The 71,575-nt window shown below is 42.0% G+C and overlaps 3 protein-coding genes across 7 annotated transcripts in view; 1 reads left to right on the top strand and 2 right to left on the bottom strand.

Annotated features, from left to right (window-relative positions):
* MRPL28 (mitochondrial ribosomal protein L28) overlaps positions 1–10,265 on the bottom strand; it is a 10,798-nt gene extending 533 nt beyond the window's left edge. The window contains exons 1-6 of one of the 4 annotated variants that reach the window (XR_470308.3): positions 9,873–10,004; positions 6,532–6,831; positions 5,212–5,364; positions 2,141–2,275; positions 1,502–1,588; positions 367–596 (exon numbers count right to left, since the gene is read on the bottom strand). Coding sequence is in view for 3 of the 4 variants with exons in the window: in XM_001365117.5 (XP_001365154.1) it covers positions 1,502–1,588; positions 2,141–2,275; positions 5,212–5,364; positions 6,532–6,819 (663 nt within the window). In the remaining variant the exon portion in view is untranslated. Of the gene's footprint in view, positions 1–366; positions 597–1,501; positions 1,589–2,140; positions 2,276–5,211; positions 5,365–6,531; positions 6,832–9,642 lie in introns of all 4 variants that reach the window. The other 3 variants (XM_001365117.5, XM_016424141.2, XM_007499191.3) reach the window with 3 other exon arrangements.
* A 2,784-nt stretch (positions 10,266–13,049) lies between these two features.
* Positions 13,050–49,058, bottom strand: PGAP6 (post-GPI attachment to proteins 6). 2 transcript variants are annotated; one of them, XM_007499192.3, is made up of 13 exons: positions 48,765–49,058; positions 33,697–33,874; positions 33,206–33,398; positions 32,849–32,979; positions 31,013–31,281; positions 30,019–30,383; positions 28,152–28,239; positions 27,747–27,870; positions 26,516–26,652; positions 20,452–20,630; positions 19,450–19,596; positions 15,777–15,893; positions 13,050–13,518 (listed from the first exon to the last, which is right to left on the bottom strand). In XM_007499192.3, exons 1-13 carry the CDS (start codon positions 48,871–48,873, stop codon positions 13,222–13,224), a joined length of 2,334 nt encoding a protein of 777 aa, XP_007499254.1. In that variant the 5' UTR covers positions 48,874–49,058; the 3' UTR covers positions 13,050–13,221. The 2 variants fall into 2 exon arrangements, with proteins under 2 accessions (XP_007499254.1, XP_056661736.1); XM_056805758.1 differs by having other exon boundaries at positions 33,697–33,782; positions 48,765–49,036.
* Positions 49,059–66,445: 17,387 nt separating this feature from the next.
* The window catches only part of NME4 (NME/NM23 nucleoside diphosphate kinase 4), a 15,454-nt gene continuing 10,324 nt past the window's right edge, over positions 66,446–71,575 (top strand). The window contains exon 1 of the mRNA XM_007499194.3: positions 66,446–66,729. Coding sequence (XP_007499256.1) covers positions 66,582–66,729 — 148 coding nt within the window. The 5' untranslated portion in view covers positions 66,446–66,581. The remainder of the gene's footprint in view (positions 66,730–71,575) is intronic.

Genomic DNA, 71,575 nt, shown 5'->3' with positions numbered 1-71,575 from the left:
GTTTCTCCCTCAGGCTATGAAACTGGGTTGAGTCTTCCCTTCTTTTGTTTAGACCTTAAAAGGATTAAGGGCAGGGCTGACCAGCTATGGTGAACCCTTGGATCGATCTGAAAGATTAAGGAAGTGAGCCAAATCTTCAGTCACTTTAGGCCAATACGAGGGGAGGAAAGGGTGTGCCAATGTTCTATGAACAAAAGACCAGTCTCTTCCTGTGATAAAGCAATGAGGGAGGAGTTGAGGTCTTCTAAGTTCACCTCCACAGTGGCTATTTATGAATCAGAGAAGTCTTGGGATGTCCAGGGGAGGGACTGAGTAAATGAGCTCACAAGGGATATAAAAAGAGCTGCTGGAGTTTGCTCTTGGTACCTATTTGCATTGTGGAGGGTATGAAAAGAAAACCACAGTCAGTGCCAGTTTGGTACTTATCCTCTTCTTCCATGCATTTGAACAAGCTCTCCTCTTATGCCTTAAAAGATGGAGCAATGCAGAGGGGACAGGCCTGGGAGGGAGAAGGTCTAGATTCTAACACTTCACTGTGTTAGAATGTGGCTGGACAAGTTTCTGAGGAACATCTTGCTCAGTCTCAGCTTCTGCAACTATAAAGTGACACTCTAACACAAAAAAGTTTTTGGTAAGAAAGCAATTGCAATATGCTATATGAAATAAATAAGTAAATAATTTTATCTTGGCTGCTGATTCACTTAAGCAGTTATTCAAAGTCATTATTAAATGTCATCTACCTGCCAGATTATTCCATGAAGTTAGTTCCTTGATCTATTCAACTGAAAATGATCCATTGCTTTTTGAATCTCCTAGGCCTGGTAGATCTCTCCAATATAGCTAATCATTTTGTAATCTCTACCACAATCGGTGCACTTCTGAAGCCTCTTACTCAACTATAATCTCCTTGAGGAGAGGGGTCTTGTCTATTACCTTAGTATTTCTTCAAGCACTTAGCACATGGCAGTATACATAGGAAAACTTTAAGTGCTTTGTTGTTCACATTATACATGGTTTAGGAGTCTTAAGATGGGATCCTTTGTTTTATACTATCTAGACTGTGCATTTTGTATATAGCTTTATCTTTTTGCCCATTATAAATAAACTTGCTAAACTGATGTTTGAGTGGGTTGAAGGATGAGAAGGGTAGCTACAACAAAAGGATAAAGGGGAGTTGCAGCTCTGAGTCTCTGAGTCACAAAAGCAATAGAAAAAGGAGAAAGGCTCAGAACAGGAGTCAAGACTTGGTCTGTTCCTGTTCTTTACCCAGGGCTGATATAGTTTTTTTTCATAGCTTCATGCCCATCTTGGCCATCATTTTTAGCCTGTCACCTTGAGAGGATGATGCCTGATGCCTCTTTACTGTTTTAACAGCTCCCCTTGTCCTTTCACAGGTCACTTTTCTTTGGTCAGATCTAAATAACCTGGAATACCAGTTTAGGTATCAGACAACAGTGGATGCTGCTCTTAGCCCTTGAAAGACCCTGTTCTTGATACTCACTTTTTTTTCCAGGAGCCTCTGTTTTTCCACTGCTTCCTCTAATGTCAGCCCTACCCATTCAGCCTCATCTTCTGGGATCACAAACTCCTAGGGTGTTTAAAAAAAAAAAAAGGAAACATGGAGAATGATCTAAGATCTTGTGAGGTAGTGGTAATAATAATAAAAATGATAGCTAACATTTGAATAGTTTTTTAAGGTATGGAAAATGCATCACAAACATAGCTGAAAGAACACTAGGCCAAGGCATCAGAAGACCTGTGTCTGAATCTCAGTTCTGTCATTACCAAGTTAGGTTGCCTTACAAGTTTTCTAGTTTGTAAAATGGTGATAAAAATAGTCATTCTAAGGAAAGCGTTTTATAAACTGTCAAGTGCCTGCATGCGCTTCATAAGTTACATTTGTTGAACTGAATATAATTGTATACACACACACACACACACACACACACACACACACACATATGTAACTAGTAAGTTTAGTGGAGCAGTCACTTGTGCCAGAGGTCAGAAAAAGAGGGAACACCCATTTGAAGAAGAGTGAAGGCAGTAACAGGCTCCAGGTCTCAGGCTGAATAACCATGGATGAGTTAACTCAAATGGATGTTCAGAATTTGGCCAAAAAATCAGTTTGGCTATTCACCTTGTACTTGTTATAAATAGCTTCTCTCTTTTCTGGATCATCTGGGTGAAGCTGAGGGTCCCTCCGGGCAAGACGCAATAGCATTCCTCTTTTCAAGTCCATCCCAAACTTGGAGCACAGATCCTCTTTTGGAGTCTGAAGGGAAGTTCACACACATTAATCAAGAACAGATCATGTAAATGAATTTGGTTTTTCAATAATTTTCTGGAATGCAAATGAAACCCATTATCACAGAGCCTTTGACAGGTTTCTGTCAGGCCACATCCAGATCTGGTTCAGCCCTCCCACTCTCTAACATGGATGGTCAGGGTCTCTTACAGACTAGATGGGGGCTGACTTCACTTTTTCTGGGGGAAAAGATAGGTAAAAGAAAGCAGTGCTGAGGCCTAAAGGGATTGAACATCTCCCTTTTCCATACATAAAGACACATATAAATGTTTGCCTGAGTAAAACAGAATTATTTTGATTATATTAAAGTATGCAAATTTTTGTTTTTAAGTACAGGTTCATATCAGAAATGAAAAACACTTTTAAATAAAATAGCCATTCTTTGGAGTGACTTTCATCATATGTTAGTCAATGGACCACTCAGGGGGTTCTGGACCATATTCAGAAAATAAAAGAATTTCAGAATGACCTCAATGGTCATCTATATTATCTCTATAGCTATCAGAAACTCCTTATACCAGAATGGCTGAACAAATTGTGGTATATGTTGGTGATGGAATACTATTGTGCTCAAAGGAATAATAAAGTGGAGGAATTCCATGGGAACTGGAATGACCTCCAGGAAGTGATGCAGAGCAAAAGGAGCAGAACCAGGAGAACATTGTACACAGAGAATGATACAGTGTGGTACAATCAAATGTAATAGACTTCTCCATTAGTGGCAATGCAGTGACCATGAACAACCCGGAGGGATCTATGAGAAAGAACACTATCCATATTCAGAGGAAAAACAGTGGGAGTAGAAACTCAGAAGAAAAATAACTGCTTGATTATATGGGTCAAAAGGGATATGATTGGGGATGTAGACTCTAAATGAACATTCTAATGCAAACATAATAACATGGAAATGGGTTCTTATCAAGGACACATGCTATTACATGTGGAACTGTGTATGGGCTATGGGAGGGGTGGAGGGAGGATGTGAATCTTAAAATTTCTCAGACTTGTGAATCTTAAAACTTCTCAGACTCTACCTTAGAACATTTGGTTAGGACCATTCCCCATTTTAAAACAATGAAGGGACTTTGGTCAGGAATGTGAGAACTTTACATTACTCCACCCATACTTAGGCATACTTTAGGGGAAGATAAGAGTTGTGAACTCCTTACTGAACAATGATAAGTTCTTAACCCATACTTATAGTGAGGCCAAGCCCTTAAGCTAGGTCTATTTTTAGATCTAATACAAAAGGGTGCTAAGTACCTATGAAGGTCAAATTAATCACTAAAAGATTAGGCAACTTGCAAACTTGCAAGGGACAAGCTTAACAAAAGAGGTGTGAAGTTTTAGTCTACCCAGAGAAGTTGAGAACTAAAGATGTGAATTAAGAATGGCGAGTCCTGTGAAAACTCTACTGTGATTGGTAGATGTGAAAACTTAGGGAAGGTGACATAGGAGAAAATTCTCTTTAAAAGGAGGCCAGAAGGCCTCTGAAGGAAATGCAGCTATGGAGCTGAATTGAAGGCTGGTCTCTCTCTTGGTGGCTGAAAATAATTCAGCCTTGGAAGCTGAAGTGGAGCTTCCTGAGCTAAACTGGAGGGTCTCTCTGAACACTAGAGTTTTGCTTGGAAGGATCTTGATTAAAGAAGTGATCAAAGACTGACTGGTCTCTCTTAAGGCTTAAAGCCTAGCCTGGCCTAGGCTTTTTCCTACTATTCCCTCTTACTCTGTTTCTCTCCCTTCCCTTAATTCCTTATTTGTATTAATTAAAATCTCCATAAAAACCCAGCTGACTTGGGTATATTTCATATTTGGGAATTTTTCCTATGGTGACCACTTTATTTTTAATATAAAATCAAGACAATGTCTTGAAACCATATTTTCGGGGTCACAGTTTATGTCAAACACTCTATTATTTGTCACAAGGAATAGAAAATGATTTTTGTAACCAAGAAATAATGTTTGAAATTGACCAAATAAAAATTAAAAATGGAGAAAAAAAAAGAAACTCCTTATACCATATCCTAGAATCTGAACACATTGTTATCCACAAGTTCTCTAGTTCTCTAGTGATAGAAGAATCACCACTACCCAAGGCAGATCCAGTGCAATCTCTTTTGGGATTGTGCGGATTATTTGGAAGTTTTTCCTTATATCAGGTTATAATCTGCAGCAATATCTTAGTTTTGTCCTTTGAGGAAGTCAAGCACAAGTTTAATTAATTTTTTTGTCTGAACCTGTGATTTCACTTGTGTATGCGATTTTTGTTTTCTCCCCATGAGAAAATCCTTTATCAATGAATATCAGAAACCATTCTGCAATTTATCATCTTAGAGAGTTAGTTGTCAGAGACACTGAGAGATTCAATGATTTGCCAATAGTCACACATGGGCAGGATTAAACAAGTTATCCTGCCAAGAGTGATAATCTAATCCATTTTCCACATGACTACCCAAAGAATTATAGGATCTTAAGATGCAGAGCTCAAAAAGTTGAAGATAATTATCACTTGTCATTCTTTTCATACATTATTCCCATCCCCCAATAAGTCTCTTCTTTGCCAAGCTAAGCACAGTTCTTTCACTTTATATTGGTCCTTATGTTGTCACACAGCTTCCAGCTCTCTCATCATCCAGGGTATGTTCATTTGCCAACATCCTTTCTAAAATGTGAACTGAACATTGAAATACAGAGTAGACACCGAGAGTTTTATTCCCCAAAATACTGCAAAGGAAACTAAACCTTGAATCTCTATTTTAATGTCAAGTGCCAGCTGTGGCCACCAACCAAACTTAAGAGTAAGCCCAGGCAGAATGAAGCTGACCTGTTTCTAATTTTGATCCTGATCTCCCAAAATAAAAGCCGGCTTTTCTTTTTCCCTCTCCATAGTCCTGGGGCCTCACCTTGAGGATATAGAAATCAAATCCATAGGCTTCATCAATTAAGTCCAGAGTTCTCATGGTAACCATTGTTTTGAATTTCTTGTCCAAGATCTCACTGTAAAGCTCTCGTTCATACAGATGAGGCTTCCACGTCTTTCTTACACGCTTTGAGAGCTAAAGGCAAAAAAAAGTTTCTAAAAGTGAGCAAACTTCTCACATAATCACCAATGCTCTTCCTGAAAGAGAAGCAACATTTCCCTCTGCAATTGCCAAAACACACAGATTTGGTATTTCTTCCTTTCTTCAGTTGAGTTCCCACCTGCACTCACTTGCCCCATCTAGCTCAAGGTTTGCTGCTGCTTCTCTCTTCCTATCTCATGTGTAGTCCTGTCATCCATCCTATTCTTTTGGTTCAAGGGAAAGCCTCAACAAGGCAACAATACACAAAAACTTTGTAGGTTTATCAGAGGTTAGGACCTTGGGATATGAGAACCCTGCCTGAAAAAAGTTATGGTATTTATTTAATATAAATATTTAGTATGTTTATTCAGTATACAGAAGGGCCAATTTTTAAAAAGTTACCCAGAAAGTTATACTATATTAAGAGGGGCCTATTTTATTAAACTATCCATGTTGTCAGCACACCCAGCTGTCCTCTTTCTATTCTATATACCCCTACAATATGGACCTGATCTACCTGATTCAACCCTTGCCATTTTCATCCCCATTCATATTTCAAATTCCTAGCTAGCTCTGCCTCAGTCAGTCCCACTTTGAGTTCTGGAGTTCTCATCCTTCTCCTAACACTAATGACCTTCTAAAAGTTCCACTTTGCTAGAGACACATTAAACTTGGTGTTCATGGTTCACTGGTATTCACATTCCAAATAACTAAGCATGTGCAAAGACTAGGAGACTGAAGCTCATGTGATGTCAAAGGGTTCAGCTTGTGTAAAAAAGTGCTGAAGGGGACAAGAAAATTCAGGGACAAAGTAGGGAGAGCCAACAGGAGGTGACCAGAGGAGACATTCCTTTTTACCATGTTATTATTGATTTAGCAATAGCTAAAGGTGAGAAGATGTGCTTGATAGAGCAGGGAGAAGGGAGGGCAGGCTTACTCTACCAGGTCCTCTTCAAATCCAAGAACCTGCCACTACCAGGGGGAGAAAGGCCACCAGACTTTCACCCTCCCATTATAGAGGCATCTGTGATGCTAAGGAAGGAATGCTTGTTGTGGAATCAGAAGACCCGAGTTCAAGTCCTCTTTCCACACTAAGACTACCCTCATTAGCTTTGCCTCCTCACCAAAACATACATACACCACGCATGCACACACATGTACCTTGTCATTGTTGGTGTATCTGTAACCTCTGATCCAGCCCTCACCACCCCAGAGCCCCCGCTGGGATTCAGGGGGAAAGTATAGTGGGATGGGAACATCCTGGACAAGCTCACGTTGTCCATTCTTTGGATTTATCTTGTACTTGACTCCATGAGGTTTATAATGGACTGCAGTAGGTGTCCCTTCATTCTTCAATGACTTGAGGTAGTGTTCAGGCAAGCGAGAGTAAATCCCCTGGCTCAGCTTCAAGGTATTCCATAGTTTAGTAGGGTATTTGTGCAGTGGCATTATGGGGAATTACTGTGAAAGAAAAATGCCCCAAATAATTTGTAATATCATCACTCACATCATTAATTATAACACTGTAGAACTTAGAGCTAGAAAGAACTTCAGAGATCAACAAGGCCAAAGGTTCTCATTGTAGGGTCTATAGATATCTAAGAAGCCTAGAGACAAGTTTTTGAGGGAGGGGTAGTATCTATGAACTTGGATGTGAAAAAAAGTGACACTTTTATTTTCATTAACATCTAACTAAAATTTATCATTTCTTTCAATTATGAATTTATTTTAAAAAACATTATTCTGAGAAGGGATTCATGGCACCAAAAAGGTTAAGAACCCTTGATCTGGGGGGCAACTGGATGACTCTGTGGATTGAGAGCCAGGCCTAGAGAAAGGAGATCCTTGGTTCAAATCTGACCTCAGATACTTCCCAGCTGTGTGATCCTGGGCAAGTCATTTAACCCCCATTGCCTAGCCCTTGCCACTCTTCTGCCTTGGAACCAATACACAGTATTGATTCTAAGACAGAAGGTAAAGATTTAAAAAAAGAAAAAGAACCTTTGATCTAATGCAGCTCCTCCTTCACAGTTAAAGAAACTAAGATATCAGAGATGACAAAGCAACTTTCCCATAGTAACACAAATAACAAGTGTTAGGTTTGGTACACAAACCCATCTCTCTTCTTAAAGCCCTTATCTTCTGTCTTAGAATTGATTCTAAGTATTTGTTCCAAAGACAGAAGAGTGGTAAGGGCTAGGCACCTGGGGGGGGTGGGGGGGGCTGGGGAATGACTTCTCCAGGGTTACACAGCTAGGCCAAATAGGAACCCAGGCCCTCCTGGCCTGGCTTTCTATCCATTGAGCCACCTTGCTGCCCCTAATTTGTCTTTCTTAACCTAAAATCCTGGACTCTTTCCATAATATCAATCTGTTTTATTACACATTTTAACCAGTTTAATAAACAAAACAAAAAAACTAGGGTTAACAATGACCAGGTAAAGCGTAATAGAACCAGACACTCAAGTTTGGGTAATATCCCTCTCCTACTAACACTAGTCCAATTACTCTCTACCAACTGAAAGAATAAAGACTGAAATTTTTAGTTTGGTCCTTAAAGCTTTCCACAATCTGGCCTCTATAGATCTCACTGTATAAATCTGGGCAAATCATACCCCTTCTCTGGTCCAGCTTATAACAGTGCTCCAAAATGAGCTGTTCTCTGCCCCTTGCAGAGGCCTTGAGCTTTGTTTAACAGGTGACATTCTCCCTTATCTATCACTGGAAGGCAGGCATGTAATCACAGTTGAGTAGTCAGTCACATTACCATTCAGTTTTTACAGCTATAAAATGGAAACTGTAACCATTGCCTCCTATGCTTCTCATAGGTGTGATGAACAGGAAAGACCACAAATATAAATTCAAAAGTAAAAGAGCATTAAACTATTGTTGGGGAGGGGAGAGTCTATCACTTATACCAGCTGGGGGAAAGGGAAGAATATCATCTACTACCACTAAGGTCATGATATCAAAATATCAGAGTTAGAAGAGATCTTAGAGATCTTTCATTTTTAAGAACAGGTTTACCAGTGGAATTACTAGAGCTAGAAAGAACTATTTAATTTATGCCTGTAGAAAATCTTCAACTACTAATTTAATTCTACCTTAAAGGTAATTCTACCTTATTTAGGGTGCTATTAGTCTAAAGAAGCCAGAGGAGGGATATAATAACACTTTTAAACAGATGTCAGGTGAAAGAGGAATTCCATTTGTCCTATCTCTCCAGAAGCAGAACTGGTCAGGGGAAGGGGGTGCTTAGGAGGCAGATTTTGACCTAATATCAGAAAGAACTTCCTAACAATAATAGCTGTGTCCAACTCAGAATGGCTTGTAAGCTGGATTTAGTGTCTAGAAATCCAAGTATATACTTCCTACCTGGGTGAACCTGACAGAAACACTTCAAACATCTTTGGGACCGAGTTTCCTTCTATGTAAAATGAAGGGGTTGTATTAGATGGTGTTCAAGGATCCTTCTAACTATTTATGGGTCTATGAAGGGTTGAAAGGTCACTGATTCCTAGCCTAGTGCCCATAGGCCTCTTGAAAACAGAAGGGATAAGGGCAGCTAAGTGGCCTAGTGGATAGAGAACCAGACCTGGAGACTGGAGTCCTGAGTTCAAATCTAACCTCGGATATTTCTTTGCTGTTTGTACTTGTGAAAATCACTTAACCCCAGGGGCCTAGGACTTATCACTCTTCTGCCTAGGAACAGATACCTAGTATTGATTCTGTCTGGTAGTAGTGTAGTATAGTAGAGGAGAAAGAAAACTGACTCAGAAGGCTTTTAATTTTTCTTAATCAAGTCACTTGCTCTCTGGCATCCTTACCTACCAAAAGGAGGGGGTCGGGTTAGATGCCTTCTAAAATATAAGAATCCCTAAAAGATGATCATCCAGTTTGTGCTGAACTCTGTTGTTATAGAAAACCTGTCTCCTAAAAAAGACAACTCATTCCAAAGGTGGACACAGTTGATTGTTGGGGAGTTCTTTTTCTAATGTTGGGCCAAAACAGGCCTCCGAAGTGCCCCACTCCCCCGCCGCCCTCGTCATGCCTCTGGGGGCCAAAAGGACAAGTGGAATCCTTTCATCTGGGTCTCTCCTAAGTCTTTTCTTCTCTAGATGTTCCCTCTCCCTGGGTGCTGGTGCTCCCTCTTGGCGATGATCTCTAGGGATCTCCTCATGCCGGGAGTCATTATCCCGACCGCCTACAGAAGGGTGTCGCTGACTCTCGGAGTTTTAGGGGTACTCCAGAGGCCATCGAGTCCAACTTATACCTGAAAAGTAAGCGCCTTCTACAATATACTGTATTTATGACGGAAGGTTTCGAGACCTCAGGGCAGTTCTCCAGTCCCTTCCCCTCGCTCCCCGGTCCTCCCAGGACCATCTGACTTCTTAACTCTGGGTTGCCTTCACTTAGATTTCAAATAGAGAAAGCAGAAGCCACGGAAAACTCCTCCGACCCCCCCACCCCCCCCAAAGGACCCCACCAACACACCAAACTCACAAGCGCCCGCGGCCCCGGCGGAAGCGGAAGTCAAAGCCGGCATCCCTTCCTCCTCGCTCTGACAGGATAGGGGATCTGTCCATCACCGCCGGGCCAGACCACGTGGGAAATCCGTACGTATCCGAGGACAGAGCGGGAGAGGCGGGGCACCAAGAGGAAGCTGGGAAGATGGCTTTTACGGTGGGTGGAGACGGAAGCTATCTGATGCGGGGAAGCCGCAGCGGATTCCGTAGCTGACCCCCTCAAACCCCAGGCTCTTGGTTCAGCTTCAGCAGTCTTTTCCTGTGGTATCCATTACCTCCTCGAGGTGGATGGAGGTGCTACGCACTCTCCATTCAAAACTTCAGTCCGTGGGAATCAGATCACATCTGTCTTTTAAGAAGTTCCAGGCCAGATCTAGCCTCGCCACCTGAGGTCATTTTTATTGAACTGTTGGTGCCTGAAGTCACCTGCATCTTCCCTATTCCCAAATCTAATCACTTTTCCCCAATTCTCAATCCAGTCTGACCTACATTTGGCAATGTTCCCCTTTCTGAGGACTCTTCTCCATTGGGTTTTAGAGACTCCATGCTCTGCTGCTTCTCCTTTTTCTGTTCATACTTAATCACATTTGTGATTCTTATAGCACCACCTGAACACAGGCAGGATGTCTTAACTTTGAGGGAGATTAACAACAGAAGGGGACAAGCACTGCCCTGGCCCCCTTGCTACACTTTAAAAAATAAAACCCCCTTGCCTTCCAACTTAGAATCAATACTGTGTGTATTGGTTCCAAGGGAGAAGAGCAGTAAAGGCTAAGTGATAAAGGTTAAGTGACTTGCTTAGGGTCACACAGCTAGGAAGTATCTGAAGCCATATTTGAACCCAGGATCTCCTATCTCAAGGTCTGGCTTTCAATCCACTGAGCCACCTAGCTGCCCCACTCTTGAATATTTTTGACCATCCATGCTTATAACTTCAAACCATCACCTCTATGCAGATTTGTTACTCCTGAATCTTTATTGCCTATTTGGATCTGCAAAATTGTTTTGTTTGGTGTTTTCATTTGGAATATCCCATCCATTCCAAAAGGATATTGCATCAAATCTGGCCTCAGACACTTCCCAGCTGTGTGACCTTGAGCAAGTCACTTAACCCTCATTGCCTAGCCCATACCACTCTTCTACGTTGGAACCAATATACACTATTGATTCCAAAAGGAGATGGAAAGTAAGGGTTTAAAAAAGAAAACAAAAGAAACCAAAAGGATATTGCATGTGCAGCTGTACTCAACATGTCTAAAACAAAACTCAATGTTTTTTAAAACCCTCTCCTTCAATTTCCCTATTTCTATTGAAAGCAGCACTATTTTCCAGTTATCCAAGTCTGCAACATAGAAATTGTCTTCTCTCTCCTTCACATCACTTCATATAGTCAGTTGTCAATTCATGTCAATTATACCTCTAGAAGTATATGTCATGTCAATTATATCATCTCTGGAATCCCTCCCCTTCTACGTATTTATAAGGCCACCACCCTAACTGAGGCTCTCATCAACTACTATCACCTCTTACTTGGCTTTCCCTTCTTCCCTTTCCAAACTTAGCCTTAGAATGGCTGTCAAATGGATATTTCTAAAACACAGGTCTGATTTATCTTTTCTTTGCTCAAAAATATATCTCAAGTTAAAATTCAAACCTGTTTACTATTTAGTCACTAGTTTAAGCAGTGAGGTAGATAACGCACCAGGCCTGGAGTTGGGAAGTCTTGAGATCAAATTTGACTTCAGATACTGATTAGCTTCGTGAACCTGAGCAAATCACTTCACCTCTATTTACCTCAGTTTCTTTACCTATAAAATTGAGTTAATAGCACCTACTTCCTAAGGTAGTTATGAGTCAAATGAGAGAATTATAAAGTGCTTAGTACAGTATCTGGCACATGATAAGCACTAAGCAAATGTTAGCTATTATTGTTACCTATTCCCTAGCCTCCACCTCAAAGAAATGCTGCTCAGATTGGTCACAACTCCAGACATTTCTGAACCCAGCCTGAGCTCTATCATACCCTGATAGATTGATCCCAGATAAGGATGACAATAGGGAGAGTAGATTAGGCTAGACCTGTGATTGTGTTGCCATGGGGAACTTCCTCTGGTATTGTTAGATGGCACCTTCTCTGTAACTAAGATTGTTGCCTAGAGCACTGAGGTGTAAAGTGATTTGTTCAAGGTTAGGTGGAGGACTTGGGTTGGACATTCCTTCTAGACACTGAGGCTGGCTCTCTATCCATTACCCAGAATTGCCTCTACAGGATGACAGTGCTTAAGTAAATTCCCCATGGAGAATGTCATCTACAGAGCTCCCTACTGATTCCATTTCACCAACTTGTCATTAGTTCCCTGAACAAAACCGAACAGCAGCTTTGATCTTAATTCCAGATTGCCATCCCAATGGTTCCAACATACAGGATTCCCATAGATTGCCTCCTTTACCTAGCCCTGATGAATACAACTGCTCTTCCAGAGAGAAGGCCCAGCAGTTTTTGAGAAACAGGGGTGGTGGAGGCGTGGAGAACACGACGGGCAAAAAAAGGGACAACTCCACTAGGAGATAACCAGAATAAAGATTACAGTGAAACTACCAACACAACCAGTCCAAGGTGCTGGCCCCTTCAGTCTCAGAGATAAAGAGGGCATGAAACAGGGTAAGCTGGTTAGCATTCAGCCATGAAGCCCTGGACTGTGGTAGCTGGTGGCCAGGGCTCTCCCTGTGGAATAATGTGTGTATCCTGACTTTCTCACAGAAGTGAGGGGAAAGAGCAGAAGCAGTTCTCTGACTCACCTTCATCTTCCTCTTTTCCTCAACTCTGTCCTTTTTCTCCAGACCTGCTCCCAAACTTGCTGAGTGCCTGCAATTTTGAGCTATGCTCTGCCCTTTAGTACAGTTTAATAGCTTAGGAAGCTAGAGGCCTCCATGGGATTTCTTTGGATATCACATCAAACCAAAAATCTACCCTTGACCAGTCAGGAGGGCCAGAAGCTCTGGTTCTAAGCTGACTGTCACACAGCTGTTTTGATGGCAAATACCCAGGTCTGCATCCTCTAGGCCCCTCAAGCAGAGACAGAGCTGGAATTCATGACCTGGACTTAGGGATGGAGGAAGAGAATATTTCTTCCCTTGACAGAAATAGAAAAACTGTGCTCAGGATGATTTTATTTAGACAGAAATCAAATAGGAAGCATATCCCCTCCACTCTTGGAGAGACAGGAAATGTGGGAGTTGTGGGGCGAGTTGGAAAGCAGAAGGAATCAGTTTATCGCTGGCAGTCCCTGCTGCAGAAGAACAGCTGGGCCACTGGCCAGGTAACTTCACGTCACGGCATAAAGTTCCTCCTGGGTGTTCTTACAGAGCTGGTAGCGGCAAGTGAGCTTCTGTGACCAGGCCCAGGGTTCTGTGTTCTTTTCACGAGGGGGTAGTAGGAAAGCCACGCTACTGGCCATCAGCACATGCCAGATGCTATGTGTGTAGAAGTAGTTGTCATTGGTCCCCATGAAAGTGTAGATGGCAATGGCCACAAATGCCAGAGAAATTCCAGGAAGGAGGTAGAAGGCCCATCGCTTCCATGATGTGGGATAACAGTGATGTCGATGAATACATCTGTATACCTAAGCCATACAAGAAGAGACACATCTATTAATGATCAAAGATAGAGGGGTCTTGTTGCTTTAGCTGAAAGGAGATCTAGATCCTAGTGATGAACTTGTGTAATGAAGTCGTATTGGGGTTTCTTTGGCCTTATTTCTGTCCAATGAAGATTATTTGTTTGGTTACCATGTTCTGGGAAACAATTGGCAAAGCAAGGCAAGAAGCATTTATTAAGTATTCAGATGGCAAAGAGCTTTGAGAAGTACTGTGTGGGACTATACAGATAGGGAAGAAGAGGAGATTGTGGGCCCTTTGCCTTGGAATTGGGGGGAACTAGGGACTTCATCCCCAACCCTACTTCCTAATCATAAAATGTCACTAAACCTAATCCTACCCACTGAGGACCAAATGCCAGAGTAGATAGGAAGAGACCATGGACTCTCTTCCATCTTCAGGGAATGATAAGAAGTTAGCTAAGAATAGTTGTTAGCAAGTCTCTAAGGGAACCTGGGTTATGGGGAATTATAGTATTATTACCTTATGTTAACCTTATAATTTACAAAGTGATTTTCACTCAACCTGTGAGGTAAATAGTATAATGATTATTCTTCCACATTTCACAGAGAAAACTAAGGTTCAAGTGTAGATCAACTAGCTGTTATATAGTTAGGGTGTGGTAGATCAAGAATATGAATAAATTCTAAGTCCAATATTATTTTTACTCTACCCAACTCATCCCTATCTTGGAGTGGAACTAAGGTGTGGTCACAAGACCATGATCTTGAAGGCTTGCCTTCTTCAGAGAACTACTACCTGTCTATCTCATCTTTAGCCTAGGGCTGAGCAATATCAAATCAAAGGAGTACCAGTCAGTTGCCTAACCCTGGAGGCAGGCCAGGTACATATATTAGCAGCTTATATGCAGGCTCCAGGAACATTCTTTAGATTTACTAACTCTGGTACTCTTCAGATCTCAAGCGAGTTGGATAATGTTCTCTGCAGCTAGTTATTCAGTTGGTATGCAGGGAACCCTTCAGAATTTGAAAAACATTTCTTAGTCAGCTCTGAAACTGGGGAATTTTGCCTTCCATAAAAAAATGATTCATTTAAGGCTCCATTGCATTTAAATATTGAATTTACTTAAGTTAACATGGAAACTGGTGACAAACTTTTGTGTACCAACTTGTCTTGTATCTAATAGACACTTAATAAATGACTACTAAATTAAACCAGAGGCCTATAATGACTTGAAGAAAACAACAGACAACACCAGGGCCTGTTTTCTCATTTGTAAGATGGAACAGTATTACTTGCACGATCTACTATGTGAGTAAAGTACTTTGTAAACCCTAAAGAGAGAGCAAATGAACTATGTGTCCATCTATAAGCGACATACAAACAAGGATAGATTTCTTTTTAGTGGTCAGTCTGAGTTACAGTTCTAGTTTTAGATCCTTTGTTTTTCATAACTTCATAAAGCTGATTTCCAAAACTGTTTGAATATTTGTAGATTTCACCCTTACTTTTGCTAGACTTAATATAGCTAATAATAATAACTGCTAACATTTCTATAGGGCAAGTAGGTGGTACAACAGATCTTTCTGAGTTCAAATCTGGCTTCATCATTTAACCCTGTTTGTCTCAGTTTCATCATCTTTAAAATAAATAGCAAAGTACACTAGAATTTTTGCCAAGAAAACCCCAAATGGTGTTGCAAGCAGTTGGACATGACTCAAAGTGACTGAATAACAACATTTATATAGGGCCTACTATATATGCCAGGCACTCTGCTAAGCACTTTTCAATTATATCATTTGATTCTTACAATACTGGGAAGTAGGTGCTATTATCATTCCCATTTTATGGATAAGGAAACTGAGTCAAAGCAGAGGTTGAATGTCTTGGGCCAGGGTTACAGAACTAGAATGTATCTGAGGCTAAAATTGAACTCAGGACTTCCTGAATTCAGGTGCAGGGCTCTATTAATGTCCTCTTCAAATTGCTGACTTCTCTTATGGCTTGAGTTTGAGCAGGATGAGCAAATACAGACAGATTCTGGAGAGCAATGGAGATTTGTGGGATATTATGGAAAGCATATGGTGAGCCACCAACCTCTTCTAGTTATTGAGACCCACAGAACCAAAGGAAGAATATAGGAAAAGACATCTTCCACAACATTAAGTGGCACAATCTGAGGTCTCAAAAAGGTGGAATTCCAAAGGCTGGGTTCTGTTACAGAGTCCCCTGTAACCCTCAACTTGCCCCATGGGATACTTACCCACATGGTGATCATGATAATGAGGGCACAGAGGCAAGGGCCCATTATGTTCCAGATGCCTCTCCGGTCCAGCTGCAAGGACATTGCAATGATCAGGGTCCCCAGGACAAAAAGCACCTAAAAGGGGAATGCCAATAGCCCATCAGGCATCAGTTCTAGCCTGTGAAGCAGCCTTCTCTGCTTGGCTCCAGCATTCAAATTCTAGTGTTGATCAGATATGGCTTTCCTCTCATTCTGTCTCTTCAAACTGCTAAAATGATGTGGCTGGATTAAAGAATTGTCAAAAGTTGTTTCTGGATCCTACAATTTCTCTATATAATAGCTTCTACTTAAGGAAAAATCCCCTAAAAATTAGGAGGAAGTGGAATAGATTACTTGAAAGAAGGTATTCCTGCTTAGGTACAACTTAAGACTACTGGCCCTCTGAGGTTCTTCCTTCCATAGAGGCTTAATAGCTTACATGGTCTAAGGTCTCCTTCAGAATTTTATGATTTCCTGCCTTACTTTTTAAAACTGAGGTCAGGGAACTCGCCTATGATATAGAAAGGAAAGTTAAATCTTGTAGGACTATACCATCTCGCAGAGTGAAATTGTAGAGGAAGTGTGGAAGAGAGAGATTGGAAAAGCATGCAAGAAGACAGGAGCAGCTGAGTGATGACCTGTCATTCAAATGAGAATATTCTGATTTGGAATGTTACCGGGAGAAGCAGTTGGAAGAAAGGAACAGAGAAACTGAAGGGTTAAGTCTTTAACCTTGAAGACAGAAAGGAGGTGGTCTTTTGTCTCTCTCTCTCTCTTACTTGCTCTGTTGTGATAGTGACTGAACTTCCAGACCTATCAGCCATTTCTCCCAGTTGAACTATATTTCACCATCCTCCAACCTAAGACTCATTGTAGTATTAGGGAAATCTTTAACCCTCTTACCTCCATTTCTATCCTTTCCTGTCTTCCCCAAATAAATCCCTTATTTAAGATAAAGAAGAGAAAGAGTATTTTGTGTGAGACATCATAAATTCACCCTGAGTTGATTTAAAAGAAGAAGATAGAAGAAGGGAGAGGGGAGGAAAAGAAAAAGATTTAAAAGAAGAAGAGAGAAGAAGGAAGGGAGAGGGGAGGCTGAAGGGAAGAAGAGGGAGGAAAGGAAGAAGAGGGAGGAGGGAAAGACTGAAGAAAGACGATAACAGCCTAATCTTTAGTTATCAATTACCAATCAAAATAGTCCCTTATTACAACTGGCACCCAGTCTGACTGAATTCACAATTCCTGAAGGCCAAGATGTTCAAACAAGTGATCTGTGGGGTAGTTGTTCTGGCAGCTATTGCAGGCTATTGGATTTATAATATCTTACATAGCAAAATGACAAATATGATTGTAGATTTTGTAGAATACATAAGCAACACCACAATGTTCATACTCTGGATGCCATTAAAAAAAAAAAAACATTCTCTGGCAAATTCTAACACAGATCTTTATCATTTCCATGGCTGCAATACAGACTCGGACCTACCTTAGAAACATTTACAGATGTGTGATCCCTAAAACAACAGTAAAGATCATGATAGTGAATACAAACTTGGAGACTCTAGTTAAGAACATGTTTGAAGAATTCCTGAAGGCAAAAGGGCTAGATCAGATAAAGGATAAGGGAAATGGTCAAGCAGACAATACAAGTAAGGATAAAGACAGAAAAGCCAAGAAAGCAAAATCCAGTGCACAGGGCAATGACAGTGACAAGGCTGCATATGGGAGACGCCTGTCCTCCTGAGATCTACCCCAGATCAAAGCTGTTCTGCCATCAGATAATCATACAACATTTGACTGGAGAAGGCGAGGAAGATCTATGTTTGTCCTCTTTCAAGATATGACAGCCTGGGATTTACCTTATATATAGGGTTTCCCCTGTTTAGCCTGTCTGCTCTACCCGCTAGGCACATTTTACTACTTTTAAAGATTTGGTATTTGGTTGGTTAACCCATGGTTACACTGGGTTGGTGCTATGTAAGCCAGCATGCTGGGAAAAAAAACTGAGTTCAAGAGAAGCTAGGCTTCACATACAGTAGTTGTTCATTAAAAACTTGCTGCCTGGGTATCTAATTCCTAGGTCTGGGTATCCTCTTCCTGAAATGAAACAATCTCAGACTACCAGATGATACTTGAGCTGAAGATCCTTGACTCAAGAATAGCCAAAAGATAATCTGAGTTTACCATAGCAAGAAGTCAAGCTGAAGCTTTGAGTGGAGATTAGTCCTTTCTCAGGGCTTAGCAAATCACACTAAGGACCTAACTCACTGACAAACTTCATCCAAATGTAGGCCCATATGCTGAAATGATTGATGCTGATTTCCCTGGGGTTCAGTTTCCAACGTCCCTATTTTGAGGAACCCTCCCGTTTGCTGACTCTGACATAAAGCCTTAAAGGTTACATTATCTGTAGCCCAGCAGGTGAGGATGTTTGTCTAATGCTGCTGGTGGTGCTAGCAAGCTCTCCTTCACATTTTCTAAGACCTCCTAGCTGGTTTTTTTTTTTTCTGGTATAGTTCTTGGGTGAAGAAGGTCACTTATTTCTTACAGGATTTCTTGGAGTAAATTTCATGTTTTTGCTGGAGTTGGTGCTAGGGAAGGAAGCTGGCAATTCATTTCCCATCTGTCAGCCAGGTAGTCTAGGTGTCTACATGCATTATCTCACTGAATTTTCTTACCAACCCAAGTGAGTATCTTTGAGATCTTAGCAGGTAATGTGACTTGCCCAAAATCACAGGGCTGCTCAATCACTGAGCCAGAACTTGGATCTGGATCTTCTGACCCCCAATCTAGAGGGTTTTTTTCCAATTATATTAAGCACAGACATTTATTTCTTTGCCCCCAATATGAGTCCATCATGTTAGATCAAGAAATGCTGGTGGCCATTAGCCACATTCTCTGGCCTTGGGTTATTTCTTTGACTTCTCATGTTTAGGCCTGACTCTCAATCCACTGAGCCACCTAGTTGCTGTCAACCCATCCCCCTTCCCCCACTGTCTCATGTTCTTGCCAGGGTATCTTACCAGGGAAGGAAATACAAGAAATGGCTCTAGCTGCCTCTGGGAGCTGGAGACTGAGAGGATGGGCTCGAGGGTGTTTCCTCTCATCTGGCCCTGGGCTCAGCTGAAAGGTAGCTGGCCTCTCCCTCCTCACTTGTTTGTTTTGACTCCATTTGGTTTGTGGATCTTGCTGAAGGCTACCTCACACAAAAAGCTGAACTGGGAAGATGGGGGCAGGGCAGGTAGGGTGTGGGTTAGCAGAAAGGGAGGCTCAAGGGATACAGCCCAACCCCACCTAACAAGCACCATTTCCTCCTGCAGTGGAATGCCTAGGATCTGAGTTCCCTTCCCTCAGGAAATTTGTTACATGCCACCAGAGTGACTGTCCTTTGCCATGTTCTCTCAACAATGGTGACCTCAGTTTAAGTGGCCTTTTACACTTGTTTGCGCAGGGTTGCCATTAAAAAGGGGCTCATGCAGGCATAATTTCTCAGGGCAGTGCCCAGATGCTAATTTCCCCCCATCCCTTCCCTGGGGATATGAAGAGTGTGCTTCCTGGGTACTTTTCTTCTGCTCTTCTCCATGTTCTCCCAAACTTCCCTGAGAGAGTTCTAGAAGGAGCTGAATTCAGGTCCCCTTATTTCAACACTTACATATTTCACATGAGCCTTTACTCGGGACATGCAGAGGATGGTAACCCAGATGGATACTACAGAGCCCAGGAAGTCACAGTACTGGAGAGTGTCATAGTCCATGATGCACAGCACTGCCACACCAGGCTGGTCACAGGCATGATAGAACTGCAGGAGGAAAAGGGGGAAAGAGCAGAGGTCAAATTGCAGCCACCACCTCCAGATAACTGCCCTTCTGCCCTTCTGCCCAGGAAGGTTCAGGATCTTTTCTGACTGACTCTCTCTCTCTCTCTTGTTTCCCAAATCCAGTCATTAAATTCATGGATTGCATCTGTTCTCTCTTCTACACTCCTATACTATCCCCCTAGTCCAGACCCTCAGAATCTCTCACCTGGTTTACGAGTCTCCTAACTCCTAATCTCCCAAGGCCCCCGAGTCTCTCTCTGCTACAATGGTTTCTTATTGACTCTGGGATAAAATACAAATTCCTTAGGCCAGCAATAGAGGCCCTCTACAATCTGATACTGAAATCCTCCCCTAAGCACTATCACATGTGTGAAGTTTCTTCTAATCTCCAGGCATGAGGGATTGATTATATCTCTTTCCTCTGGGCACCAGGAGCACTTGCTTTCTACCTATCCTATTTATTAACCCTATCCTACTCTATATGATATCACTTGTAGATATTCTGCCTCATGTAAGGTCTAGGAAGGCTGACATCATATTCATCCTCATGAGAGCTAGCCCAGTACTTTGTACATAGCATATGCTCTGTAAATGCGATTGCATACATGAATTAATGGAATACTGCTGCTATCCTCTGGAAAGGTACCTTATTTTGAAATATCCTTCTGGTGTGAGAGAAGGGGCCTTTTTTAAAACACAATTTTCTTAGGAGATGATCACCCCTGACAAATTGCTTTCAGAAGAAACCCTTTCTAGGAAATAGGAAAGGCTGAATGGGAGGAAAGAAAAAACATATGATGGGCACAATAATAAAGGAGGAGAAATGAAAGGAGGTACCGTAGAGAAAAACATGGTATAGGTGTAGACAGATGCTTCAACCAGGTAGCGGCGGCAGACGGCGACAGCGACAGGGAGCAGAAACATGAGGTTGCTGAGTGTGAGCAGCAGGGTGGCCAGGTTCTGCTGCACCACTGTTTGGGCCTTGGTGTCATCTGTACAGCTCCAGCCCTGCCAGCCTGCAGGAGACACAGGGATGGAAGGAAGACTCATTTAGTAACTTAGGCATTTAGGATAAGAATGGGAAGAACAAGAGATATCCCAAAACAGGATGGGACTAACACTTAAAATCTGATCTCTGGCTAAATTCTACCCAAAGTTCCCTTTCCAATTTATTAAACTCTAAGTCTCTTGATACCTGGGGACTTTATACTATTGGTAAATAAATAATTGCTTTAAATGACTGTTAAATTAATTTTAAAAAATACCCTAGTGCTTCTAGGATGTTAGTTCCTTCTCAATAATAATAATAATAATGATAGCTAATATTCATATAGTTTTAAAATTTGCAAAGTACATTAGCTATGGCCTTTCATTTGGTCCTCATGACAACCCTGTGAGCTAAGTGGTAAGTTCTACTAGCTTCCAAAAAATTTCTAGCCAGCTCCAGTTTTCCCTTTAGTGCACTTTAGTCAAAGGTCAGTTCTTTTAAAAAAGCTTTTTTCTAGCAACTAAAGGAAAGAAAGCAAAATCAAAATCAAACAACTCAGAGCACAGAGAATTAACAAGTTACAGAACATAGTTTTCTTATGCTGTCCCTGGAGTTTCACAAATTTGATAAAGAGGGCTTTAAGCTAAGAAAAAGGAAGAGTAAACAAACTGCCCTTATAGATACCAAGTCAGATCTGCCAAGTCAGATACCATAGAGAGTTGTAGGTGTAACACAGAAAGATTTCTAATTCACAGGAGATTATATTCAAGAAGAAAACTAGCAATAAAACACATGATGGGTTCAGATGTTCATACACAAATGCTCAAAATATAGGTCAGAAACAAGGTAAGCTAAAAATCTTAATCTAAGGAAGAAAATTCAGGCTTATAGGTGTAGCACTTAGATTTGATAGGTTGGCATATGGATGTTAGAAGGAATTATTTTACTTAAGAGATAAATGGGGTAAGTAGCAGTATGTTATAAAGTTATACTTGTGTGAGGAAATCAGGGAATCAGTGGGGGAAATCATGGTAGAGAGCAGTTGGGTGAAGATCAATGGAGGGAGAAAGAGAGGAATATTTTCAAGGGAGTGTACAATAATGATCTAGAGAAGAGAAGAGGAATTCAGAAAAGAGACCACAAAGTTGCCACAGAGGCTTGATAAAATGGGGATGGGGGAATATAATGAACTGGACATTTGTTAGAATTCTCTGCCCAACCAAGGAGCTGAATAATGCTTTCTTTAAAAGATTAAGGGAAAGGCACAGCCAAATGGCCCAGGGGAAAGAGAGTCCACTGAAGATAGGAGATCCTGGGTTCAACTCTAGCTATGTGACCCCAGGCAAGTCACTTAACCCCTTGCCTAGCCCTCCCTGATGTTCTGTGAAGAGGACTAGGCTAGCCTCTCCATGAAATTCTCAGGTGGGTCTAATCACCCAGAAAGGAAGCCAAAAGCTGGGAGAATATAGGGATAAAGTTTCTGGGAGGAATGACATAGATAAAATAAACACACAAGATACAGAGATAATCAGCCTCATGTAAGCCTGCCAGCAGCTCCAAAGGTCAGAGAGAGAGTGGGACTGGGAAAGCTGCACTGACTTAATTTAGGATCCTAGGATTAGGGGTTCTGGGGATGTCAATCAAACAAGTAAAAACAACAGAAGTATTATTATAATATAGACGACCAATTACAAGATAAAGGAATGGATAGCAACACAATTGTATAGCAGGATGGTCAGGAAAGAAGCCCACTTCAAAGTCCTTCCTGACTTTGAGCTAACCTGCTTCTCAGATTCACTGGCACCAAACCTCTTTAGAATTGAAGAGTGTAGGTCTTTGTCTTTACAAAGGACCTATACAAATTGCTTGCTAGCCTTCAGATTGCAGATAATAATTGAGGCTTAACTTTGAAGTTCAATAAAATTTAAGTCCCATCCAAATTAAAGATTCAGAAATCAATCATGTGAATTAGAAATATATCCATAAGTCTGGTCCATGAACTCTTTGCTCATTAGTCAGCTTTTGAATACATCTTTAGTATCTTCATGATTTGTTATAACTGAAACCCTTCATTCTGACTTGAGACTGATGCTTAGTATTGATTCTAAGATAGAAGGTAAGGGTTTAAAAAAAGATGAAGATACATATGAATTAACACAGAGTAAAATAAATAGAATCAATAAAACAGACAGAATGATTACAAGGTAAATAGGAAGAACAAAAAAGCCGAACAGAATAATGTATGACCAAAACTGTCTCTGGAAAACAGTTCAACAAATGTGTCTTCCACTCCTTTTTTACACAGTGGAGGAGGGGGTTGTATGTTTGGAGTATTACTGTATATATTATCAATCTTGGTCAATGTGTTAGGTTTTGTTAAACTTTTTTCTTTTTTTTTAATTGTTTCAAAGAAAAAAGGGAAAGATTTTTAGGTTTATTTCAAATATATACATGATTTTTAAAAAAATGTTTGTCACAAGGGATGCTGAACAGGAAAGGAGGACTATACTTGGAAACAAGGATAATGTAAAAGATAAATAAGAACTAGGAATATTGAACCTGAAGAAGGAAATACTTGGGAATATATGGTAAGAATATGAAAAAGATGGAAGGATGTCATGTGAATGGGAGATTAGACTTGTTTTATGTGGCTGTAGAAGGCAAAACTGGGAGCAAAATATCAAAGTGGCAGTGGCAGATTTCAGATTTTCAGAATAAGGAAAAACTTCCTGCCAATTACAGCTGTGCTAAAATGGAATGGAGAGCTACAGAAAGGAGCAAGTATCCCTTCACTGAAGGCTTTCACCTGGAGCCTGAACTTATCAGAGATACTGTAGAAAAGATTCTTGTTCAGATATAGGTTGGACTAGATGACCTGTGAGGTCCTTCCCAACACTAACATTTTGTGGCAGTACAGCCTTTAAACAAATAGGCTGGTGTTCCTATTTAGCACTCAGGCCAAGCTTCCTCTGGAGAGGGCCTTCCCTGAACTGTTTTCCTACTCTCCACTTATCAAGTTTTGGGGTCAGGATACCTCCAGGCACCAGAGATCCAATTAAATATTACCCGACAAGTGCCAGTCTAGCTGCTAACTTCCAAATCTAAAAATTGGATTGTTACATGCTGCCCCCAGGGAAGGGCTGGCTCAAGGTCAAACAGATTTTATAAAGTTGTAAATGGAGTAATTAGAGACAGTAACATCAACTCACAATTACTTCCAAACAGTAGGGAAAGGATTTTTCAACATATCCTAGGGCCAGCAGGTTGCTGCATAGAGGGCCAAAGTCAAGTTAGATACGTTTTCTCTGAAATCCTAGGAGACCCCTCAAAACTAAATCCCAAATCCCTCCCAAATGATAAGTTTTCCCATCTGTAATCCAAGCACAGGGACCAAATGCCGGGCAGCTGCCTTGCTCTCCTGTAGAACAGGGACTTTCCAAAATGTTCCCTTTTGGAAAACCTGAATTAAAGGAATCAGTTCACGGCTGGCCCCTTGTCCTGCATCACCAGGAAAATAAGAAGGCCTGAGCAGGCCAAGTCTCTTTCTGCTACTCCAGTTCAGATCAGCAGGGGTGACTCAGCAGCTCTAGGGCTGAGAGCTGGATATGATGCAGGTCAGTGTTTTCCCAGATGTTGCTTGTTCCCTAGGGACCAAGAAAAGGCTCTGACAGATCTGAATTCACCATTAGAGAGGGAGCATGTTCTAGTTCACAGCATCTTAGGCAGCTGGCAAGATAGGCTCCAAAGCTTTGGGGTGAGGAGCAGAGGGTACACAGGAAATACCCTATATAGTATCATTCTCCCTCAACTCCCTCTAATAAATGCCTAGGTCAGGCCTGCAAGAGGACTATGGCAGCTCTATTACTGTTCTGATGATGAACATGTTTGCATGGAAAGAAGCGGGGAAGTGTAGCTCTGATAAAGGCCATCTGCTTCTGCCTCCCGATGCCTGCCTTCTTACAAGGGGGGAAGCAGCTATACCTCTCCTCCAATTTCTAAACCTGAGATTTCAAGCTCTTGACTTGGCTAGCCAGGCAATCAATGATATACAGAGAATACCTGGTGGGGCAGTTTGACTAGAAAAAGGTCTTAATATGAAATAAGGATGGGAAAGTGGGGGAGTCAGACTGGGGAGGACTTTAAATGCCAGGCCGAGGATTTTGGATTTTATCCTAGAGGCAATTATCACTGAAATCAGAGAGCAACATGATGAGAAAGGTTTGAAGCAGGGAGAAACTGGGAGCATGGAGGTCAAGTAGGAGGTGCCTGCAATAGTCTTAGGGAGAGGTGAGGAGCCTGTGTGAATGGAGAGAAGGGGACAGGGACAGGGAACAAAACATATGGTAGGAGCAGACTCAGGGTTTGGCAACAGGAAAAACGACATAAAAAACAGCTACATCAATGGATAAGGAAAGAACTACAAAAACCTGAATGTGAATGCTATGAAACCGTAATGGTCAAGACTGGCTCCAAAGAAAAGATGAGAATATTCTGCCTTCCCGTCTTTGCAGATATAGAGAACACTATGTAGAATGTTGGATTTGATTAACATGTTGGGTCATATTGGCATGGGCATTGTACCCCAAATTATAGAAGTATTTCAGGCAGACTATAAGCAGGGAAGTTCCTTTGCTCCCTTATATCACTGTGACTCCTAACCCAAAACATCTGATAACTCCGATAAGACCCTGAGAAGATTATCCTCCTGGGATCATCCTTTAGATTTGAGATGGACAGAGAGAGGCACCTCCATGAGGTGGTATCTAAGACATCTATCTGTCATGTCCCCTAAAGTATGAGGGTCACCCCTATGTCTTTAGGCAGAACCTGGTCAGATGACCAACCTTCTCCCTGTGCCTCAGAACATACCACTCTAAAGTCACTTCTTCACTGATTATAAAGACCCCAGAATTAATGTCACCCGGGAGGCAGTTTTCCACCTATGCAGTCCTCCTAGCCAGATTCAACATTACCTTCTAAATGAATAAATTTCTCTTTTTAAGCTCCGTCTCAGTCTTGCATTCTTGCAAAGTGTAGGCCTTCCCAAACACAGGGAGTTCACCTCAACCCCCCCCCACAACAATATTGCTTGGCTCCTCCCCCTTTTTCTTCTTTGTTCTAAGATAGAACTCTTGGGAAAGGAAAGAAGGGTGTATTGGGAAATGAAAAACAAATATATCAATACAAATATAAAGGATATGAGCAACAAAAATGTCAATAAAAATTTACTTTAAAAAATAAGACCTGGTAACTGATAGGATATAGGAAGGAGGGAGAAGAGTTATACGTGTGACTCCGAGATTATAAAACTGAACAAGAAAAATGGTGATAGTCTCAACAGAAATAGCAAAGTTTTTAGAGATGGAACTCAAATCAGCAAGTCTCATTCTAGGTGGGAAGAAAGGTCTGGTAGGGTGCAAAGATAGTCCCACATTTCCCTATCAACAAAATGAATGAGTTCTCTTGGTAGGCCTACTGGGGTAGGGTCTGAGTAATGAGGATGTTAGAATCTAGCAGCTCCAAGAATGAGGAATAAGAAAAGAATAAGCAGGATGCTAAGAAAAAAAAGAAGGGAATGGGGCATTGAAGCAGGAAAGGAAAGGAATTCAAATATTTCCTTTAATGTTGACTTTCTTCTAAAGGGGTTTCCTTTCTTCAAGGCAGAGCCCTAGAAGGACTGCTAGACTTCTTACAACTCCTCCCCACCAACTAGTAGATATAACAGGCCAGAATTCTTGTTACTCGCTACTCAACAAGGTCCTGAGGATAAATGGCTGGGTTCTCAAGGTTCTAGGAACCTAGAGAAGCCTATGACTATCAGTCCCATATCCCATGGTTCTTTCTGGGTGGGAATTAGAGAAACAATTCCGGTTCAGGATTCCCTTTTCCAGGAAAGAGTCAGGTACCACTCACCAGCTTTGCAGGTACAGCTTGCATAAAGATACCCATGTCTTCGGAGCAGTCTACACTGACCGTAGGGGCCACAGTCATTGAAGCAAGGGACCAGGGACAGGGAAGTCTCCACATTGGCTCGAACCTGCTGACACTCACTATATAAGGCAAGAGGGACATATAGATCAGCCCAGGTCCTTCCTTAAAAGCTATCAGCTAGTTAGCAATCTGATACAAATGCCTCCTCTATTCAGTGCTTTGTTCTGGGCCAGCCTTGCCTTCCATATCTCTCCCATGTTACCCTTTAATCACATTAGCCTCCTGGGGCCACTTAAAAAGAGGTAAAGAAGCCCTCATTGTGCATAATATTAAGATGTGGTGTAATGCAACGAAAAAACACTGGAATGGGGGTCAGTTTACCTGGGTTTGAGTCTAGGCTCTGATACTGACTAGCTGTGTGACCCTGGACAAGACGCTTGATTTAAGTCTCAGTTTCCTGACCTGCAAAATGGGGATAATTACATTTATACCACCTACCTCATAGGGTTGTTAAAATAAAGTATTTTACAAAACATAAAGAGCCAGAGAAATGTAAACTACTGACATTATTAATACCATTCTCTAATAGTGATATCCCTGCAAGTGGCTGAAGGAAGCCAAAAAGACCAAGTAGGAGAAAAGCCTTCAAACAATAGAAAAGAAGAGCCTTCCCAACCAGGGCCCTGATCTTGCTTCCAAACTTGGCCTTTTGGAAATCTCAGGGAAGATCCAATTTGTCCTGCTCCTCCCTGGGACTATCTATGGGTCCCTGTTAAGATTGAAAATGGGAGTCTGGCCATAGATTGAATGGTTTAACTTATTATGAAGGGTAAATTGAGAAAGATGAAAAGAGGAAGAGAGGAGAGATAGATTTCTCTCAAAGCAAGATTACCCTGATTTAGTGTCTCCATTTTGTTTGCTGTTCTGCAGCAGCAACACCGAGAAACCAGTTGATAGCAATTCGGAAGTAAAAGCCAGCTCAATCCATTCAGCCTCAGTTTATCTAAGTTTCTCTCCGCCCACCGGCCTCTTACACATCAGGTCTCAGAAGCCAATTGTCGACCTTTCTCCTTGGCCTGTGCTCCCAGGGCACCGCCCAGGGGACGTAGGCCTGCCTCCTGCCTCATTGTCCCCTATCTTAGCTGCTGGCTCTCCTGCTGACTACAGGGGGCACCAGAGTTTCAATTTTGACTATATTCCCTTGGACACTCACCTCACATTCTTGGGGCAGATGAGCTGTAAGGAGAGGTACCAATTGCCTGTCTCTGGATAGGGGACAGAAAGCATGGCCTCACGAGAAGAGTCAGACAGGTACAAAGAGTATCCTTCAGAAAAGGCTGAGGGCACAAGGGAAAGAGGGGTTACTGTTGCTTAGTGGGACTTCTGGTGAGGACTGGAAGAGCCAAGGTTGGGAAACTTCCTTCCCCTAATATACTGTTAACCATGTCCCACTCTTGTCTAGTTGGGTCAGTGGGGGTGGGGGCAAGTTAAATCAGGGATGAAACAGCTCTTCCTATGACCTCCCACAGTACAGGTGTTCCAGGGACCTGGGTCTTCTATTAGGAGAGCCTCTTCTGGAAGGGGCCGAGGGGCAGGAATTTCAATTTGATTCCTATACCTGTAGTGCAGTTTTGCGAGGTATTGAGGCTGAGGACAGGTGAGGCGGCGCTCAGGCAACCAACCACTGACATATTACTGCCAAGAGTCTGCAAAGGGACAGATTCCAATGGTCAGTCTTGAGATTTCTATACCTACCCCCAGTCTAAGCTCAGGGCTCAGATCTTCCCCACTAAAAACCTAGTTCAGAGTAGAGAAATGGGTACAATCCCACCCAAATCTCTCCTTTTTAAAATCTGAAATAACAAGTTTGGGCCTAGTCTCATTGCTTAAGCCCTTGCCTTCTTCCTATCTAAATTCTACCCTTCCTCTAAAATATGCTTTAAATCCTTTTCCCATGAAACTTTCCTTGATCACCCCAAAGGGATTCCCTTTTCTCTGACTCCTTAAAAACTGTCTTGATAGATTTTATATAAAATAGATTATCATCTTTTATTTATGATATAAACAATTGGGGCAGCTAGGTGGTTTAGTGGATAGAAAGCCAGGCCTGAAGACAAGAGGTCCTGAGTTCAAAGCAGGTCTCAGACACATCCTAGTTGTGTGACCCTGGACAAGTCACTTACCCCCCAGTTATCTAGCCCTTACCACTCTTCTGCTTGGAACTGATACCAAGTATCAATTCTAAGACATAAAGTAGGGTTTTTGAAAAAAAGGTTATAAGTACTATGAGAGACTATAATCACGTATGATTATAGTCTGTTATATTGTTCTCTAATTATTTCATGTATTTCATGTCTTCCTAGCTTTACTGTAAGGTTCTTGATGAAATGGGCTTGAAACACAGCTACAAAAAACTAGTCAGTCTTTCAGCCTCTAGTTTCTTTCCCTACAAATCATTCTGAACACAGCCAGATTCATCTTTCTGATACATAGGTTGGTTCACATCATCTCCTTGCTCAAAAACCTTGAATAGCTTTCTATTTCCTGGAGGATACTGTTTAAGGCCCTCTACAATTGCATACCATTTCATACTCCTCCCCATGATGGCTTTATTTTCCAGCCAAAGCGTTCCCTGTATCTCTTTCCCAGATATACCCCAAGTCCCTCCTCTGAGCAGGTCTACTCGCCTTGTTTCTAAAAGGCTTTTTCAAATCCCTGTTTTGCTTAGGTAGCTACTCTTCTTGGAATCCTAACCCTGCTCCACAATTCCACACCCCCTCTTAAGTGCTATCTGTTGAAATCTGATCAATTCAGCCTCCAAAGGTCTTGCTCAATACTTGGTCCATGAACCTTTCTGTTTTCTCATCAATTTAGTACTCTTTCCTTTCAAGCCTTAAATCATTTTGTTTCTATGATACCTCTACACTTGACATACTCTTCCTTTTGTTGCATTCCTCTGTATTTTGTCTAATCTGCTTCCCCACCTAGATGGTGAGTTCCTTGAGAGCTGGACCAAGGTTTTCGTCTTTCTTTCGTCCTTCACTGCTTGATTAGCACGAGGTCCCACACAAAATAAGCCTTTTGTAAATGGCTGTTGAAATGTAGACACAAATACTGCCCCTGTTAGACTGTAGGTTCCTTGAGGTTAAGGACCACATTTTCTTCCTCTTTTCCCTCCCTCCACCAATAATGCCTGCCACAAGGCTGGATACAAAAAAGGCATCTGGTAAATATTTAAAAAACTAGCAATTTTTAGCCCCAGCCAGAGCAAGGTCTTTGGGAAACAAAAGCCTCTTGTCAAAGGGATAATGGATATATTAGAGAGTCTGAGGACTAAGGTGAAGTTGTTGAGGAACTAGCCTGGCACACAGTAGTGGGCACATTGCCTGTGGTGATCATATTATCTTTGAAAGTTTCCTCATGTCACATTCCAGAGAAGCTCTCTTCCCACCCACTGCCCTCCAACTCCCACCCCAGGCGGGCACCGTATTGAGCTTCAGGATGACGATGAGGGTGCTGCCACTATCCATGCCTGTGTTGAGATTGATCGGGAACAGGGTGGGCAGACTGGACCACACAATAATCCCAGAGCCACTCAGGGGCCAGAAGCGCACGGAAACCACATCCAGCTCCTCCCGAATAACCGGGTAGCTGAGGAGGCAGAAGCCACTCAGAGCCGAGGCATTTCGGAAGTCCCCGACAAGGGAAAAGGGGCTTCTGCCCACACCCATCCTCTTGCCAAGGTGCCAAGGGCTTCGCCCCATGGATAGGGAGGCTGCTGATGCGTTGAGACTCTGGTTCAGGCTGATGTAGGAGATGACCAAGGGTCCCAGACTCCCTGGCCGGCACACTGCCCAGAGAACAAAGGGAATGAAAGTCAGCACCTAGGAGGGAGGCAAGTCATGGGCCCAGGAAAGAAGAGGTCTTGAAGGGAATACAATGAGGGAAGGGGAGAGACTTTCAGCAGCCTTGGGCCAAAAAGCAAGTCATTCAGTCCAGTAGGGCATCATTTGGACCAAGTAAAGGGGTTTGGATATCTTGGGAAAGAAAGGGTCAAAGGCTTCCATGAGCCTAGAAGGTAGAGGGTTACAATTACTTTTAGAGACAGTAAGAAAGGGAGCTCTAAGGTATGGGCCAAATCGTCCTAAGAAAGAAACCGTCAGGGGAATAGAAAAGGATAACTCAAGAAGTAACTCTCAGGAGTGATTTGCAAGCTGTACTATGGCTAGTATGGGTGGGTGGTGCTTTGGCCTGAGGTTTGGATTGAGATTCCATGTGATTTAGTTAACAGTGATAGCTAAACAGTTATAAGAGGGATTTGGGAATAACTGGGTATTAATCTAATCAACTCTCCTCTAGGCAATGGGAAGGAAGGGAATGGTTTGAACAAAGAACTATGGGTTGGCAGCATCTCCTTTCTAAGCCTCAAGAAAATGGTTGTAGTGTCAGGATTATGAGGATGGAAAGGGGCTGGCCAACCTGTGAAGGAGGCAACAGCATCGAAGGTCACGCTGACGTTGGGTTCTGCCCTGCCCTCGGCTGTCACTTGTAGCCAAGTGTCCCAGGGGGGTGCAGGTAGGAGCAGGCGGCAGGGCTCATGATGGTCTGAACAGCTGAAGACCTTCTGAAAGGATTGGGGCAGGGTGTTGGGCCCAACAATGAGACGGACTGGGCAGACCTGGCTCCCATTAGAGACACAGCTCCTCAGCTCTAGTTGTAGGTCTGAGGTGTACTTTGGGATGAAGACCCTGTAAGCCAAAGGGACTGTTTGGTGATAGCCTCCCACTCAGTTGCTGGGAAAAGCCCTAAACCCAGACCTTCACTAATCTTTATGGTTCCCTCCCTCAACAGCCCACTCCATACAGTCTGCCACATCATTTACTATCTTCCCTCCCACTTCTTTTTCCATTTACAGTTTGAATCTGGGACTGAGAATCAGAGTCCTCAGTTCTAGTCCTAATATATCCTTTACTAGCTTCAGGCTTCCCTCTCTGAGCTTCAGTTTCACTTACCCTATTTCCTGGGAACTTTTCCTGGCTTATTTCCTATTATTCTTTCACATATTCTTTATTCTAGTCAAACTGACAGGCTAGTTGTTCCTTATCCAAGACATTTTACCTCCTGCCTCCAACCCTGGAATTCTCTCTCTTTTCATCTCTGCTTCTCAAAATCCCTGGCTTCTTTCAAAGTACTATTTGGGGGCCATATCCCAAAGAAGACTTTTCCTGATCTGTGCCTTCCTATCACCTCCTTACTCCCCATGTTCTTAGTGCTCTTTCTACTGGAAATTGTGAAGATTAAATTAACTCTCCCCTGCCCATTTTTAGATTTAATCACCAAAAGTAGATACACCCCACTTACACTTGAGTGGGGGAAGTCTGTGACCCACAGGTGCATTAGTGGGTGATGAATCAGAATCGACTGACTGTCCCCTGGGCAGTCCTAAGCAAAACTTTAGCTATAATTGGCATAATAAGTGGAGAAAAGTCACAGGAAGTGATGAAAAGGAATTATCTTTAAAAATGCCAAGAACTTTCGATGAGGGGCTCTTCATCTTTGTCTTTGACTTGACTTTGGAGGAGCTCTGACTGAGGATCTTGGACTGCTTCTACTTTCCTTAAACTACCACGTGGGGTGATTGAAAAAGGTTGACTCCTTTCCTGGATTTTCTGAAGGGACTAGCCTCAGGAGAGACCTAACCTCTTGAGAGAGGCTTCCTGCATCCCCAGGTCCTCAGCTCAAGGCTGAGGCCCCTCTGGCTAAGGGCTAATTAGCTAATTATCCCTGCCTGGGTTGAGCCAGGGGTCAGAGCAAAATACTAAGTGTGTAGGCTAGACATCTTACCCTATCCTTTCTCTGATTTCTTACTTTCACTCTTTCTATATTTTATAAATAAATTATTAAAATAAATCTCTTTGAAATTAATTAAAATCCCTGGTGACCCTACTCTTAAATAATCTAGTCCAACCTTATATATAAACCCCTCACATTTGGCTTTTAAATACTTTGTATTTAACTTATCTGTATACATACTGCATCCTCCCAGTAGAATGTAAGTTCCCTGAGGGCAGACTATTTGACTTTGTATTCTCAGCATATATCACAATGGCTTGCACATAAGATGTGTTTAATACATGATCTTTGAATGGAATTGGATATTGTGAGGATCAAAGAAGATAATGAATTTGGGGGAGGGATTCAGAACTGTGACTGACACTAGATCTGTCTCAAAAATTCTATGATTCAACCAGATCTATCCCCTATCCCTTTCTGGGTACAGGGCCCTGTATCTGAGGACTCTGACCCCTGACTCACTTGAGATATTTCATCTGGGAGCCAGAGAGGGTCTGTGTGAGAGGCATGTTGGGCTCTAGAATGGTAACATCAGTCAGCCGGAGCACCAGCATGTCTGGTTGGAAGATGTACGTACAGGGGGTGGCCACACCCTAGGGAAAGAAGAGAGAGGACAGGTAGATAACATGGAATCTATATTTTAGAAATGGCATGATGGAGATCTTCATGGGGAGAAGCCACTATACTATTGGATTTAAGGTAAAGGGGGAATTCCTAAAGAAGAGAAGAGAGCTCCATGGGAAGGAGGACATCAGGGAGAGGGTGCCATGCCAGATGGGCCTGAGAGGGGGGGAAGGGAAAGAACCTCCTCCTTCTTACCTTTACTTCTATTTTCTGGGGCGAGCGGGGCAAGTGGGCTGCGATGAACCAATCTCCAGGTGCAGGGCTGGAGACATTGATGATAGTGTTGTTGTGGATTAGCTTTATATAAAACGAGGGCCGGACTGTGGTGTTGGCTGGAAACTTGGTGTCCAGAGGGTTGATGACTGGAGGAGCACCATAACGGAAGTGGCTGGAGGCAGAAAGGACAGAGAGGGATCAAGGCCATGTTCCCTCCCTCCATCCCAGCAGGCAGGGCAAGATGGGAACAAGTGGTTGGAGTTGAGGTCAAGGTTTTGGGCAGCCCAGGCTAAGGCTGTGTGAGGGAATCAGCTAAAAGGCAGGTTGGGGGCCCCCTTGGGAACTGAGAGGTGTGGGAAGAGTGCCAGTGAGGGGCAAGGATGACTGAAGGCAAGGGCGCAGTAGGAGGGACATGGGGTGAGTGATAAGGGGCAAGTGGAAGGGTACCAAGGGAACCAGAAGTCACATACACAGTGATCTCCACGTCCGTACACTCAGAGCCTGGGCTCTTGAATGCCTGCAGCAACCAGCGGAGCAGCATTGTGTCAGAAGGCACCTGGAAGTGGTAGAGCTTGGCACTGCCATACCAGCTGTAGAAGGACAACTTCTGGGGGCTCTGGACAAAGTACTCATACGAGTACTTTAGGTCTGGGGAGGAATGGTCATTTAGGGTGGAACAGTCTTATTAAGAACTGCTCCTTCCCTGAGGCAAGCTTTCAGACAACTCTCCCCCATCCTCCCCTTCAAAACCCATCCCTCCATCCCCACATATCCAGAGACACAGGGCATCAGGTTCCAGGCTGAGAACAGGGATAAAAGAGATCCTCAACACTAATGCTGGGCCTTTAAAGTGTTAAACAAATGGCAGCTATGACGCTGAGCAGAATGCTATCCCTATCCACCAGTTATATTCCTGTGTATGGGCCTTTAGTATAAGAAGGCAATGTAGTGGCAAGGACACTGGGTACTCTTAAGGGTAAAGCAAACTAAATTATAATCCCAGTTCCATCATCTATTAGTACTATGACTTTAGTAAGTCACTTAACAACTTTAGGCTTCAATTTCCTTCATTTGCAAAAAAAAAAAAAAGAATTTTTTCCCCTAATCACCTCACAGGATCTTTATATAGCGCAGAGGACTTGGAATAAAGAGAAATCTGGATTCAAATCCTGCCTCTTAAGTATGCCAGTTGTATGGTCCTGGGCAATTTAACCTTTTTTGAGTCTCAGTTCCTTTACTTGAAAAATGGGGATTATACAACTTATAATACCTTGGGATCAAATGAGATGATATCCACAAAGTACTTTGGAAAATTTAAAGTGTTATACAAATGTCAGCTATTATTATTGTAAAACTAGAAAGCATTATGTAAATGTAAGTTTAATAGTAATATCTAAGGAAAGGGAATAAGCATTTATTAAGTTCCTACTATGTGCCAGATAACTGTGCTAAGTAAGCAGTTTTTACAATGTTTATCTCAAGTGATCTTCACAGCAACCCTAATTATATGTGCTATTATTCTCATTTTATGGTTGAGGAATTTGAGGCAGACAGAGATCAAGTACCCAGGGTCACAGCTAGAAAGTGTCTGAGGCTATATTTAAACTCAGGACTCCAAGCCCAACATTCTTTTTTTTTTTAATTTGAATTAATTTATTTAGTCAATTTAGAACATTATTTCTTGGTTACAATAATTACATTATTTCCCTCCCTCCCCTCCATCCACCCTTCCCGCAGCCGACGTGTAATTTCATTGGGTATTGCTTGTGTCCCAAGCCCAACATTCTATGCACTACAGCACCTAGCTGCCCCTATTCAAGTTAGAAACCCATTACTTGGTTCAAACCCTTATCCTGGCATTCAAGTTGCTCTACAATCTGCTTCCTATTACTGGTTTAACCTTATTTTTTTATGATTCCCCTTCACATTCTCAATATTTCACCCAAAATGAACTATCCTCTGAGATCCCCATTCTTGCCTTTTATCTTTATATTTTTGCTTATAACATCTCCCATACCTAGAACAGACTTCCTTTCCAACTGCATCTGTTGAAATATCTCCTTTCCTTCCAAGCTAAATGCAAGTGTCAAATGTTTTCCATGAACCCTTCCTTAACTTCCTATGACTTCTCACCTCAACTGAAAATGGTTCCTTTCTCCTCAAATTTCTCCTAGCACTTTGCCTAGAACTAACCCATGTCAATTGCCCTGGTGTGTAACAATTTTCTAAGAAACCATGTGCAACATGTAATGCCCAGTGGATTTACACATCGGCTATGGAGGGTAGGGGAGGAAAAGAAAATGATCTATGTCTTTAATGAATAATGCTTGGAAATTATCAAATAAAATATAATTAAAAAAAAAAAGAAACCATGTGCATTTGGGTACATGTCATTTTCACTCCCTCGGATAATAGATTATAATAAGGTCTGTGATAGTAATCATAAATGTGGAAAACATTTTATAGCAAGTTTCTCTGATAAAGACCTCATTTTTCAAATAGAGAATTGAGTCAAATTTACAAGAATATGTCATCCCACAATTGATAAATGGTCAAAGGATATGAACAGGAAGTCTTTAGACAAAGTAAACAAAGCTATCCATAATCATATGAAGAAATTCTCTTAAATCACAACCGATTAGAGAAATACAAATTTTAAAAACTCTGAGATATCATCCCACACCTATCAGGTTGACTCTTCTGACAGAAAGGGAAAATGACAAATATTGGAGAGGAAGTGGAAAAATTAAGAAATTAATGCACTGCTGGTGAAATTGTAAACTGATCCAACTTTTCTGGAAAGCAATTTGGAATTATGCCCACAGAGCTAGAAAACTGACCCTTTGTTGTAGCAATATTACTACTAAGACTATATCCCAAAGAGATAAAAAAAAAAGCAAAAAGCAAAAAGATTTATAGGTATACAAATATAACAACTCTTTTTTTTGTGATGGCAAGGAATTTGAAGTGGAGGAGATGCCCATTATTTGGAAAATTGCTAAACAAGTTGTGATAAGTGATTGTGATGGAATGCTATTGTGTTCTAAAAAATGAAAAGCAAGATGCTTTCAGAAAAGTCTATTAAGACTCACATAAACTGATGCAAAACGAAGTACAAGTAGAAGAATATTATAGACAATAATGGCAACACTATATGATGACCAACTGGAAATAATTTAGCTATTCTCAGCAATACAATGATCTAAGACAATTATGAAGGACTTATGAAAAAATGCTTTATCCATCTCCAGAGAAAGAAACTGACTGAATCTGAATGCAGATAGAAGTTTACTTTTTACTTTATTCTTGAGGCTTTTGTGTGTGATTTTAAAAAATCAATTAATTTTTTTCACAGTTACAAATATAAACAATTTTTGACAATTGCTTTCTAACATTTTAAATTTCAGATTTTCTCCCTCTCTCCTTTCTCCCTTCCCCCACCTTTACACAAGGTAGTAAATGATCTGATTTTTAGGTTATATCAGTACTTTCATGCAATATAGGTTTCTGCTGGGGGCCATCAGACCACAATGCCTTGACAGAGTCATGAGTGGTAGCTGGGGAGACCACAGGATGGTTCTTGGCGAGATGTGACTGCCCACTCTATCCCCTTTACGTGACCTTTCATCAATGTCCCTTACCTATGAATTGACATGATTATTATTCCCCCTAGTCTCAAAAGAAATAATGCAAGAGCAAAACACCTGTACCCTAATTCTCCAAAACATCACCAAAAGATCAGACCCTCAAACCCAATCCCAAAAGACTATCATGGGTTAACTTTTACTTAGGTACATAATTCCCAGCAAAACTGCAGCTATAGGCCAAGCCCAAGAATTTTCCCACTCACAGAAGCATATTCTCATGAAGCCAGCACACAAATCAATCATAGAGGCCCATACAATATGCACAGATACAGTACAGGTACACTAAGCTTCAATATGCCTCAGTGACTCAATTACACAAATCAGTAACTCAAACTCCCTAGTAAGCCACCTGTGATGAAACCATTTATCTTGTATTCTGTCTGCAATCACAATACAAAAATATAGAATGTTAATCAAGTGATTTGTTAAAAGTTAATGTATCACTTTTCCAATTCTCTCTCTTTGAACATGTGTGTTAGGTAATGTAATCTGCCTGCCAAGAAAATGGGTATAAAAATAAAAACCAAGCCTGGGAATGGTGGAGCAGCTGTCAGATGCAAAGCAGTCCCATGCTGTAATGATTAAGCTGTCTTCTGTTTGTTATTTATTTTGACTGATTGTTCGTCACCAGTCAGGAATCCCTGAAGTTGCAAGTGAGGCTGGACCCTTACTGCGGCAGGATTCCATAAAATCTCATGAAGGAAATAAAATGGAAAATGGTAGGCTTTGATCTGCACTCAGACTCCAATAGTTCCTTTCTTTGGCTCTGGATAGCATTTTTTCATCATGAGCCCTTGTGGTTATCTTGAAAACTTGCTTTACTGATAATGGTTTATTCCTTCATAGTTCATCATCATATAATATTTTTCTGTTACTGTACACATTGTTCTCCTGGTTCTGCTCACTTCACTTTGCAATCAGTTCAGGCAAGTCCTTGCAGGTTTTTCTGAATTAATCCATTAATCCATCATTTCTTGTGGTGCAATAGTATCCCATTATAATTAGATGCCAAAACTTGTTCTTCCATTCCCCTGCAAGTGATGGACAACCCCTCAGTTTCCAATTTTTTGCCACTACAAAAAGAGCTGCTAAAAATATTTTGGTATAAGTAGGTCCCTTTCCCATATCTCTGATCTCTTTGGAATTCAGAAACAGTAGTGATATTGCTGGGTCAAAGGGTATAATACATAGTTTGATGATCCTTTGGGGCTGGTTCCATAATGTTCTCCAGAATGGTTATATTAGCTCACAGTTCCACCAACAATGCATTAGTGTCTCAATTTTCCCACAACTCCTCCAACATTTATCATTTTGCTTTTCAGTCATGCTAGCCAATATGATAGGTATGAAATGCTATCTTGGAACTGTTTTAATTTGCATTTCTCTAGTCAGTAGTGATTTGGAACATTTTTTCATATGACTATGGACAGTTTTAATTTCTTCCTCGGAAAATTGTCTGTTCATATCCTTTGAACATTCAATTGGGGAATATTTGTATTCTTATAAATTTAACTCTGTTCTCTACATATTTGAGAAATGAGGCTTTTGTCACAGACATTTGCTATAAATTCCCCCCCCAAAAAATTTTTGTGGTTTCCCATCTAATCTTGATTGCATTGGTTTGTACAAAACCTTTTTTATTTAATGGAATCAAAATTATTCATTTAATTTTTTCTAATGTTCTCTATGTCTTGATCTATACATAGTATAATGTATATCAAACTGCCTTCTCATGGATAGGGAGAGAATCTGGAACTCAGAAAAACCTAAATATTAAAAATTGGTTTTACATGAAAATGGGGGGAATATTAATGTATGTATGTATGTTTGGATGTATGTATATTTGGAACCCTGGTCTTAGAACTGATACTAAGTGTCAGTTCCAAAGCAGAAGAGCAGGAAGGGCTAGGCAATTGCAGTTAAGTGATTTGCCCAAGGTCACACAGGTAGGGAAGTGTCTTGGGCCAAATTTGAACCCAGGACATCCTGTCTCCAGGACTGGCTCTCTATTCACTGTGCCACCTAGCTGCCCCTAAAATAAAATCTTTTTAAAATTAAAAAAAAAAAAGAATAGGGTTTGTTTTATAGTTATCTTTGGCATCCAGCACTGTGCCTTTGAAATAGGTGTTTAAGAACTGCTGAAATTGTTTAACTGAATAGAGGGAGTTATTCTCATTTTTACATCAAGGAAATTGAGGCCCAGAGAGAAGTGACTTTCTCAGGGTCATACACAGTAAGTCAGGTCTCCTGACTCCTACATAGGCCTATTTCCACCACCCCTTGTTGCTCCAGGATCACTTTCAGTCTTTGGAATAGCCTGGTCTAAAAGAACTCTAGCAGCCAAGTTGCAAAGGAAAATATGTGGTGGATCATGGGTTCTAACTTACCCATTCCTTGGGGGAACAGCAGTAGCTGTTCTCCACCTTGGTTGCTATAGTTAAGGTTAAATAGGGCGCATTGAGTGTTCTCACCATGATAATCACCATGGAGCTGGGGTGAGGGGGAGGGTACAGTTAAATATTCTGCTCAGGAGGTAGTGCCAGGAGGGTTTAGGTTGCCCTCCTCCTGGGCAGAGTCACAGAGAGAGATATACCCTGCCTTTAATCTTGAAGAGTGTTCTTAACTTTTCCCAAGCTCCCTTAACACTGAAGCCAGTCTGTGGCAGGGCCACGGTGCTCCTCTAATCTCTCTTCCTCCTCAGTCTGACTGACAGAAGCAAAGAAAGATCTTGCTTGGCATCAAGTTTGGCTAAGATAAACTTTCCTTTGGCTAGAGACTTCAATACCAAGGTGAGGGGTATTAGGGATGGAAGTCTTGACACTTCCAAATTCCTTTAGCAGAAGACCCTGAGGAAGAGAGGGTGGTGGCCAATCTTGAAGGCCTCTGATCCATTTCTGCCTCCAGCCCTAAGAGAGTATTCTGTGAAGCTGGTATCCAAAGTCTTGCCTTGGTGGTGGCTATCAGGGAAATGACTGCAGTAACTATTTACTGGATAAAATGCTACCATGACCCAGCTAGATTCATGGACAAAGCCTGATTTCCTTGAGTCAATGTCTTCAAGATAGAAAACAGGACTAGCAAGTGGCAGAACAGAAGGTTGGGACCAGTGACTGAAAGGGATTGGCAAGTGGGAAGAAGTAAGAGGTAAACTTTTCATGGGACCCCAATTACTATAAGAGTTCTTGAGTGACCTTAGGGCCAAGAGAACTGACAAATCTATTGTCCCAGACCTGATGCCAGGCCAAAGCATATTTGAAAAAAGTAGAAAATCATTCCTAGCTTACAACTAGTGATAATAATACTCAGAGGGAAGAGACTTGTCTAGGGTCACATAGGCAGTGATAGAGCTAAACTTAGCCTTCTGGACTCAAGGATCAGGAAATATCTATTCAGTTTTGAGTCTGAATTATTAGCATAGAGAAGAGGAGACTTGGGCACATGATGATCTTAAAAAATATCTTCTGACTTTGTTTTATTATTTCTTGATGTTGCCTAAAGTTATTAGCTTTGTCTAAAAACATGTAAAGGACTGTCATTCAGTGTTTCCTTATTTTGCATGGTCCCATGTGGCAAACCTCAGATCAATGTTTGGAAGGTCTCAAGAAGCAGATACCAGTTCAAAATAAGGAAGAACTTCACAAAAGCAAAGCCTCAGGCAGTCAGGCAGCACAGTGGTTTGAGAGACAGGTCTGGAGATGAAGTCCTTAGTTCAAATCTGGCCTCAGACACTTCCTAACTACTCAACTTTAGTCAAGTGACTTAACCCCCCATTGCCTAGCCCTTGCCTCAGGATGGATACCTTCTCATTGTCAATTTCCCAGTGGACATTATACAATCACTTGTGGTGAATGCTTAGGAGGGGAAGCTTTCTGCTTCATGTAAAAGAGGAGCCTTAGATGACCTCTGAGGACTCTTCCAGGTCTATGACCACATGTGGAAGTCTAGACCTAAGATGCTAAGGCTGTCAGTGACTCCTATCAGCCTCCCTCTGGGATCTGCCTGGCTCCAAAGGGACCCCTTCAGCCCATGGGTTGAAGGCTCAGTCTCCTTTATTTCTATTTTACTAAGTCAAAAGAGATATAGCACCCATTGTCATACCTGCCCTAGGAAACAGGAGCACTGAGTGATGTGTTCAGAAATCCAAGGCCAGCAACGATCCTGAGCATAGTCAGAACTGTGAATCAGGATGCCTAGGTCCCCTGGGTAGCTGACTCAGCCTGAACGTATCACACAGCCCATGTGATGACTGGGGCCAACTCAGCTCCAGAGGGATTAGACTAAGCCAAGGCCTCATTCCCAGAGAACACATCAGGCTCAACTATATATCAACCCTTCAAATACTGTGATGCACATGCATACTCAGTGGGGCCCTTAGATAAAGCCAGGGAATTTAGCCTTCTTTTCTGAACCCTTATGACTCAGTTTTCCATGAAAGAACTGTTCCTCTGAATTCAGGAAGTGGTGTGATGCCAAGACAGCTGAAATAGGATTTAGGTGACGTAGGTCTAAATAAATACCAAGTTCTGCCATACTAACTATATGTCCCTCAGTAGGTCCTTTCACCTCTTGGGGAACCAGTTTATTATCTCCATGTTAGAGATCCTAATGATATTTAGCTACTAAATAACCCCATAAGTAATCTGTACTCTCCCTGAGTTTGAAGGTACTCCATCCCTCATACCTTGGTCTATATCCAGCTGTAACTTCTTAACTCTCCCTTGTCCCCATTGGTCAATTTCTCAGTCTAGGCCAGTCCATTCCAATTACTATTTGGTACTAATCATTTTCTTCAACACACTATTGGTCATAATATGTCTCTGGTTCCTCTGACCAAAGAAACCAGACCCATTCCTGGGCAAAGTCTCAGCTTGCCTCCTGCCTCATCTCTCCTCAGCTTTCTAGTCAAAGTCAGAACCATCCTCTTCAACCTCCCCTTTCTTCCCACATCTCCAGATATTTTTATGAGAATTAATTTGAATTTAAGAAATATTTATTGGCAACTACTAAGCGTATGGCTCTGTGGGAGTCTCGAAGGGGAAGATGAGGATGAATAAGACAGGTCCCTGCCCTCAAAGAGCTCACAGTTGAGAGGAAAAAATTATATAAGCATGCTCCAATAAATCGGTGATGTGGGTACTCCCTTCAATGATGAGTTAACTAACCCTGCTCTTCCAAACTACAACTCATCCACAACCTAACCTGAGACACTCTTGTGTGTGTCCACCAGCAAACCTGCCTGCTGTAGGGAGTCCACTTCTTGGGGATTTCTTCTCATTTTCTTGGCACTGCATCTATACCAATGTGGTCTACAGGCTGCCTATCATCCATCACTCTAGCCAATGACCAATTCATTTTCCCCCCAGTCATAAGTTTCTCTCATAACATTCTTTACATTGCTTTCTCTGGGATAATTTCTCATTTGAAATAGGCTGCAGCCTGCTCACTTCTACCTTGTGCCTCTCTGCTGCCCTTTGGGTGCCCCCCCCCAACTTCAATTCTTTGGAGATCATATTACAGCAATCCATAATACAAACAGTGTGATAATTACACATGATAGGTAACAAAATGCTATGGGTCTTCTCACAGGCGAGCTCATTTCTTGGTGGAGGAGGAATCAGGAAAGGCTGCATGAAGCAAGTGGCATTTCAATTGAGTCTTAGAGGTTGGGCAGCCTGACAATTAACAGGCTGTGTGTAGAATGACAGTCAAGGTGGAAGGGGGCAATGAGAGAAAAGGTCAGAAGGTGGGAAAGTGCAGAAGAGATTGTGGAAATGAAGCAGAGAATAGTGCAGATTAAAGGGAGATACAGAGAAAATATGAGGGTCTGAGGTAAGCTGTATTTTACTGCAGAGAGAGTAGAAGAATCTTCCTAGAGACAGGAAGTTCTCCCATTGAGCTTCTGTTCCCTTCCTTTATCACCTCAGCCCCCAAATAAGAAACATAAAAATGGAATGAGATCTCATGAGGATCACAGAGTTTTAGGGGGATAGGACAGTCTCTGACTGAGTCACTGTTCTACTAAATTTTTTTAATTCTACTAATTTTTTAAATGATTCCCTACAGCCAAACAAATAAAGTATGAACTCCTAATGGAGGAATTCAAGGCCATCCATAATCTGGCTCCAACCCCCTTTTCCAGTCATCTCTCATGCTAGCACACCTCTTTGACTATATTCCAGTCAAATTGAATTGGCCTCTATCCCTTTGTCTTTGTTCATTTCATTCTTCATGTTTGCAATGGACTTCCTCCTATCCCCAATACTTATCTCTTCCTTTGAGGTACAGCAAAGGCTCCTATCCCTTCCCCTATTTCCTATATCTGAAAGTGATCACCCTCTCCACCAATTGCTCAGAGCCTGTAGGGTCTATGCCACATCTATCTCCTTATCCCCAATACCTAGCACTGTTCCAGACACACAAAGGGTACTTAAATAAATGTTTATTGAGAAATAATATTAGGCCTGGATATGCCTCTATTTCAATTCAATCCAATGAGGTTATTAATATGTTATAACCCAACTCTGGTGTAATGCTATAAAATCCTGCAATCAGATCTAACTATCCCAGATAAAAATGCATCATTTAATAATCCAGGTTTATTTGAGATAACTAATCCTTTCTATCACACCCTATTAGGCAGGTTTTGAAGGAAAAAAGCCAACAGGACAGGACTATCCATATATAGGGGTCAGAGAGAAGGACTGACTGGGTCCTCCAAGACTAAAAGCAGCAACTCTAGACTAAACCTGGGATGCCAGCACAGTCCCTCTTGGTGGATGGCCCCTGGCCCCTTGGCACCAGAAGCCAAGGTAAAAGGTAGGTAAACACGATGGTAGTATTGTCTTATCAGTGTTTCCTGTAGCCCTTTTTTAAAAAATAGCCACATTCAATGTGATCATATTGTCTTAAGAAGCAATAAACACAGGAGTTGTCCCAGAAACTACATCCCTGGAAAAGCTGCTGGCAAAGGGAAAGAGTCCCTTGAGGACACTGGCTGAGAAGGCAGACTTGATTTCCTCCAAAGCTGCCTGAAGAGACCAGATATGTACAGTGGCAGCTTCCACTTTCTAGATACCCCTTTTCCCTGTGGGGGACAGAGATCTGATATTCCTTCCTCATTCATATACATGTTCCCCAAAGGATCAATTTGGTAGAATTTCCTTTGGAGAGTACCTTACAGGGTGTAAGACAGTACTGGGGGCCTTGGATACAGATATTGCAACCACATCCAGCCTATATTCCTGCAGGACTCTAGAAGGAAAGGAGTTTGACCAGCCAGCCTGGGGCCTCAACTAAAAGGACTCAGTGACACAGCTCAGGTTTATTAATCTGCCAGCTTCTGCCAGCTCCAATTAGATACAATTAAAACTTGGCTGACCTGCCCTCCATCCTAAGAAAGCTACAAGGGCAAAATGTCAGTAATCCGAGGAACAGGATATCTTGGATTAAGGAAAGGCAGAAAGAAGATAGCTTCGGCTCACAGTGCCAAGGAGAGTCCAGAAGAGGGCATGACAATATTTATAAGCTCATGTTTTCAGCATGTTTCATGCCAAAGGACTCGTTCTTCTAAACATCCTCTAGAAATCCCAGTTAGACAAGAGATGACTCAGACTCTCTTTTTTCAACAAGAAATTCAACAAATACTTGAAATACTTAAAGAGTTTACTATGTTCGGGGTTCTGTGGTAGGTGCTAAGAAATACACAAGGCATGGCTTCTATAAAGGGGAGGTTACCATCTACCAGGAAAAAGGTGAAATGGAATTGGAGACAAGTTCAGTGCCTCCATCAAAGACATCCTTCTAAGCAAGGGAGTAAGACTTGGACCTAGGTATTGATATATCAAGTATACAACTCCATTACAGCTCAAGTTCTCCCACCAGCTCAGTAACCAGATTTGACTGCAAGAAGCCCAGCACTTTGGTTCATGGATACATGGGACACTGAATAACATTAGGCCATCACTTACAAACTCCAGGAAGAGATGAGCAGGCCAGTGAAAACCCTGCCCCAGAATCATACTTTGTCTTGCCTACCCCTTCAGGTATTCCTTCATGGGGCTAAGCTGGGCAGGGAGCAGAGGGGACAGAAGTTCTGGTCTAGAAACCCTCCCAGCTGACATTTGAAACACTGATCTCAGGTAAGACTCTGGTCTGTTCCTGCCCTCTGGCCTATGTACTGGGACACAGTTGGATGGAAAAAACTAAGGCCAAGGAAAATAATAATCTCTCTGTGTTCACAGCTCAACCAGCAGGGGCAGGTAGAATCCATGGGGGCCTGAGGTCCTCTTGAGGTTAGGCTGGCCTTGTTCCAAGAGTAGGTCTGGAATATGATTTGAAGGATGAGAGAGCCGAGGCTCATTGTTGAAAGGAGGGATGGGGGAAGGTGAGACAAAGGATAAATAACAGGACAGCTAGAGGAGTCACTCTGGGACAGAGGCATTCCCTCTCCCTCCCCTCAACAACAGGGTAGCAATAACCCAACTACCTAGGCTTTAGTCCTGAGGGTAGAAAGGAGTAGAGAAACTGGTACTGAAGCCATTAAATCAGGAATTCAATACTCGGGGAGGAAAAACAGACCTTCATTCCAAGCAGTGCAAATCTAGAAGGCACAGACTCCTGGAAGGAACAGGAGCTGGGAAGAAATATTTCAGAGAAACCAAGGGGACAGTTGAAAATAAACTACTTTGAAGCACTGATTCACCTCTGGTATGGGTATCAAAACATCCTTATTTAATCTCTCCTTTTCTTCTGTGATCTCTGTAACTCTGGGGCAATCTCTCAGCAGCCAATAGCTTCTTCATTGCTCTACTTGCTTTCAGGGTCCCCTGCCAGTCTTTTTCTGCTCAAAAAACTCAGAGGCTCCCTATTTCTGCTAAGACAAAATATAAACTTTTTAGCTTATCATTTAAAGCTTTCTACAGTGGTAGCTAGGTGGCCTAGTGGATTGAGAACCAGGCCTAGAGATCCTGGGTCCAAATGTGGTCTCAAGCACTTCCTAGCTACATGACCCTGGGCAAGTCACTTAACCCCCACTGCTTAGCCCTTATCTGTCTTCTGTCTTGGAACCCTATACAGCATTGATTCTAAGATGGAAGTTAAGGGTTGGGGGGGTTGGGGGGGAGGAAGCTTTCTACAATCTGGCTCTAGCTTATTCCTTTCTATATTTATTTCACATTACTCTGGATTCCAACCAGCTGTTCTACATGTTATCCAAACTCAGCATTCCCTCTCCTATCTTCACCCAGTGTGGCCCCCATGAAAGGCCCCCTGAGGGAGAGACAGAAGGCTGCATATCCTAGGCAAGCCAAACTATACCACCCACCTTTGACCATCATCTCCCCTTGGTCCAAGATGACAACAGTTTGAGTCCCCAAACCTTGGGAATAGCAGTGCCCCCCAAATAGCAAGCCCCAGAGCCCCAGTCATCATCAAGGAGGTAAGTTGTGGAGAGGGGGCCTACCTTCATCATCACAGGCAACAGATACTGACCAACTACCAACAAGAAGGTAAAACCCCCCACCATCCTCACCAGCATGATCACCATTTCCTCTTAGACTTTGGAGGAGATGGTCCAGGCACCTTGGGAATAACAGTGCTCTCTAGAGAGCTCAGCCATCATCCTGGAAGCAGTCCCTATGGAGATGTAGCCTGGAGCTTTTGCTTCTGCAACTGTTACAAGTCACAGTTACTGAAGACCCAGAAAAGTTATCATTAGAGTTCTTGGCACTGTCAAATGGCTCAGTATAAAAAATCAGTAATATTAAGGAAGAAGCACCAACATTTACCTCTTTTGCTACTATACCCCTAGGGCTATGGGATGAACCTACTTACCTACCTATCTACCGATCTTCCTTCCTTTTCCTTTCCTTCTGTCTTAGAATCAATACTGTAATAGGTTCCAAGGAAATAGGGTTTAAGTGACTTGCCCAGGGTCACAGTTAGGACTGAGGCCAGATTTAAACACAGGAACTCCAGGCTCTAGGCCTGGCTCCCAATCCACTGAACTACCCAGCTGCCCCATGAAGAGATCTTTCTAACTCATTTACATTTGAAACCTTTCATATCTATTGTCTTCCCAACAGGAAAGTGAGACCTAGAGAATTTGGGACAGTTTACTATTCTGTTTGCATACCCAGAATTTTTCACAATAAGGATAACTAATTCCTTCCTTCCTTCATTCTTGTCTAGAATACACATCTTACTTACTTTCAACCTCTTAAAATCCTTGGCTTTCTTTAAAGCTCAGCATGCATAATCTCCCTATTCCTCAAATAGTTTGTGTACTTATCTCTGTATATGTTGTACCTCTCCTAGGTACATTTTTTCATTTTTGTCTCTGAAGCCCCAGTGATCATGACCCTTGAACAGATATAAAGTAGGTGCTTAACAAACTGTTGAATCGACAAGCCAAAACTCTTGTCATTTTAGTTTTTTGCCCAGTTGGAAAAACGAAATAAGATTCTTCCCCCAAAAAACTGCCAATTAATTTTTTTCATGTGGTTTCCCTCATTCCATGAAGCTAAAGGGAAGGAAGTCAGAAAGTGGCTCCCAAATATCTCCCAGACTTTTCAGGTCCCCAGCAAATTTAAGGGGGTAGAGAAAGGAAGAGATAATTTCCTTAGATCATGTCCAGTCCCTCCTCAACACCCTTAAAGGGCTGATAATTGGACTATGTCATTGAAAAAAGAGAAAAATCTCAAAGGTCATAGCCCCACCCCAATTCTGTTTGTATCTCCATATCCTGAACTGAAGAAGGAAGTCAGTCAGCACTTTAATCTCAGGGATCCTATTCTAGAATCCAGCCCTTTGTCCAGTCAAGAAACGATCATCCAGTTCATTTAAACATTTATTAGGCACCTACTGCTTGGGAGAGACACTCCTAAATTCAGCATCCATTTGGAATAAAGTATATCTTTACTCATCTTGGCTTTACCTTAATAGTACATCAAGTCAGGGGCCATTGAAGAAGCTTACCTTATAATCCAGTCCAAAGCTTACATCACTCAGCAAGGCCTTCTTGAAAAGAGCTAATTGTAAAGGAGGGTGGAAGAGACTAAATCTGGCCTCATCACAGCTGGAAAAGAGTGCTAAAAAACCAATATCTTTCCACTACATACAATAGCTTCTGGTCTGAAATAGACTTGACCCTTGGCCAGACCTGCTCCCAGGTCCCTGGGTATTGTGTTTAGCACAGTGTTTGGCACACACAGTAGGCCCTTAATAAATGCTTGTTGGTTTGTGGATTCAGATCCCTAGGTCCTGTTCCAGTAACTTTTCAGGTCCTCTGAAATTGCCAAATCTTTGGCCAGAACCTACAGCTGAGACATGGGTAGAAGTCTGATTTCTGCCCAGTGGGCATGGAGTTTAAAGAACACCTCCTATTTTCCAATTACTATCCAATAAATTCTAATAAATTCGGATGACTCCTTCCTTCCCTCTCTACACGAAAACCTTTTCTGATGTATGGACACTGCCTTCTCCATCCCAGGCAGCTTTAAAGCCAAGAGTCCTAGTTCAGCTTCATCTCCCCCTTATTTTACAGAAAAGGAAACTGAGGCCAGGGACGAGGAGTGACTTGCCCAAGGTCACACAATGGATTAGTGGGAGAAAGGACAGCCTTCGGAGTGTTCAAGCCTCTCCCCACGGCGAGTGGTCGCTCCTCCATCCCGGGAAGGGGCAGGTGCATGGGCCTCATGAGCATATACACGATGATGGGGAGTCACAATGAGGCGGTAGGGCGGGCGCGGGTCCTCTAGCTCCACTTCGCCGTCAGCGCCTCCCGCTCTGCGAGCTCGCCCCCCAGCCCGGGCCGCCCTTCCTAGTTCTGTCGGGGTCCAAACCGGCTGGTCCCCGACCCGAATTGGGAATTGAGCGATGTTCCCCTCACTCACCACGGCTCGCGTGGGTGGCGGGGACCGCGGCGGTGGCGGCGGCTGAGGGGATCAGGCTGAGAAGAAGCAGCCACGCCAACCGCCCCGCCGTGACCCCGGCCCGGCCCATAGCTGCACCACGCTCGGCCCCGATCTATCCGGCCAGCGTCCCCGGCCTCCAGCCGCCCGCGCCCCTGCCGCAGCAGCCGCCGCAGCAGCAGTCGCTTCTGCCCCGGGCTCCCATCGCCACGGCCAGTCCCAGCCGCCGCCGCTGCCAGCGCCCGGGGCCACTTCCGCTTGCCAGGCCCCGCCCACTGCCCTGCCCTACCCCCCAACCCCCCCACACGCGCCCCCTCCTCGCCCGGGACCAGAGAGAAATTCACCACCTGCGGGGCTGGGGCGCAGACTCCAGCTGCTGTCGCACCAGTCTAGGGCACAGAGTTCTATGGGGAAGATAGGGAAAGGCATCCTGGGGTAGCCCTTAGATCATTACAGTGTGGAGAAAAGAGTGCAGCATCCAGGAGGAGCGAGGCTTGGAGACCCTTCTAGCTGAGGAACAGAGGGCCTCAGGTTCCTCATCTGTAAAATGGGCTACCTGCCCATGAGTCCATGGAAAATTCCTCTCGTTGTAGAATGAACGCTGAACTGTGTCAGGAGACCTAAAGTGTACTTCTAATTTATCCTTCAACTTTGGACAAGTTACTACTTATCTGAGGGCCTCAGTTTCTTTCTGGAAATAATAAAAATCTGGTCTTCAATTTCTCCATTTAGCTAATAAAAGCTACTACTATATAACAATAACAGCAACTTGAATTTACACAGGAATTTGACTTTATGATAAAAAAATGAACCTCCTTTCCTTCTTTGGAGAGATGGAAGACAAGGGAGCTGGGCATTTCATATTCAGGGCAGCTGAGTGGGATTGTAGTTAGGAAGACCTGAGTTCAGATTGGTCTTCAGACACTTAATAGCTGTATTCACTAGGCAACACTTCACCTATGTTTGCCTCAGTTTCCTCATCTGCAGCATGGGGATAATAGCACCTATCTCCCAGGGTTGTTGTGATGACCAAATGAGATAATAATTGTAAAGTGCTTAGCACAGTGCCTGGCACATAGTAAGCATTATAGAAATGTTAGCTATTATTATTATTATCCAGCCTCAGACACTTTCTGCTGTGTGATTCTGGGCAAGACACTGTCACTTTTGTTTGCCTCAATTTACTTATCTGTAAAATGGGGATAACAATAGCACCTACCTTTCATGACTGTTCTGAAGATCAAATGAGATAAAAATTGTAAAGTTCATGCTGCTCCCCAAATGCTATTATCATTCTTTTTCTAGGAAGATTTGGTTTTGCTGTACTGCTTTTTTTTCCCTTATTTTTTGTTACTAGCAGATACTTGATAAATAGGGAAGGGGAAGAGATCTATTTAGGAATGAAGGTGAAAATGTAAATATAAAATGAAATAAATGAAAAATATCAAAAAGTATTTTAAAAATTTTTTTAAAGTTAAGAAAGACTAGCTTACCTCAATACTAAACCTGACTACAAAATGAGGAATTCTGACTAAATTAGTTCTAAGCTCTCTCAAAGTTCCAAAAGTCTCTACTATGAAAAAGTACCAAGTTTGTTAAAACTATACATATGTGATGAGTGTGTCTATACTCGTGGAGTTCTGTTTGGGCGTGTGTACTCTAAAAGATCAGGATAGAATAGTGGGCGGTAACAGAAAAGCACTATCATAGGTCAGGGTGGGAGTTTTGCATTCTCCCTCCTCCAGTACTTTGGGGTCTGAGAATGAGGTCAGGAGCGCCGGAAGGCAGAATCTCAAAGGAGAAGGATTCCCAGCTGGGGGAATGGACCAGAGATGATCCTTGAAGGCCAGGGTCTGTTTTTGCTTTGCTTTGAATCCCCAGCACTTGGCATAGTATCTGGCATGTAGTAAGCACTTGAGAAAGTCAAGGTCAAGACTTGAACAAGGAGAAGGTGGAATAGAATCATAGGATATCACTGTTAGAAGGAGCCTCAGAGATCGCTGGAATCCAGCTTGAACTGGGATAAAAATCCCTTCTACCACCACAAAACAATTTCCCATCCTTTGCTTGAAGCCTTCTTAGTGAAGTCCAAGGCATTGCAACCCCAAGGATGTGAAGACTTCCCCCAGTAGAATGGGCAGACAAGAATGACATGTTTCAACAACCTTAAAGACAGCTGAAACAGGTGCTATGGAGCACTTAGAACTTTGGTCAAACATCAAAGATTCCAAGGCTATCCACGGCAGTTGTCCCGACTTTTTTCATGTCACTGGATTTCCATAACCGGAAGAGAGAATGAGGTGGATAACTTTGTGCCTCATTTAAATCCAATTCAAAAGAAAGTCAGATATTACTCTGATCCTCTTTGAAAAGAAGGGAGAAACAACAGCAACAGCTCTAATTGTTAGGAAGTTTTTCTTTTTCATTAAACCTCTACCTTTGTCATTTCTGCCCACTGCCTTCTGTAGTCATGGGGAATAAGTCTCCCTGTGACAGCCCTTCAAGGAGTTTAGGTGCAACATTGGAATGAAATGAAATTGTCATTAGTGCATTCAACAATTAACAAAAGGAGTTTTGCTTCTATCCCATAGAATAGAAAGGATCCACTCAATATGGATGCATCACTTAGCTCACACAGAGGTGCTCTTTCAGATTTGATAAGGACACAAGTCTGAAAAGCAGGGAAGAAGGAATACCTTGCATAGCCTTGTGACATCTTCCAGGTCCGAAGGACCTCAACTCAAGAAACATGAGTCCTTTTATGACTTTATATAAATAGGAATCCTGATTGGAATGACCTTAACCCCCCAGGAAGCTAGATCAATGACTAATTTGGCTTGAGCCTTAGTCCTTTGAGCCAATCAAGCCTTGAGGTCAGCTTCCTAGGCTTTAATTTTTTTTTAAATAATTAATTTAGAATGTTTTTCCATGATTCCATGATTCATATTCTTTCCCTCCTCACTCCCGGAACTGAAGAGTAGTTCCAACAAGTTTTACAGATATCATTGTTCAGAACCTATTTCCATATTATTAATATTTGCAGTAGAGTGATCATTTCAAGTCAACATACTCAATCATATCCCCAGGGAACTATATGATTAATCATATGTCTTTCTTCTGCACATTTACTCCCACAGTTCTTTCTCTGGATGTGGAAAGTGTTCTTTCTCATAAGTCCCTCAGAATTGTCCTGGTCATTGCATTGTGGCTAGTAGAGAAGTCCATTACATTCGTTTGTACCACAGTGTATCAGTCTCTGTGTACAATGTTCTCCTGGTTCTGCTCCTCTTCCTTGGCTTTTAAGAAAAGATCTAGTATAACCTGGCAGGGTTGAGGAGGAAAACCCTGGCCCATCTCACTCAGCCCGGAAGATTGACCTAAATGGTGGGGAAACGAGTCTCCTTCAAGGAAACAGCCCAGTGTAGTGGCAGAGAGTCCATTCCCTGCCTTTCCAAGAGCTTCATGAAGACTCTCTGAAGAAAGAAAGCCCATAGAGGCTCTTCTGTTTCAGACTTGTGAGTTTGCTTGTGGCCCAGTTTCCATTCTTTGCCACCATAAAAAAGAGCCGTTATAAGTATTTTTCACTTTCCTCAATCTCTTAGGGAGTACTTACCCAGTGACTCTGAGTCAACAGTTTAATAGCTTTTGGGGACATAGTCCCAAATTGCTTTCCAAAATGGTTGGGGATCACTTTATAGTTTCACTAACATTGTGTTAATGTACCTGTTTTCCTACAGTCCCTCCGGCATTTGCCATTCTGCTTTTTTGCCAATTTTTTCAATCTTACAATTCATTCATTCTAAAGTTGAGGAATCTTAAAATCCAATGCTGCTAATAAATGGTAAAATTTGACCTGGAAACCAAATCTTTTTGTTCTAAATCCTTTCTAAAGGATTCTATCTTAAATTCTTTCTCCTACATTATTCTAGCTAGGAATCTGGCCTTTTGCCATCTCCGGGACCTAATAATAATAGCTCGCATTGTCACAGCACTTGACAGTTTACAAAGCATATTCCTCGGAGCAGCTGTTCCACATCTTTTCCCTCTCCAATCCCTAAAGCCATTCTCCTTCCCCCTGGCTCTCAGCAGATGACTCAACTCCTTCCTATTTTGCTGAGAAGATTGAGGTTCTCTCTCTCCTCCTTTCTTGATTCCTTCCTTCCTCCACCCCCACCCTCTCTTCCCCTTTCAAAGTCGTCAATTATCTCTTCTCCCAGGCTCCTAGGAAGAAGTGGGTGGGATTGGTATGGAGGTCATTACAGCCAAACTAACTAAATGCAATATGTTTTGGAGTTATTTACCATTCTACTTTGTAGTTGTTGACTACAATTTGGAGTTATTGCCAATTCCATTAAACATATATATACATATATGAAATGCATATTTATATATAGGCTTATACACAGAGTATACACACACACACATATATGCTTCCTCTGTGTCCCCATACTGTGCTAGACCATATAGAGTATATAAGAGAAAGTCATTATATTCCCTGCTCTCAAAGATTTCCCAGTCTAGTTAGAGAGAAAGATAATAATAATTATATAATAGTAATTATATAACAATTCACTGGACCAGGCAACATTTACCAGCACCATTTGGAGGGATCACCTGGGGTGATGGTGAGCTAGGAAAGTTTCTTGGCAGAGGGAGAAACAATGTTGGGCTTGAAAGTATGAAAAAAAAAGCTCTAGATAGAGGAAGAGAAAATCTGGCAGGCTAACTGCAATGTGTGGGGAGGTTCACACTGAAGGTGGTTGAGAATCCTGCCTGGGCTGGTGGGACCCAGGTCAGGGGCTCAGGAGTCAATGAAAAGGCAGGACATGATTTTATTTTTGCTCATAACCTTATGCTTGGGCAGTTTTGTTTCTCCTGCCATTCAGAAATCTTCTTAAACCTCTCTTTCTTAGAGATAAAAGGGCTTTGGGAAAAAAGGGGGGGGGAATCACCTTAATTAACACAAACACTGCAATGAGTGAAATTCTCTTCATTCCTTGATATGTCTTCTGTCCTTGAAGTGTTGGCTTGGTCCCCAAGAGTCTGGTTTTTTTGAGCACTGTCTCTCTAGCTAATCTTATCTCCTCCATGGCTTTAGTTACCAGCTCTGCTCAGATAACTCCCTAGTCTATTCTATCCAGTTCCATATCTACTATGAAATACTTATTTTTCTTATGTTTTCTCCACCGTGGAGATTATTTTTGGTCTAGAAAGCACAGAACAAAACTGTAAGTTAATTGAGAGCTGAAACAGAAAAAAAGTAGATTATTTCAGTATGTATAGGATCTTTCTTCTATCTTTCATCTCCTTGGAGTATATGCCTATTGTAGGAAGATCTCTGGATCCAAAGAGACAAATATTTTAGTCACTTTTCTTGAATAATTACAAATTGTTTTCCTAGAGTATATTTGTATTTGCTTCCTCATCTGTAAAATGGGGGTAATAATAGTACCCAGATCCCAAGGTTGCTGTGAAAATCAAATGAGATAATAACTGTAAAAGTGCTTAGCATAGTACCTGGCACATTATAAGAATTATATTAAATATTAGGTATTATTATTGTTATTATTACTATTATTATCCTGAGTAGCTCATTTAATGTGTCTGCCTCAGTTTTTATAACTATAAAATGGGGATAATAATAGCACCTCCTTTCCAGGGCTGTTGTAAGAACCAAATGAGATAAATATTTTAAAAAATAATACCTGAAACATAGTAGACACTATGTATATGTTTATTTCCTTTGCTTTCTGTTTCCTTTTCCTGGTTAAGCCACTTGTATTTATGTGTCTTAGTTTCCTCATCTGTAAAATGGGGATAATGATTTTTTTTAAACCCTTACCTTCCATCTTGGAATCAATACTGTGTATTGGCTCCAAGGCAGAAGAGTGGTAAGGGCTAGGCAATGGGGTCAAGTGACTTGTCCAGGGTCACTCAGCTGGGAAGTGTCTGAGGTGTCCCAGGATTAATTCAAGGATGAAATGAAATTATATTTGAATAGAGCTTTGCAAAACCTGAAAGACTATATAAATACTGGCTATTGTTATTCTCTCACCATATAAGTGGAGTGGTGGCACATCAGTCACAGTTTTGTGATGGCAGCTCTCAGTTCTTTTTCTTGAGCCTACATTCTCAGGGAGACAGAGAGGTGAAAACTAAAGGAGCAAGCTGCAAGGTATGAGCCTGTTTGGGGTAGTTTGCTTAGGTTGCTAGAATACTGAGAAAACAAAATCAGATACAATCGTGTTGCAAGAAATGTGGAGAAACTGACCCTCCTCATCGTCTCCTTCCCTTGCGTTATTCCAGGTGGATGACACTGGACAAACTAAGTTTTGTTTTGCTTTTTAAACTCTTATCTTCTGTCTTAGTATTGATTCTAAGACAGAAGAGCAGCAATGGTTAGGCAATAGAAATTAAGTGACTGGCCCTAGGGATATACAATTAAGAAGTATCTGAGGTCATATTTGAACCCAGGTCTTCCCAACTACAGGTGCAAGGTTCTATCCATTGTACTACCTAGCTGCTCCCTAAGTATGATGGTTTAAAAAAAAAATTTCTGTTGGAGATTATATCCAATTGGCCTATTCTTACTTCTGATAAGTACCAGTAATCTACTCATATGATGTGTGCATTTCCTTGTGTCTCTTTGAGACACGTGACACAGAAGAGATCTTTTCTAGCACAGGGCTGAGCTCCCAACTCCCAAGTCCATCATTAGAATTTTCTCTCTTTAATTGGAGGCATAATTGTGAGCCACTCCTATTAAACAACGATCCTCCCAAAGGCAGAATAACCAAGATACCTGGCCCCATCGGACTCCAAGCCGAACCTGTTCCCATCTTTGAGTGAGCCTGGCTTCATGGTGACACCTAGTGCCGTACCTGCCATGGCCTGGCTTCCACATCTCTGAAACCTTGTTTGTAACTTCAAGGCCCAGCGCCGGCATCCCCTTCACTCCAAAGTCTTTCCGAATCTCTCCTACTACTTTTTTTGACCTCTCCTTTATATTTAACATATTATAACTTGTCTATATGTAAATAAATATTTATTTAGTAAACATCCGTGAATATTTATTAACACCAATAAATATTAACATATTCATAATATTTTAAAATTATAAATGTTATTTCTATATTCACACATACACATTTTGGACCAGACTTGTGATTTTTACTCATACTGGGAAATTCCAGTGAGGAAACTCTCTCAAGTATTCCTATGGATACCTACTCTGCAATCTGTGGTTTTAAAGAGTTACCTCAGAGGCAGCTGGATTGAGTGTCAGACCAGGATTCAAATTTGGCCTCAGACACTTCTTAGCTGTGATCCTGGGCAAGTCACTTAGCCTTGGCCCTTCTGTCTAAGACAGAAGGTCAGGGTTTTAAAGAGAGAGGCTTAGAGGGAGACAACCTTTGGAAAAAGATAGGGGGAGGGAAAGGGAGAGAAAAGAGACAAATACCACACAGAAATACAAATTGCAACGAGTCTAGATCTGCTGGAGTATAGAATTCCTGCCGTTGTTCAGTCATGTCAGTGTTGATTCTTTATGTCAGTGATTCTTTATGATCCCATTTGGGGTTTTCTTGGCAAAGATACTGGAGTGGTTTGCCATTTCCTTCTCTAACTCATTTTACAGACAAGGAAACCGAGGCAAACAGGATCAAGTGACTTGTTTAGGGTCACACCGCTAGTAAGTGTATAAAGTTGAATTTTAATTGGAATCTTCCTGACTCCAGGTCCAACACTGCCCACTGGGCCAACTAGCTGCCCCACACGTCAGACTTTCGCATTACTAGTGAGAGAAGTGGTTGTAAAGGTAGAGTTCCTTGACTTGAGGTCACACAGGAGCCAGAAAGACCCTGAGAGGTCATTTACTCCAACTCCTTTACTTCACCATTGATAATGACGTCGAGGAAAATTCGAGGTCACAAAGGAAATGTCAGAGTTTGGTGCCTTCATTCTAAATCCAGCCACCTTTCTTCTGAACCCCAATGGAGAACCCCAGGGGGAAATGGAGGGCTGAAAAGAGCAGGTCTTGGAAAGGGCTCTTGTTGAGTCTACTGTGGGAGCTTTAGGAGGGAGAGGAGGGTTAGGGCCAGAGCAAGCCCCTTTGGCTACTGATCCTCCAGCCGATCCCATGCCAGAGATGAGGGTGAGGGAGGGAAGCCTCTCTGTCTCCAAGGCAGCTAGAGAAAGGGACCCAGTGGTTCCAGAACCTTAGCCCAGGGGGAGGGATACATCAATTTGGGGCCAGAGAAAGAGCTCAGAACAGGTCTGGATCCTAATCCTGAGTAGGAAGCCCCAGAGGAAGGAGTTATCCTGGGTTCCTGTATTGTCTTCTAGCTCTGATAGATACTCCAAGCCTAAATGCTTTAGAGGTGGTGAAGAAAATACTTTATCAACCTTAATATCATCCTATGTAGACATGATTCCATGTACATATTATCATGATTCAAGACTGCGCAGGTATGGATGCTGCTCAGATGGTTTTTGAGGCAAAGGAACGCATTATTATTCCCATTTATTGGATGAGGAAGTTGAAGCCTAAGGAGGTTAATAAACTGGCTCTGAATCAGAGGACTAATAGGTAGGCAATCATGGAGGAAAACTAGGTCTGACACCCTGTCCTGCATTCTTGGATGAACCGTCAAATTAGTGTATTGTTGAGATTCATTCATTCATGCTGTAAAGGAGTCTTGCTGCCTCTGGTGGGAGTGGGGTAGAAGGAAGCAAGGGGACTAAATAATAGTGCTGCCCATTTACATTCTCTATAAAGGCCTTCCTAGCCATGATCTGCTCTGCTCTGCCTTAGGATAGTTATGATCCCATTTGACAGATGGGGAAACCAAAAAAGAGAGAGGTTTGGTGACAGAAAGGATCAAGCAATGAGTCAATAGTATAACCAAGTATTTCTGAAATCCAGGAGTCTTTACACTATGGTAGGCTGCTTCAGGGAATCTTCCTTGAATATAAATGGATTTCCTTCCTTGAAGATTCTCCTGACCCCAACGAATTTCCTCTGAAACCTCAGTTTCTGTTTTTTTTTGTTTTTTTTTTTTTTGGTGAGAAATTGGTTGACCTGGGTTTTAGTCCCACTCTGCCCTGGCTGCTTACTGGTGATAGCTATGATCTCTTGCATTGATTGCACAGAATTTATATCATCCATTGTGCAATCACTTAACATTAAATTTTGCCCTCAGGAACTGTCTTTTCCTTTCCTTTCCAGGGAAGAAGAGAGCAGGTGTTTTACCTAGACACCTTCGTGGTTTTGGGTGCCTTCTCACATTTCAAAGCCCAGTCTCTTCTCTTCCCCTGGACTCAATTCTGGTCCTGCCATTTTCCATCATCCTCAGATGTAGAATGGGCTCACACTCCTCCCTCTAGCTCTATCCTCCTGCCAATATCTCAGAGGCCTGCTAAACCTGTTGAAATTCTTCCCTTCTTTCAGCAGCCAGCTCAAATGTTACCTCTTCCATGAAACCTTTGATTCCTTTTTCCACTTTTTTTAATCTCTCCAAGCATATTTTTCTGGCTCTCCTCTTTGCATTTAATCAAATTCTAACTTTCATTATATGTACATATTGCATTCCTCTATTAGATTGTGAGTTTCAGAAGATAGAGATCATTATTTAATTTGTATATCCCCAGCAATCTAAATGGTTATTTCTCATACTGAGGCTAATAATAATAAATCACATTTTTTTAGAATGCTGATCATTTACAAAGTGCCTTCCTCATTTTAATCCTATGTGGTTGGTGCTACAGCTGTCACAGAAGAGAAAACTAGACCTCAGAAAAGTTTACTTCCTTGCCTAAAGTCAAAGCCAGAGTCAGGATGCAAGAGAGTAATTTTATAAAACCCAAACCCTTGGTAATATACCCAAATAAACGTGATAAATCATTTGTTTTCTTCTGCATTTCTGTTCCAAGAGTTCTTTCTCTGGAGGTGAGCAGCATTCTTTTTCATAAGTCCCTCAGAATTGTCCTGGATCACTGTTTTGCTGTTAGTTGTAAAATCTATAACATTCGACTGTCCCACAATATTGCTGTTACTGTGAATAATGTTTTCCTGGTTCTGCATATTTCACTCCTCATCAGTTCATGTAGGACTTTCCAGCTTTTTCTGAAATCATTCGCGATTCAGCATTACAATAGTATACAATAGTATCATCATATACCACAATTTGTTCAGTCATCCCCCGATTGAAGGGCATCCCCTCATTTTCCAATTTTTTACCACCACGAAAAGCACAGCTATGAATATTTTTGTACACACGGGTCTAGCCTCAGTTTTTTTTTTTTATCTCTTTGGGATACAGACCTAGTAGCAGTATTGGTGGATCAAAAGGCATGCATTCTTTTCACACTCAAGTCTCCTGACCTCAAGTCTAGGGCTCTTTCCAGTATGACACAGATTTAATGTGTTTAAGTGGAATTTATTTGATTTCTGACCCTTTCAAATCACAGGCCAGCCCTGAGCATCTCTTCTGAGAAGATGAGCTGTTGTCAGTCCTTCTGGGGCTGGAATGCCATGGCTGAGATATGCCCGTGTCCTGGGGCTTAGCCCATCCTTCACAGGTCCAGAACTCAGTCCCCAGAGGCACCAAAAACAAGATCGAAGACTGAGGTTATAACGGCTTCCAAGAAGCCCCAGATACCTGGGATTCAAGCTTCGTCTCCTAGAGAGTATGTTTGGGGACATGCCTTCGTCATAGGGGATTTTCAGAAACAAATTTCACTGAAAATAAAACTTAACCGCAGTTTCTTTGAGGAGCAAATCTGTCACTAAGACTGTGTGACCTTGGGTCACTTCTCCTTTTGGGGCTTCAATTTCTTCCTCTGTAGGAAGAGATTAATACTGGCCCAACCACCTGTATATAGCCCTCTAAAAAAATAGCATTCCACAAGTGTAAAACACTATTAAAAGTGGTGAAGCCACTAGAGTGGACGTTACTTGCACTGTACAAGAGGGGGCAGGTCCTCTAGAGCTGGAAATCCCAGGTTCTCTATGGACTTCAGAATATCCATTAAAACTGGAGCTCCTGGAGCAGTGAGATAGCTCAGTGGCTAGAACACCAGGCCTGGAGTCGGGAGGACCTGGATTCAAATCAGACCTCAGACACTTCCCCATTTGCCTAGCCCCTGCCCTTCTGCCTTACTGTTGTTACTATGACAGAAAGTAAGGGTTAAAAAAAAACTAAAGCTCCCCAATTTCCACTGATGTGCTGACCTTTAATAGTTAACTAGATAGGGGGCAGCTGGGTGGTTCAGTGGATTGAGAACCAGGCCTAGAGACGGGAGGTCCTGGGTTCAAATGTGGTCTCAGACACTTCCCAGCTGTGTGACCCTGGGCAAGTCACTTGACCCCCATTGCCTAGCCCTTACCACTCTTCTGCCTTGGAGCCAATACACAGTATTCACTTAAACACGATTCCCAGGCAAGTCAAGATCACCTTGTGATGTCACTGATGCTCTTAGAAATGAAGGTCAAGCAACCACCATTGCTCCATTATTAGAGGATTATTGAACAAAGTTTTCTCTCCATTTATCAGGCAATCTTTTTTTTCCCCCCCTAACCCTTACCTTCCGTCTTAGAATCAAGAGCATTGGTTCCAAGGCAGAAAAACAGTAAGGGCTAGGCAATGGGGGTCAAGTGACTTGCCCAGGGTCACACAGCTGGGAAGTGTCTGAGACCACATTTGAACCTGGGATCTACCTGGCTCTCAAGCCACTGTCCCTATCAAGTAATCTTGTATGATTTTAACAGCTTCATAGATGGAGATGGAAGAGGGATTTTAGGGTTATGTTTGCTCGCCTGAATTGAGTTACTGGGCCCAGGTCTAAAAAATGGAGCAGGTTAAAGTTTCTGAGTTGGTCAGTATAGGGATCAGATTGGTGACTTCAGTGTCAGGATGGGTAAGATAGGGAGGCCAAGTTTCTAAAGTGAGGAAAGAAAAAAGACAGAAGGAAAGAAGGAAGGAAAAGAGGAAAAGAATAAAAAAGAAAAAAGGAAAGATGGAGCAAGTCTTTGAGAAAAGCAACCAGATTGACCTCATTAGTAAAAAGAACACTGGACCTAGGTCTGAGTGCTGGTTTCTCACCTAGCCTTCCCAGGATTCAGTTTCCTATGTCTGTAAATTGGAAATGACAATATTTGTCTTGTTTCCCAGGGCTGAAATGGTGTACGCAAAGCAACGAACTTTATAACATTAATATGACAGAACAGCAAACTTGTGCTGATAGTGATCACTTAATTATATGACTCTTGGTCAAGTTACATCCCCTTAGTAACTCAGTTAAAAATATAATGAAGGCGGCAGTTGGGTAGCTCAGTGGATTGAGAGCCAGGCCTAGAGATGGGAGGTCCTGGGTTCAAATGTGGCCTCGGATACTTCCCAGCTGTATGACCCTGGGAAAGTCACCTAACCCCCATTGCCTAAAATAATAATAATAATAATAATAAAATATATTGAGACTGAGGGGTAGAGCCAAGATAGTGGGATAGAAGCAGGAAAAGCTGGAACCATTCAAATCCTCTCCAACCAACCTTAAAGTAATGCTTCAAAAGAAATACTGGTATGACAGAACCAACAAGGGGACAAAGTAAAGCTTTCCTACAGAAATAACTTAAAAGGTAGACAGAAAACATCTGGTTCATTGGGTGAGAGGATTATTGGTGCAATTCAACAGGAAGAACTCCCACCCCACACCTATGGTTCCAGGTTCTAAACCTGGGCCCAAGCCAATGCTGAGACCCTTTATAAACCAACAACAGGACAACCACAGACATACCCTTTAAAGGTCCAAGCTCCAGCCCAAGCCTGCAGAGAGGCCCCAAGCCTAGTGCAAGTCAGTCCATGATGTGCCCGGCTGATGCAGCCTCAGAGGGAGGCTCTGAGTCCCTGCTCAAGCTCAGACTGAAGCACCAAACACAGGCCATATACTATCTTGGAAGAACTGAAACTTGCACAAACCCAGAAATAGAGCTAAGGGTAGCAGCAAGGAAAAACTTAAGTTTAAAAGAATGCTCTCTTTACCCTGAGAACAGTTCCCACTTTAATGATAAAAGTAAAAGTCAAGAAAAAGGCTGGGGAAATGAGTGAACATAAAAAACAAACAACTAATCAAAGGAAATTTTTATGAAGAAAAAGAGTCTATGCCATCATAGACTCAAAAGGGGATAGTGAAAGCAAAGTAGCTATATACAAAACCTCAAAGAAAAGTATGAATTGATCTCAAGCTCTGGAAGAGCTCAAAAAAGATTTTAAAAATTGAATTGAAAGAATTTACAGATCAATTCCTGAAATAAATCTCCATATGGCAACTCTCAGGAATATTATAGCTAAATTCAAGAGCTCCTAAGCAAAGGAGAAAATACCTTAAACAACCAGAAAGAATTCAAATGCCATGGAGCTCAATCAGGATTACATTAGATATAGCAACCTCCACATTAAAGAATCAGAAAGCTTGGAACATGTTAGCCCAGAAGGTGAAAGAACTATGTTTACAATTTTCAGGGGGAAAAAATGAAATAAAATAGAAAGTTTCCAAGCATTCCTGATAAATAGACCAGACCTAAACAGAAAATTTGATGTCCATATACAAGGCTCAAGAAAGACATATAATGGTAAATAAGAAAGAGAAAATTTAAGGGATTCAATAAAGTCAAACTGTTTTTACTCCTATGTGGAAAGATGATATTTGTAATTCTTAAAATTTTAATTGGTATTAGAGCATTAAGAGAACCCTTCAACTAATAAATAAGATGGAGTTGCTTTAATGGGGGAGGGGGGAAGCAACTAAAATAGACAGTGTTGGTTAATTTGATTTTTTTAAAAAGAAGAAAATCAAATAATCAGGATCAAAAATGAAAACAGTGAACATACCAGCAATGAAGAGGAAATTAAAGCAATCATTTGGAGCTATTTTGCCCAATTATATGCCAATAAATTTGACAATATAAGTGAAATGGATGAATATTTATAAAAATACAAATTGCCCAGATTAACAAAAGAGGAAATAGAATACTTAAATAATCCCATTTCAGAAAAAGAAACTGAATAAGTCATCAAGGAGCTCCCTAAGAAAAAAGGGCCAGAAATATTAAAAAGTGAATTCTATAAAACATTTATAGAACAATTAATCCCCAAACTATAAAAACAATTCTGGGAAATAGGCAGAGAAAGAATTCTACCATATTATTTTTATGACACAAATATGGTATTGTTACCTAAGCCAAGAAGAACAAAAACAGAGAAAGAAAATAATAGGCCAGTTTCATTAATAAATATAGATGCAATGATTTTTAATAAGATATTATCAAGGAGACTACAGCAATATATCACAAGTATTATTCACTATAAACAGGTGGAATTTATACCAGGAATGTAGGACTGGATTAATATTAGGAAAACTATCACCATAATTGACCATATCAATAATCAAACTAACAGGAAATCACATGATTATCTCAATAGATGCAGAAAAAGTCTTTGACAAAATACAATACCCATTCCTATTAAAAACACTAGAAAACATAGGAATAAATTGGTTATTCCTTAAAATGATAAGTAGTATCTATCTAAAACCACCAGCAAGTATCATCTGCAATGGGGATAAATTAGAAGCCTTCCCAATAAGATCAGGGGTAAAGTAAAGATGCCCATGATCACCACTATTGTTTAATATTATATTAGAAATTCTAGCTTTAATAATAAGGAAAGAAAAAGAAATTTAAGGAATTAAAATAGGCAATGAAGAAACTAAATTATCACCCTTTGCAGATGATATGATGGCATACTTAGAGAATCCTCAAATCAACTAAAAAACTAGTTGAAATAATTAATAACTTTAGTAAAGTTGTAGGAAACAAAATAAATCCACATAAATCATCAGCATTTCTATATATTATCAACAAAGTAGCAAGAGTTAGAAAAAGAAATTCCATTTAAAATCACTCCATTTAACAATATAAAATACCTGGGAATCCACTTGCCAATGCAAATACAGGAATTTTATGAACACAATTACAAAACACTTCTCACACAAATAAAGTCAGATCTAAACAAGTGGAAAAATGTTAATTGCTCATGGGTAGGCTGAGCTAATAGAATAAAAATGACAATTCTACCCAAATTAATTTACTTATTCAGTAACATACCAATCAAACAAACAAAGAAATATTTTATAGAACTAGAAAGAATAATAACAACATTCATCTTGAAGAGCAAAAGGTCAAGAATATCAGGGGAACTAATGAAAAAAAAATGTAAAGGAAGGAGGCCTAGCAGTATCAGACCTTAAACTGTACTATAAAGCAGCAATCATCAAAACAATCTATTATTGGCTAAGAAATAGAGTAGTAGATCAGTGGAGTAGATTAGATACACAATATAGGTAGGTAAATTACCTTAGCAACCTTGTGTTTGATAAACAAAAATCTAGCTTTTGGCATAAGAACTCACTCTTTAACAAAAACTGCTGGGAAAATTGGAAAACAGCTAGGTATAGACCAATATCTCACACCCTATTCCAAGATAAGGTCAAAGGGATATATGATTTAGATCTAAAGAATGATACCACAACTGAATTAAGGGAATACAGATCTTTGGAGAAGGGAAGAATTTATGACCAAACAAGAGATAGAGAGTATTACAAGATATAAGATGAATAATTTTGATTATATTAAATTAAAAACTTTTTTACAAACAAAACTAATCTAAGATAAGAAGGGAAACAACAGACCAGGAAAATTTTTTTACAATTGTGTGAAGGGAATCCCCTGGGGTCTTGCCTGTATCCTCGGCCAACTTTCTTTCCCTTGTTAGTAACCTCTTCTTACCTTGTTATGGACTCATTTTACCTTATCTTACAATTTACCTATTCCTGATTAGTCTTCAGCTCGCATCCTTTCTTTTGTTTCTCCTTTTACTTTTCGGGTCATTCTCAAGTCTTTCTCCTTATCATGAAATTGTTTAGCTTGAATGTTTCACCCTTAGCTCAAGGACTCCTTCAACTCATCTTTTCAACTTTTCACTCTTTTCCATTCACATCCTTAACTTCATTTAGTCTCTGGCCTTCTTCACAATCCCAAAGTCTACCAAACCTCTTTTGCACTTCCATTAAAAAACAAAACAAAATGCTTCAAATCCTTCTGCTGCTCCTTCTGCTCATCATTACACTGTGAGCTCCTTGAAGGCAGAGGCTATCTTTTGCTTCTTTCTGTACAGTGTTTAGCACAGCGCCTCACACATTATAGATACTTAATAAATGCTTATTGATTATTGACTGAGGCATCTTTTCTCTAGACCCAGTGGGCAGAACTGGGGTGGAAAACCACATTTCTGCTTCAGATAAGGCAGAATTTCTTAATAGCCCTTCCAACAATCAAATGAACTGTCTTATAATGTGATAAGCATGCAAACAGACCTGTGGAAGGTCCTCTAGAAAGGATTTGTGCCCTGGCTGAGAGATTGGACTAAAGACCTCTAAAGTCCCTTCGAGTTGAGTCTAGGATTCTAAGTTGGAGATCAGAACACCAGAGAAGACAGATTTAACTCTTCCAGAACACAAACACATCGAATTGGTCTCTCTGCTCTGAAAGGGTCAAAAATGCCCTTTCTTCTGTTGCCATCTATTTCAGCCAGGGACAACAAAGCTAAGATCCAGGGAAATGATGGAGGAGGGATGAGGTGGGGCATACATCTCGGCAGACAGAAATGGTTATGAGTATCCCAAGGTCTGGAGAATGAGTTCATTCTTACTTTGGTTCAGAATGAAATTCCTTTATCTGGTTCATCTGTCTTCCTCTAGTTGGTGGAATGCAAAGAAACAGCCCCTCAGGCACCTATTAGTTGCTGGGCAACCTCCTGTGAAAGAAGAGGACAGACTAATGGGGTGACTCCACTATGAGTTTTAAGACCAGGCCTTGGCTTCCCTTCGGAGGTGTCTAATCCCAGGCCAACTAGCCCAGCCCGGACAGATACTTAGGGGTGGGAAAAGTGAAAAAGGGGCATAGCCATCCCATCCCCCATCCCCCACTCCCCAAACAAGAAAAAACAAATATTATTCACGACAGATAGAACTTTGGTTTACCTTTCAGCGTCAAGAGACTTCTGTGTATCCCTTAGATACAGATTTATTTTATTTTATTTTTAATATTGTGGTACGAGGGAAGAGACCTCTCCTGCAGTATAAAAGCTGATTCCACCTTTCTCAGAACTTGTGTCCTCATCTGTTAACTGGATATTTTCTGCACAACGTCCCCTATAGGATTATCGTGTTAATAAAGAGAGGGCGCGAAGGACTTGCCCCATCCCTACTCAAAGACCAACCTCGGCCAGGAGGTAGAAAGGCCTTAAAAATCTCACCTCCGACCATTTTACGTGACTCGCTACTCTCTCAGGTATCCAGGTGCCCGCAGACCTGATGCCTACCCGCTCCGTACCCTGGATGATCCCGGGGAAGGTGGGAGGGATTGAGCGGTAAAAGCAGACCCAGTCCTAGACCGGAGTCCCGGAGGGGAGAGTTGGGGGTTGGGGAGGGGTACTTCCGTGGATGGGCCGACCGCCAGCCAGAAGGGAGGAAAGGGGTGGGCCTGAAACTTGAAACTCGGGTTGTGTTCCCACCCCTACCCCATCACTCCCCACCCCTTTGGGATGGGGGCGGGAGGCTGCTGCAGGCCCTGGCCCGCCCTGGTCCCTGTCCGTCCCTTCCTCCTAGACGCCCATTACTCGGGGAGCGGGCCGGGCTGAGGGGGAGCAGCCCGGCCGCCCCGGGGCTCAGGGCAAGGGGGCGGACATGGGCTTCTTCCCACATTGCGCGCTGCGGAGCCTCTTGGGCCCCGGGCGCGTGCAGGGCACTCGCCGCATCCCGGGTACGAAGCAGCTGCTCCTATCCCTGCCCCACGGAGGAGTGCCTAGCTCTATTATGCTCCGCTACAGCTCGGGTGAGTGGGAAAGGGAGGCCCCGGCTGCTTAGGAGGACGTGAATGAGTGGTGAGGTGGGGATGGACAAACAAGGGCCCTCGCTGTCCTTATGGAAAGCCCTCGCATCCGAGAGAAGCGAGTCTGACCTGGGTCTCTCCTTTTCCCAAGGAAATGAGTTTGACACCCCCCTCCCCCCCTCCCGCCCTGCTTCCTCCTCTAACCTCCGCCCCTCTTCCCTAGTCTCTCCATCTCCCTGCATTAGGAAGAATTGAGAGGAGCTCCCTCCCCCTTCTCCTCCCGACCCAAATTCTGGCCAATCCTCCGATTTTCCGGGATGACTGCAAAACCAGCCAATGATCTAGCAGACCAGCATCCTTCCTTGTGGCCTGCTTCTCTTTCTTAAACCAGTTAGGTCTTACGGAGGGGTCATCTGCGCCGGGCCCTTTGTTCCCGAGCCTGCACAGGAGCCCACGTGGAGAGGCTCCCTTACAGCCAGCAGCTGTGAAGGGCTGAAATTGAGGAAGAAAACTGTCCCCTCCTCTCCATGCACTTACTATTGCAGGCTACCTCTCAGCTCCAGGTCGCCCATAGTTTTTTCTTTTGGGCCAGTTGTTCATCCTCTGCTTCAGTTTAGTCAATGACTCTTTCCTATAGGGCTGCCCCCCTGTTTTCTTGCTAGATAGGAGGTCTGCCAACCTAGTCAGGCAGTAAAAAGTCAGATAGTCAGGGAGCTGGGTGAGGGAAGCAGGGCCAGGTGACTCTGGGTGCTGCCCCTAGAATCACAGTAGCCCAAAAGTTGGAACCAACCGAGTAGAACATCTGGACCCAAAGAAGAATTTTCTTTGCAACATACAGTAAATGAGTTCTCAAGGCGGGAAAAGCCACTACCACTTGAGGAGGCCCATTCAACTTTTGGGTAGCTCTAATTGATAGGAAGGAACATTTTCTTCATATTAAGCCTAACTATTCTTCTCTGAAATTTTCACCCATCATTTCGTGCTCTGCAGAATAAATCAGATCCCCTTCCCACACTAATAATGGTTCTTGTTCAGTTGTTTTCAGCATAGCCGATTCTTCCTGACCCATCTAGACTTTTTATGGCAAAGATACCTGAGTGGTTTGTCATTTCCTTCCCCAACTGATAATAATAATAGCTAGTGTTTATTTAGCAATAGGACTGCAAAGCACTTAACAGGTTATCTCATTTGATTTTCCCAACAAACCCGAGTTAGGTGCTGTTATATATTCCCACTTTGGGGATGAGGAAACTGAGGCTGAGAGAGATTAAGTAACTTGCCTGCGGTCACAAAGCTAGTATGTATCTGAGGCTGGATTTGAAGTCCATTTTCCTAAAGCCTAGACCATCACTTATCTAGTATGACACCTAGCTGCCTCTTGAAGATAGATATATTTTCTCTTAATCTTCTTTTCTCATACTAAACGACTTTAGTTCTTTTCATAGAGCATATGGCATAATCTCAAGATCCTTCATGATCCTGGTCACCTCACCCTTTTCTGGATGAACTCCAGTTTATCAATGTCCTTCTTAAAATGTGGCATCCAGAAGTAAACACAGTGTGCTCCAGATATGGTCTGACCAGGGCTGACTCCAGTGGTATTATCACCTCTTCTCATCTTGAACACCATGCATCTTAATAAAACCTAAAGGTTACATTCATTTATTTTGACTGTCATATTGAGCTCATACAGAACTTGTGGTCTATTAAAGCTCTCAGATCTTTTTCAGAGCAACTGCTTTCTAACTCTGCCTCCTCCACCTTGTATTTGTCAAGTTGCTAAATATAAATTGTCAGACTTTATGTTTATTCCTTTAAAATTTTATCTTAGTTTGCTTTACCCCAATATTCTGACAAGTTGATACCTTTGTGGATTGAAACTCATTAATTTTGTTAGCTAGCTCTCTGTCCCTGTCTCTTTGTTTCTCTTCTCTCTTAAAATAAAATACAAATATTTTATTAATTTTTTTCCTTTAAAAACATTTTTTTAAACCCTTACCTTCCTTCTTGGAGTCAATACTGTGTACTGGCTCCAAGGCAGAAGAGTGGTAAGGGCTAGGCAATGGGGGTCAAGTGACTTGCCCAGGGTCACACAGCTGGGAAGTGTCTGAGGTCAGATTTGAACCTAGGACCTCCCATCTCTAGGCCTGGCTCTCAATCCACTGAGCTACCCAGCTGCCCCCCCTTTAAAAATTTACTGTCAATTTCCGATGACTCTTCTTCCCCCATTCCCATCATGGAAATCTTCCCTTAGAACAAAGAAGTACAGTAAAATAAATTGGCACATTGGCCCTAGCAGACAATATATATCTCATTCTGTCTCTGTAGTCCACCACTTCTCTGCTTGGAGGGGTGAGGCATGCTTCATTGCCAGTTCTCTGAATTGGTCTTTGTGTTGATCTGAATGTTGATGTTTATTGATTGGTATTTTTCCATGTTGCTTTCCTTTACACTAATTGTGAAATTGTTCTCTTGGTTCTGCTTACTTTACTGCAACAGTTCATATCATTCTTCCCAAGTTTTTCTAAATTCTTTGTGGTCACCATTCTTAAGGCACAAGAATAATGATACCAATGTTACATTTTTTTCCGTCTTGGAATCAATATTGATTCCAAGGCAAAAGAGCAGTAAAGGCTAGGCAATGGGGGTCAAGTGACTTACCCAGGGTCACACAGCTGGGAAGTCTGAGGCCACATTTGAACATAGGACCTTCCATCTCTAGACCTGGCTTTCAATCCACTGAGCTACCTAGCTGCTCCCACTGATGTTACATTAAAAAACAACAACACAGTTTAACCATTCTCCAGGAAAGGGGCATTCACTTTTTAGCTCTTTTCTTTAAGCTTCTTGTCATCTGCCCACTAAATAAGCATGCTGTGCCTTTACCCAAGTCCACAGGACCAAAGATAGATTCCAGGGACACTAATGTTATCCCACAACAATCCTGGGAGGTAGGCGTTATCATTCTCATTTTACTGGTGAGGAACATGAGGCAGACAGAGGTTAAGTGACTTGCCTAGGGTCACCCAACTAGTAAGTATTAGGTAGTATTTGAGCCCAGGTTTTTCAGACTCTAGGTCCAGCTTTTATCCACAGTGCCTCCTAGTTTCCTCTAAATCTAATCTAAGGATTATAAAGGGAAGGAACCTTAGAAATCATCTGGTTCCATTCCTTCACTTTACAGATGCAAAAAACTGAGGTCTATAGAGGGGTGGTGACTAGTTTAAACTCAAATGGACAGTAAATAGTAGAGCTGGGAATTAAATCCAGTTTTTTGATTCTAAGACCAATATTCCTTCTAGTTCAGCATCTACAAAGGATATTTTTTTCTATCTTATCCTGCAGGTTGGGTGAATTAGGCATCTGTATCTCCCTACCTTCCTAACTGAAAAATGAAGCCTACATCATTTGCTAAGAGCCCTGAGCTGCAGAAGGGCTATATTATATTCTATCATGGCTGCCATTTTGAGAATTACCATGTGCCATTCTGTCTTGTATCAGAAGAGGCAGAGGTCACCATCACCTGATAGATGGTTTGCTTATTTGGGGTTCTCAAGGCTTATAGCTTACTAAGAAGATGCTAGATCTTTACCTTTATCTACCTTCCTTGAATTGAATTGGATTGAATATCTCTGTTTCCTTTTTCTTGGACCAAGCCATACTGAGATTCATGGAATGCTGGCCTGAAATCATTGATGTCAGTCCTGGGCTAAGAAAGGGCAGGCTGAGGCTGGGCAGGCTTAGGGGAATGGAAAGTTGTCATTTGTGAAGGGACTGAATTTTATAACCTTCTGAAGATGTCTTGTCCTTTGTGTTAACTCAACTGCCTCTTCAAAACTCAAGAAGTAGGATCATGGAATCATAGCTGGACCTCAGAGCCTCTTTTAGGCCAATCCTCTCTTTATAGACGAGGAAACAAACCCAGAGAAGTTAGTTCTTTTGCCTAAGGTTATAGGGGTAGAAAGTAACAGTGGCAGGATTGGAACTCAAGCCTCCTGACTCTAAATTCAGTATTCTTTCCATTTGCTGGTTCTCAGTTATGGGACTTAAGGGAATTTGGAGATAGCAGGAGGAATTTGGAAATCGGAGAAGCTTGGATTCATATAAATTATAGTATTAGCACTGCAAGAGATCCTGAAATTATATAATGCAGCTCCTGCTTTTTACACATGAGGAAACTGAGGCTCTGAGAGAAGAAGTGATTTGGCCAGGGTTACACATAGAAGTTAGTAGATCCAGCACTAGAACCCATGCCTTCAGATTTATAGTACTACTCTACTAAGGTTAGGAACCAGTACCAGCTTATTCATGAAGTAGCTAGCAACAGGGCATGTGATCTTAGAACGATTTCTTAATCTTTATACTTTAGTTTCCTCACCTGTAAAATGGGGGAGGGGGCAAAGATCTCAACTTTGCCTCCTTTCCAGTGTTGTTGTGAGGATCAGATGAGATAAAGGATGAAAAGTCTCCTTGAAAAGGTAAAAAATTATATGCATAAGCCATAAGCAAAAATTGGGTCAAACCCCACACATTCTGACATCCTGCCCAGCTTCCAGCCTTTGGACCACATACAGAAAGCTTTAGGCACTCCATCTTGCCCTTGACCATGATAGGTCAGTTTTGGGTTGGGCACATTTTGCAGGAGGTTATTAGAAGGGCTGTTTGGGCTCTTATGCAGAATGAGACTTTGGACCTTTAGAACAGATCTGTTCTTTTTTCCTTAACTGAGTACTCAAATGGATGTCATCCCTTCAATTTGCATATTCTCTCTAAGCTTGTAAATTGAAATCTACCCATGGTCTATCTGAATTCCTCCCTCCTTCCCTCCCTCTCTCTTCTCTCTCTGTCT

The sequence above is a fragment of the Monodelphis domestica genome, chromosome 7 (assembly GCF_027887165.1).
Source record: "Monodelphis domestica isolate mMonDom1 chromosome 7, mMonDom1.pri, whole genome shotgun sequence".
Taxonomy (NCBI): Eukaryota; Metazoa; Chordata; class Mammalia; order Didelphimorphia; family Didelphidae; genus Monodelphis; species Monodelphis domestica.
This window is presented reverse-complemented; position numbering and strand designations above follow the sequence as displayed.

Bases quoted from the DNA above. Each gene is read 5' to 3' on its own strand.
- PGAP6 (XM_007499192.3), bottom strand. From the start codon at position 48,873: ATGGGCCGGGCCGGGGTCACGGCGGGGCGGTTGGCGTGGCTGCTTCTT. The intron at 20,631-26,515 runs GTGAGTGGTACC...TGTCTCCTGCAG, and splicing joins AAGCTGTACCTGCAAAGCTG to GCTGGCAGGGCTGGAGCTGT. The intron at 13,519-15,776 runs GTAAGTATCCCA...TGTATGGCTTAG, and splicing joins TTATCATGATCACCATGTGG to GTATACAGATGTATTCATCG.